Genomic DNA, 70,278 nt, shown 5'->3' with positions numbered 1-70,278 from the left:
ATGCCTTGGAGATCTTTCCATATCCAGCAGAGAGCTTTAAGATTCTTCATTTTTCTCCTTCTTCTCCTTTTTCCTCTTCTCCTTCATCTTCTTCTTTTTAAAAACAGCATGGTATTCTGCTGTTTGAACGCACCATAATTAAACCAGTCCCCCATATTGGAAGTTTTGGTTGTTTCCAATTTAGGGCTGCAGTGAACAAAGCTGCGATGACTAAACTTGTATGTGTATCATTTTGCTTCATTCAAACACGCCCATGGGATAAATTCTGAACAGTGAAGTGCCTAGGTCAAACAATATATGAATTTGGCCAAGCCAGTTTTGAAATAGTGTGAAGAGTGGAGACTTCCCATAGCAGACAATAAAACATGACAAGCCATAGTAATTGAAATAGTGTGGTACCAGACAATGGACACACGGACAAATGGACAAGTGGAACATAAGCAAGGGCTCAGAAAAGATCTATATACACTTGAGAACTGATGCTGATGAAGATGTCATCAAAATTCGGTGGAGATGATAACTAAAGCGTATAGTGGGTTTTTTCCCAGGGGGAATGATGAAAATGTTCTAAATTAATTATGGTAATAACTTATGCAATTCTGTCAATATACTAAAGGCCACTTTAAATGGGTGAATTGTATGGTATATGAGTTATAGCTCAATAAAGCTGTTGAAATATTAGTGAAGACAAAGATGGACTCCAAATGGATTAAGGACCAAAATGTGAAAGGCAAAACCGTGAGGCTAATAAAAGAAAATGTACGAGGACATCCTTGTGACCCAGGTATGGGGAAAGGTTTAAACAAGACTCTTAAAAGACAAGCTACAAAATGAAGAACTATACGGATATGATGACATCAGTACATTTTCAGAGATACACCATAAATTTAACATCAATGAATTCATAAAACTAATAAATAAATGGCAGACCAACAATCCCTGAAAAACTCTACAAGATATAAGAATGGTATCCACAGTATATGAGAAACTCCTGCAAATCAACAAAAGTCAATTTAAAAAATGGGCAAAATAGATGAAGAGTTTATTCACAGAAAAGGAAACCCAAATTTTTTAAAAAATGCTAAAACTCACAAGTGGTCAGAGAAATGCATTTTCAAATGACATAAAACTAATATCTGCCAAAATGGCAAAATTAGAAAAGTGAGTAATGTCAAGTATTAGCAAGGAGATGGGGAAATAAGAATTCTTATTCACTTCTTGTAGAAGTCTAAATTGGTGTAGCCTTTTTAGCATTGCTTAGTGAAAGTGGATGTGCCCATGCGATTTGATCTCGTGATACCATCTTTGGGTTCATATCTCAGAGAAATTCTCATACAAGCCCACAGGGGACATGCACAAGGATGTTTAACACTGTGGTGCTTGTGGTAGCAGGGAGCTGGAGCCAACCTGGGTGTCCATTGCTAGAGGAACAAATAAGTAAAATGTTATGGATGAATGCATGTGTGCTAAGTCGCTTCAGTCATGTCCAATTCTGTGCGACCCTATGGACTGTAGCCTGTCAGGCTCCTCTGTCCATGGAATTCTCCAGGCAAGAATACTGGAGTGGGTTGTCATGCTCTCCTCCAGGGGATCTTCCCGATGCAGGGATCAAATAGTTCAGGGTATTATGTCATTCAACAGATAGAACCAGATATACCTACAGCAATATGGATAGATCTTTAAAACATAGAACTGATTGGCAGAAGAGAACGAGGGCTAGATCACAGTGCCTTTTATACAAATTTAGAATGCATAATAGAACTATCCTGTGATCCTGCAATCTCACTTCTAGGTATAGAAAGGAATTGAAATCAGAATTCCAAAGAGACCTCTGCACTTCCGTGTTCATTGCAGCATTACTCACAGCAGCCAAGGCATGAAGCAAACTGAATATCCATTGACAGATAAATGAACAAAGAAAACGCAGTATATACATACAAAGGACTATTATCCAGCCATTAATTCATTTTAATATTAATATTTAAAAAGAAGGAAATCCTGCCATGTGCAGCAATGAAGGTGAGCACAGAGGACCGCATGCCAAGTGAAATAAGCCAGACACAGAAGGACAAATACTGCAGGACACCACTTATATGAGGACCCTAAAATAGTTAGACTCAGGACTTCCCTCGTGGTCCAGTGGCTAAGACTCCGTGCTCCGTATGCAGGGGGCCCGGGTTCAATTCCTGGTTAGGGAACTAGATCCCACAGGCCACAACTAAAGATCCCACATGCTGCAACCAAGGCCCAGCGCAATAAAATGAAAACAAAACAGGCGTGTAGAATGGTGGTTCCCAGCGCTGGGCTGAGGTAGAAATGGGGTGGCAGTCGTTGGAAGGGTACAACGTTTCATTTATGCAAGAAGAACAAGACCTAGAGATCTACTGTACAGCTGAGAGCCTCTAGTTAACAATACAGTATTGTAATCTTAAAAATACACTAAGAGGGGAGAGCTTATGTCAAGTATTCTTAACACACACACAATAATTATAGAATTCATACATATTCAAAACAGTACTGCGCTCTGAACAGGGATATGCATGTACTTAAGGACACAAGCTCACTGGAATGCTTGTGCGGGGAGGGAGCAAGGTGGACGGAGTTGAAAAGGGGATTGGAAAAAGAGGTGGAAGATACAATCTGAGAGAAGACTTGCTGCCTTGCACAGGCCAGTGATAATGACGAGCTACCGTGTGATTAACCTGAGGCCCACACAGATACCAGGAGAAGACAAAGCCACAGAGGCTGAGTCTTGACTCAGCAGTTCAGGAGTTCGTGACTTGGGCATGAAACGGCACGTCATGCTAGGTTTCCTCATCTTGAAATGGAAACACTCTGAGGAATCGCGGTCATGTGGGATAAGGGGCCTGGCCAGAACTGCTGTTCAATAATTAATGATAATACCATTGAGAGTGCTCTGCCCTCACCGGTAGTGTTGATGGCTTTGGCTCTGCAGAGCTCCAGGCTGCCTTGGGGTCAACACCTCTTGCTGGGACTTCCCTGGTGGTCCAGTGGTTAGGACTCCTTGCTTCCACTGCAGGGGGCATGGGATCAATCCCCAGTCAGAGAACTAAGATCAAAGGCAGTCCCTCTCCCCAGGCCCTGGCTGGCTCTCAAATCTCCCCAGCCTCCTCATGTGGGAAGCAGCTAAAGAGGAGAGATTTCCAGGGAGATTTGAAATGTGATTGCAGATATACATGTATATGTGTATAAGCCGTATATATATATCGGTACATGTGTATGGATATTTATGTGTACTTATTTCAATGAGAAAAAGAGTCTCTATCCTGTACTTACTGGCTGCTCCTTTTGGATCGATACTTTGGGTAGGTCTTCTGTGAAATGAAATTTCTATTCACGCCCACCGTTCCCTTAGTAACAATCTCGGGCAATCAGATCTGCTCTCTGGTGGAAATGGCCTTTGGAAAGTGCTGTGCGGCGCACAGTTGCACAATCTTACCTTTGCCAGAAACTGTTTTCTGATGTAGCTGGTATCTTTTCCAGAAAAAAAAAAAAAATTAACTACATTTAAGCAGACTTAACAAGGTTTTAAAATAGATATAAAGTGGTTTCACCCCACAAGGGGAATTCTTAAAATACTAAAGTACTGTTTTTAAGCACAGTCAAGTACTTCAGAAAAACTAATTTACATACCAAACAATTTCTATGCTAATTGCAAATGATTCTTTCCCAACTACTAGGTAATATTTTGTGTTACTGTGTGTACCTGAAATGAATAAAATTCTTTCTTTTTTTTTAAGCCAATATTCACTCATTCAAACTGGCCTTTCCGCAGTTCTACTGGATTCGCATTTTTCTCCGATTTCAATAAAAATTTGATTTTTTTTTTTTTAATTTGAGAATTTGATTCCATGGTGTTGAGGTAAAAACACAAAAGCGGACTTATCACAGTTGTGTAAATGAGAGGGCTGCAACTCTCAGGTCTCCATCAATTTTGCCTTTTCCTTCATAGAAAATGGAAGTGCCAGGATACTCTCAACTGCAGACACCAAACCCATAAACTTCTTGCATCCAAATCTCTCCCTCCTTAGGTCCCCTCTCAGATCCTCACTCTTACTTTTCAAAATGAATCCTTGACTTGCCCTTCTCTATGGAGTCCGTCCCACCGGGGTGTGAACCCACTGCAAACAAAATACTCTCACCCCCACCTCCCTTCCAACCACCCCAATCTCTCTCCCTTCTCTTTATGGTCACATTTGTTGGTGAAGTCTCTGCTTCCACAGCTCCCACTCATTCCTCAGCCTACCACCTTCTAGCTCTGTCATGGAAACAGCTCCTGGAGGTCACCACTGGCCTCCTTGTTGCAAAATCCAGAGCACCCTTATCAGCCTTTCCTTTTTTAACTCGACCTCTCGGCAACATTTGACCACTGACTGCTCCCGCCTCTTGGCTTTTCCTGCCACAAGTTGCTGGTCTCTCTCCAGCTTTTCTGGTGGCTCCTTTTCAGATGTCTTTGAAGACATCTCTTTACCGCTCTTGGAAATGCTGGTGTTCCCGGCAATCTGTCTGAGATCCTCTTCTTCGTGAACACATGCCCCCCGTGTGAGTTCATGACATCTCTCAGGCTCTCCAGTGATGACTTTCAAATCTGTGTCTCCAGCCCCTACCTCCACCCTGCGTTCTAGACCTCAAGATCCAGCTGTTTCTGAACAGCTCCTTGGATGTCTCCCAGACAGCTCAAATTCATCATGCTCAAAACATAACTCTTTATCTGTCACCCCAAACCTGCTCTGCCCCTAATGTCCAGAGAATGGTTACAATTCAAGCAAACACAGGAGATTCACTCATGACCACCTTCTCTCATCAGCACCACCATCTCCCTATCACCCTTCCCATCAATGAAACACAAATTCTTGTCCATCCTACCTCCCAATTATCTTACCAATTCCATCCACCTCTTTCTGTCCCCTTTTCTCTTCTAGTTTAGTGGGATGTCCGCCTGCTCTCCTGCATCCATCTAGCCCCTCCAGCTCATACTTCACACTGAAACTGGAGAGCTTTCTCTAAAATACAAATGGACACTCCATAATGCTCTCTGCTGAATGTCGCTGAGCTCAGGTTAAAGTCTAAGCTCCTTATTAACAGGCCCCTATTGCTTGATCTGATCCAGCACACAATTCTGGCCGTCTCTTTCCACAGCTTTCCTCCAACTTCACTTTCCAGTCACACTGGACTCCTTAGACCCATAGGTCCCTTTGTCTGTGGGCCTTTGCACATGCTCTCCCCTCTGTCTAAGACACTCTTGGTCTGACTACTTGTATTTGTCAGTAAATGGGTATGGTGGTGTGCTGAAGTGGACTTCAGAGAGAGGCAGACCTGGGTTTCAAATTCCAGCTCTGTTGCTTTCAGTCTTTATGTATGACCTTGAGCCTGTCGACTAACCTCTCTGAGCCTATGTGTCCTCATCTGTGTAAAGAAGAAGGATACCTAGCATATATAGACTTTTCTTTTCAACTGCCTGGCTCACTCCACCTCTCCACTTTCACCCACTTTTTCAGGTACCACCTTTTCTTCCCTATTTCTATAAGAACAGTGGTGGTCCCTGGCAGCCATGTTTGTATAACATGACCAAATCCCTTCCCCACAAATTTTTGGACCAGAGGTTGACACCTGACCCAACCTGGATCATCAGCCCCTACACCTCCTGAATGAGGAGTTGGGACCCATAGAGCGTCATACCAGAATCTTCCCTGAGAATATAGACCTGATGACTTCTCCTGAAGTCATAGGTTCCTTGTGCAACGAACGCTGGTCTACTTCAGGGAAGATGGAAGCGCAGGCAGGAGGAAGCAAAAGCGGGAGGGGAAGAGGGTGGAAACGGAGAGTTTTGTCCGTTCGACTCCCGCTTCCGGGCGCAGCTTGAGACCAGCTGCATTGAGTCTGGGAGAAACTCAAGGGAAAAAATTCTTTTTTCTTAAATAGCTAGACTGAATTTCTATTATTTAGAATCAACGAAGCCCGAAGTAATCGATCATCTTACAGAGTCATTGTGAAAGTTAGAAATGAGGGGTGTACACATCCGGTAAGTTAAGTAATCAAGAAACAATGATGATAATGTTATTTTTACATTCAAAGGATAAACGACTGAGGAAGGGATGTCAGAACTCTCTGCACCCATTTCTCTAGAACAGTCTCAGAAATAGGGCCTAGTGCTTAGCACCGTATCATCCCATGGGTATTTTCTTTTTAATTGAAAAGGCAAAGTATCATATTTTTGTATTTCTGAAAAAAGGGAAAAAAAATTACACATTATCTCATCCTACCAAATTGAAGCAAATATTTGCATACATACTTTAAATGATTATAATCATGGGGCATATTCTATTTTGTGGCCAGTATTTTTCACTTTTATCATAAACATTTAAATATTGCTATATAGAATTAATAATCATTTTAATAATTGTTTAATGTTTAATAACATTCCAAAAATATATATATTTATTTATTAAGCCATTCCAAAAATATATATATTTTCTGTTTTTTTCTGTTGTAAATCATGCTGCAATATATATCTCTGTGGAAATGCTACTTCAAATCAGTTTACATTGATTTTTTTTTTAGTTGAAACATAATTGATTTACCATGTTATACTAATTTCAGGTGTACAACATAGTGATTTGATATTTTTATAGGTTTTATTCCATTTAAAGTTATAAAATGATTGTTTAATTATAAAAGTAATACCTAGTCATCTTTGAACATGTTGATAATATAATCAAGAGGAAAATATTTGTATTTTAACCACCCAGAGATAACTTTTGTAAACATTTTGCTAAATATCCTTCCAGATCTTTTTTATAATAATTAAAAAGTAAGTATTAGATTATACTATACTGCATATTTTATAAACTTCTTTTCCCCATTTTAGCTGTAGATCATAAACATCTTTAAATTTTCTGCAATCCTTTATGTAGATACACCGATGTACCTTACACGAGCAATTCTCTTTTTGAACATTTATTGTTGTTGCTGTTCAGTCACTAAGTCATGTGCGACTCTTTGCGACCTCATAGATTGTAGCACACCAGGCTCCTTTGTCATCCACTATCTCCTGAAGTTTGCTCAAATTCATGTCCATTGAGTAGGTGATGCTATCTAACTATCTCATCTTCCACTCCCTTCTTTTGCCCTCAGTCTTTCCTAGCCTCAGGGTCTTTTCCAATGAGTCAGCTCTTCACCTCAGGTGGCCAAAGTGTTGGAGCTTCAGCTTCAAAAACAGTCCTTCCAATGAATATTCAGAGTTGATTTCCTTTAGGATTGACTGGTTTGATCTTCTTGCAGTCCAAGGGACTCTCAAGCATCTTCTCCAGCACTACAATTTGAAAGCATCAATTTTTCAGCACTCAGCCTTCTTCATGGCCCAACTCTTACATCTGTACATGACTACTGGAAAAACCATAGCTTCGACTATAGGGTCCTCTGTTGGTAAAACGATACTTATTAATGAGCTCTCTAGGTTTTTCACAGCTTTCATTTGTTACCAATATTTTACTATTTCAGCTGAAGCTGTGACGACATTTCTGATTTTCAAATCATTATGCAGGTATCTGAATACAATATTTCTTTAGGATAAATTCCTACAGTTGGAATTGTAGGGTCAAGAAGTATATGGATATGCTTGGGATAATTCCCAGGAGTGGAATTATGAGGTCCAAATACAGAAATTCTTAGGACTCGAAAAAAAAAAAAAAAAGGCTGCCTTAATTATTGAGTGGAATTTTAGTGGGACAGGAGAGGGGTTTTGTCCTCTCTGAATCACCTCCCAGAGGAGAGGCAGGTGGCAAGCACTGGGTTGTGGGATCAGCTCTTGGTCCCCCTCCCTTTTCCCCTGCTCTCTCTGGGGCAAACTCCCCTCTAGTCCCAGCTACTTCCGGGCAATGGCAAAGATCAAAAGACTTGGGTTCCAGGTGCGAGTTCCAAATTTTTACTGGCTAAATGATTCAGGCAAATTACTTAGGTGTTCTGAGGACTCACCAGTTATCCCATCTGTAAAGTAAGGTTAATTATACCTACTCTGGAGTCCTGTAGTTTGTCTTGAAGGTGGAGTAGTAATATATCAATTATAAATCCCTATTCTAAGCTGTGCATTTGTTCAGCCTCAGAAAGAAACACTTGTGCTTAGTATCAGAATCCACTCCTGACAACAGGATGGAGATGGTGGAGCATGTTGAATCATGGGATTTCACCCATGTGACCTGTGGCAAGTCAGGGCGGGAGTAAGTCCCTATAAACCTTACCCTCTGGCACTGTCAAGATCTATTTTGGGGGGCCAGAATGGTGGCCAGCCTACTGCTGCAGTGGCTGCAACAGCAGTGGTGGGATTCTTTGGCTTTCATCCACAACCCTTTCCTCCCCCAAACCCAGGCGGCCCCTTTAGGTTCCCATGACAACGGCACGCCTGGGAAGGACCAGTTTGAGGAAAAACCAGATTTTACTGTAAGAAAAACTGATCAGAAGCCACAGGCAAGGCAAACTGGGACAGGGGCTCTGTGGTGAGGCCAGGTCCTGAGACAAAGACCACAGATGTGTGAGCACAGGCTCAGTGCTAGGCAATCTATGGAACAATATCTGACATGTTTGGAGTACTTCTTGTGGCTGGACACCATTAAATGTGCTGCTGTATGTGAATTGACCTGTCTGATCCTCAGGACAAACCTGCAGGGTAGGGCCATTTTTTTTTAACCTGTTTTACAGGTGAGGAGACCAGCATTATTGTTGTTCAGTCACTCAGTCGTGTCTGACTCTTTGCAACCTCATGAACTGCAGCATGCCAGGCTTCTCTGCCCTTCATTATCTCCCAGAGCTTGCTCAAACTCATGTCCATTGAGTTGGTGATGCCATCCAACCATCTCATCCTCTGTTGTCCCCTTCTCCTCCTGCCTTCAATCTTTCCCAGTATCAGGGTCTTTTCTAATGAGCTGGTTCTTCACATCAGGTGGCCAAAGCATTAGAGTTTCAGCTTCAGCATCAGTCCTTCCAATGAATATGCAGGGTTGATTTCCTTTAGGATGGACTGGTTTGATCTCCTTGCAGTCCAAGGGACTCTCAAGAATCTTCTCCAACACCACAGTTCAAAAGCATCAATTCTTCAGTGCTCAGCCTCCTTTCTGGTCCAGCTCTCAAATCTGTACATGACTACTGGAAAGACCATAGCTTTGACTAAACAGACCTTTGTTTGGCAAAGTAATGTCTCTGCTTTTTAATATGCTGTCTAGGTTTGTCATAGCTTTTCTTCCAAGGAACAAGCCCATCTTTTAAGAGACTAGCATGGTGAGGTTTAAAAACTGGCAATCTGACTTCAGTGTCTGCATCAAAGACCTCTTGGAAGTCATAACTCTCCTGTCTTCAGCCTCTGGCAAGTGATAAAGGATAGCATCATTCTATCCTCACCAAATTTTTTAAGATAAAACTCATTATTCCCATAATACAGATGAGGAACCCAAAGGTCAGAGAGGTTAAATGATGGGCCCCAAATCACACATCTAGTAAGTATCAGAGCTGGGATTTGAACTCAGATCTGTCTGAACCCAGAGCCCATGGCCCTTTTTACTCTTAAGGAAATCAATCTGGACCTTCACATCTTCACCTGGGTCCGTTTGTCCATAAGCCTGGAGAGACAGGTCATGGTTGCTTACTACAGCTTTAGGAGGGTGTGTGGTTCGCATGTGTGGGGGGTGTGTGTCTGTGTCTTTGGCACTGTGTCAACACACACACACACACACACACATACACACATACACAGGCACACAGGCCCTGGCAGGCTGATGACGTGGCCCTCCTCCCATCCAGGAATGGGCCCGCCCACTCACAACAGTCTTCCCAGGAGTGAGCCTGCCCACACCTGCTTGCCTCAGCTGGGAGAGGCTGCTGGAAGACACGTCTCTCCACTCCAGCTCATGCTGCATAACCAGGCTGGGGCTTCCCAATGGAGGGAGAAACTTCCGGAAGTCTGTGAGGCTGCTGGGACTTTTGGGGATTTTTTTTCCTCCTAAAGAGAGTGGGGAGCCTAAACTTGAGAGCTCGGAGTCTGGGCTCCTTAAAGAAGGGGAGGTTCTGTTATCCCTAAAGGACATCATTCCTGTGGTTCTTCCAGTGTCCTTTTTTTACTTAATATATTTAATTACTTCTCCCCTAATTTAATTATTTTCTGGGTAGTGGTCTTTGATTTTTTAAAAGTCCTGCAATCCCCACAGTAAGTGTGGTGGCCTTCTGTCTGTCCTCTGTCTCATCTCTGTCAGACCATCCCATCGTTTTACCTGGGAGATTACCTTTAAGGTCTTGAAGTAAAACCACAACATTTGCATTAGATCAGTCATTGCACGGATATTGATCCTATAACTTTCCCCCGAAAGGCAGAGTTTGCACCAAAAACTAGAGACACGTTTAGACCCGCCTGTTCCTACCTCTACAGAGTCAAGGGTGGGTGGCAACAGAACATCACGTTCTGTCAAGTTCCTCTCAGGTGGTGGGCCAGCTGAGGGGCAGAGACTTCAAACCTACCTTTTTTTATTATTAAAAAAACTTTTAAAATTGAAGTATGATTGATTTATGTTTCAGGTGTATGGCAAAGTGATTCAATTATGCATTTTCCTTTTCAGGTTCTTTTCCATTAAAAGTTATTACAGGATATTAAATATAGTTCCCTGTACTATACAGTGTTTTTATATATACTATACAAACAAACTATACCGTAAGTTTGTTTTCTTTGTCTGTGAGTCTATTTCTTAAACGTAGATGATTTCTTTTCTTGGTTTATTCTCTATCATCTGTATTCTAAACCCTCAGGCTTATAAGTGATTTCAGAGATCACTCGGTAAAGCCAACTAGGTAAATTGTGGCCGGCGCTGAATGAACAAGAGAGAGAGTGGTAGGAGATGGGGTCTAAGGGTCAAAGGAGGGGTATATATCGTGCAAACTTGTAAGTCATATATTAGTTATCAATTGCTGTTTACCCCACACTGTAGCAGCTTTCAACAGTAATAAACACTTATTATCTCACATAATGTCTGTGGCTCTAGAATTTGGGAGTGGCTTACTGGTGGTTCTGGCCCAGGGTTTTTCATGAGGGTGCAGCTATAATACTGATTGGGGCTTCAGTTATCAGAAAGTTTGACTGGGTCTGGAAGACCTACTGAAGCCTGTCTGGAGCAGGAAGTTTCTGCAGCCTTTTCTACTAGAAGCAGAATTAAGGCTCTCTCCCCAACTCTATCAGCCTGACCATCTGCCTCCATCCAGTTTCTCTCTGAAACTCCCATGGCAGGTCCAGGGGGAACAACTTGGAAGCCATCCTAGGAGGCCTGGACACCCCAGCTTTCTCCAGCAGCTGGCAGACCCTGCCATGCCTGTGCCTAGACCCTGTTTCTGTTCCCTGCCAAACTGCCAGGGATCAGAGAAGAATGATGTGGGGATGGGAACACTCGACAGACAGCTCCCAGCTTCTCACCTGTGGAGAAACCAGCCACGAAGCCTGTCTTTAGAGGACTCAGATGTCCAACCACAGGGTAGCATGGACTCCATAGGGGAGTGGGAAGGGGGAGAGAGGCTGCAAGGTCAGGGAGAAAGAGCCAGAAAATGAGGAAACAGGGGGTGGTGGAAGAGAGAGCAGAGTCAGGGACCACGGCCAAAATAGGTCAATATCATGCTTGTTTTTCCCTCTTGCGGGAATGGTGGGCAGGGCATCCCTGCTGCCTTGAGCACGGGGCACCTGTGCACGCTCCCCGCCCCCACCCAGCCTGGCTCAGGCTCACAGTGGGCACTTAGTGAGAGCAGAGCCGCTGGTTATGTTGATGAGATGACAGGCACAGCGCTCAGTCTGCAAAGTCCAGACTTCTGTCTCTCCCACCCCCTGGGAATTTCATAAATAAATCCCTGGAACTGTTCCAAGAAGAATTTCAAGGCTTCTCTGCGCGTGCGTGCCTCTGTGTGTGTGTGTGTGTGTGTGTGTGTGTGTGAGTGTGTTTCCAGAAGCACAAACAATTTTACATGCTGCCTGGTGTGCAAACTCCAAAGCAACTCCTGGGGATGGATGAGGACTCGACATAACAAAGAGAAGGTAGAGGACGTGTCAGGCTGGGCCGGATCGGGCCAGGCAGCCAGCAGTCCACAGAGGAGCCTCTGCAGCTGGCTCCAGGCTAACCGGGCTCACAGACACCCAGCCGCCTGGGGCTCAGGTTGCTTATCCTCCCCTCCCCCGCCTCTAGCTTTGGCTATAATCTCCACCAGGTTTTTGAAAAGTGCTAGGGTCTTAAAATAGCAGGAAGGCACACACACACTCAGACTATAGTGTCAATTCCCATACCATAGAGTGATCAAAAAGAGGGGAGAGAGGAGCAGGAACTCCAGGGCATCTTCCTGAGCAGAGAGCATGGCAAGTGTGAGCTCAGGCACACTTGTGAGGGTGGGCACTCGGCCTGAGGAAGGGGATGGATGAACCAGGAGAAGACAAGACAGAGCCCAGGTCTGGGTTTGTGTGTGACAACCTGACAGTCTCATAGTCTCACAGTCTCGTCTGGGGAATGTGTGTGTGTGCGTGTCTGGAATCGTGAAACCGGAGGCGGTGTTGGTGTGACTAGTTTGGCAAGGAGAACATGGACTTCCCTCCTGGCCTGTGAACTCCGGTTGAGCAAAGAACTAAGAACTGCATCTGAACCATTCCCAAAGTCTAGCCTGGTGCCTGGCACAAAGACATTCAAAACATGTTCCAGGATGAATAAATGATGGCTGGACCCATAGATTTGCCAGAATATAAAATGATAGGAATAAATATAATCCAGATTCAGATCACAAAATCAGACCCGGGTGCCCCAAAGTTAGTACATTCTGAACATGGGGAGGGCAGTGGAAGAGGCGGGGTTTATGATCTGTCTGGGGAAGCAGGGACATCACACCCAGGAAGGGGAAAGGCTTCCTGGAGGAGCAGGGCTTTGAGCTCCATCTGAAGGATGGGTAGAATTCCTTGAGCCGGTGTTCTAGCCAGGGCTCCTAGGCTAAGAGAACCAACACACTCAAACCAGTGGAAGTGAGAAAAGAGGATTTCCTAGAAAGATACGTGGGAATCTCAGAGAAACTGGCGTGGGAAATGTGGCCATATCTCATGGAACCTGGACTGAGTATGTGTGGACGACAACTTGACTGTTAAGAGTGGCTGCGGCTAGGCTAGAGGATGTGTGCGCAGAAGCACCCCTTGGTGACCACCCCGCTCCTTCTCCCTGCCTCGACTCCACTCCACTCTCTTCTCCCAGTCCTTCCTGATACCTCACGGCTTCCGTGTACTACTCTGCAGCTTCTGCCACCACCCAAGTAACTCAGTTTCTATGCCTCCTTGGTTCAAATGCTCAGGAAACAAAAGCTAAATAGCTCAGCAAGTCTATTTACCACTTTCTCTTGGTTCAGGTGTCCAACACTGATGCAATCATCTGTGGCCAGACAGCAGACCGTGTACTCATCTAGGAGAAGGGGGTGTAGGCAGGTGAGAGTGATACACCTTTGTGATCCAGATGGAGAAAAAGAGGGCAGGGGCTGTGTAAGCAGCGGGAGGACAATGAGTTAGGACTTGGCAGGTGTGCTTGAAAGTGTGTAAGGGGGGGGCTTGAGGAGAAGCGGGAGCCAGGATGAGAGGGGAGCTTGGGCGAATCATCTGATCTCTCTGTACCTCAGTTCCCCATCTCTGCAATAGGGCAAACACTACTACCACGTCCACTGAGTTTGTGAAGATAAATAATCCACAAAGAGGTTTCAGGAGAGTACATGGTCAGTCTCCGCACACTCTTTCTCTGTGTAGGGGAAGTAGGTCTGGATGAATATTAAATGCTTGGCATGTAGAGATCTTGACTGCCAGTTCTGGTTTTGTCCTGGACAAGTCATTGAGACAAACGGACCTCAGTTTTTCCATCTGTACAACAATGGGGTCACACTAAATAATTTCTAAAAATCCCCTCCAGATTTAGCATGCCATGGTTTTGGCTTGGTGTTATGGGCAATAGGGAGCCTGTGTGTTCTCGGTAAGGCAAATGACAAAGTGAGAGGGAACACGGGTTTGCATGAATTGCCTGGTGACTGCAGGAAGGGTGACCAGGAGGCGGGGAGGTGACGGCAGTAGCAGAGTGTGTGATAAAAAGCTCTGCATGGGCCTTAATAGGGGCATGGAGAAGAAGGGGGCACAAATAGACAAAAGCTCAGAGGTCCGCGGCGAAAGAATGACCGGGAGAGCCATCCTGCTTGCCCACTGGGCATGCCCAGATAGAACTGAAGTATGAATCATCAAGGCCGAGGGCACTGGGCCTGTTTACCCGGGAGGCACTGGGGTGGAACGAGGTCAATGTGAGGCTTATAGCAATCTACAATCATGCAATGCCTCTGGAGCAGAAAGGAGGGTTTTCTTCAAGAACAGCAGAGTTCAGCAGCATCCCATGGGGGCCCCTGAGCACAGACTGCAGCCACGGGCTCTATCAGGTCCTAAATGCTAACTGGGGCCTTCAGAATCCTCAGGCCCACAACAGCGCCTCTAGCCAGCCTCTCATCCTCAGATGTCAGCCACATCCCATTCAAGTTCCTTCCATTGCCTTAGCTGCCCTTCCTCAGCTTCCCTCAACTCCCTGGCCAACCCATTCTCCCACTAGACCCGATATCGCTTCCTCCACCCCTTCAGCCTCCCACCATCCCCACTTTGGCTTTCATCCTAGGATGCGGAGCATGTCTAGAGGAAACTGTAGCATCACAGAGGCTCGTTATGGCCTCAGCATACTGTTTGGCAACTCTTGCTGGGCCCCACTGCTCCTCTGGCAATTATCTTCTGCTGTCTTATGTGTCTGGACACCATCCTATTCCCCACAGTGGATTTTGCAAATGCTCACTACTCTTTTCAAGCCTGTCCTCCATCGTATGCTGTCCTGCCTCCTGATCACATTGACTGAGGACATCTAGGCGACCTTCTCATGCCCATACACTTTGTTTCGCTCCCTTCCTCCAACTTCCAGCTACATCACTTTTTCTTCTTCCTAGATCTTTGAACTCTTCCTGGATCCTTTATTGTACTCTAAGTTGCAATCTCTCCTTTCTTAAAGCAACAAAACACACAGCAAACACTCCTTGACCTCGTATATCCTCTGGAAATTCCTTTTTCTCTCTTTTTCTTCTCTAGTCCAGAAATCTGTATTTTTTAGTTTGCATTATTTAGCCCATTCATATTTATTATAATCACAGATGTATTTGAATTTACTTTCACCATCTTATTTTGTGTTTTCTATTTATCCCACCTTAATACTAACCTTTCCCCACCTTTCTTGTCTCCTTTTGGATCTCTTATACATTTTTATTCTGTTTTTTTCCTTCTCTTAACCTGGAAGTTATATAGTCTGTTTCTTTTCTATTACTGAACATCTGACAATTAACAAAGTAGGCATGAATTCATATATAACTCATATATTTGAAAATTTTAACCCTCATTTTTGAAAGATATTTTCTGTGAGTATATAATTCTAGGTTGTTATTTTTCCCTCGACCCTATTTAGTTATTTTTGGATTTTTTACTACATAGATTATATTTCTTGGAATTTTGTCTGTGAGAATTCCTTGTAACCTGAGTTAAATATGGATTCCTCTAGAGACGATTTGCTCTTTTTTCTTCCAGGTACTACCAAGGGGTCCTACCAGCCCAGCCCCACTGGAATCTAAATAGTGTATAGTTTTTCAGACCACCCAGGTAGGGTTAATTTGGAATGAAATTAAATCATTCAGGCCAACCTGTGGTTCTGAATTCCCAGGAAAAATTTCCCCCCTTTCTCATTCAGAGCCAAGGTTCAAGTCAGGCAATTTTCCTGGCAGCCTTCTAGAGGAGTGAATAATATCTAGTTTATTCTTTGACCAAGTGTGTTATTATCCCTGTGAGTCTCAGATTTAAGCAGAGGGCGATTTGTTAGACTCTTCCACCTTGGGCACGCCTGGGCTTTGTTATCTGTCTCTTGAATCCTGCTCACCTTCAGAACACCAAAATTCAAATTCCCCTAGCATACAAAGTCTCTCAGGGTGAAAGCCAGCTGTGGTTCTCTGCTTTCCTCACTTTGTTCCTTAGTTTTCCACTTTATTTTTCACTTTTTTGCTAGTTTACTGAGCATTTTGAGTTGTTTCTTTAGCAGAAGTTTTGCTTAGGGAACCTGATCTATCATTCTGAAGGAAATCCAAATCTCTTTCTCCCATCACTGCCAAGTTCTTTTAAAAAACAGATGACACTCAGTCTTTCTAAGCTTTCACTTCCCGGTCACCTGTAGCCTCCTGAATTAGGCCTCCACTCCATCTTCCACTGAACTTGTTCAAGTAAACGGCACAGCAGGACTTCAAGTTATCAAATCCTAGACGTTCTTTGGTCCTCGTGTTACTTGATTCCTTCTCAACATTGGAAACTACTGATCTCTTGAAACCCTCTCCTGCCTTGGTTTCCATGATCCTGCTTTTTCTCCCGTATCTTTTCCCATTTCTCTGTTACTTTTCTGTCTCCTCTTTCCTGTCTGTGTTGCTGTACTTTCAGAATTATTGCACACCCTTGAGCTGTTTGAACAACTATGATATGCTACTGATTTCTAATCCATATCACCACAGGAGGCCCTTCAAACTCAGTATGTCCAGGGACTTCCCTAGTGGTCCAGTGGGTTAAGAATCCACCTTGCAATGCAAGGAACACTGGCTCAATTCCTGGTCAGGGAACTGAGACCCCACATGCTTTGGAGCAACTAAGCCTGCAAACCACAGCTAGAGAGTCCATGTGCTGCAACAAAATATCACAAGTGCTGCAACTAAGACCCAAACCAAGACCTGACACAGCCAAATAAATAAACAGAAAACAAACTCAATGTGTCCAATGATGAATTCATTATCTTTCTTCCAAGCTTGCTCTTGCTAATCTGCTGAATGAAGTCACCAAGTAGCCAGTCACCCAAGTCAGATTATGCTGGAAACATGATGGGCATCTCCAGTGCTTCCCCACTTCTCACATCCAGTCAATCTTGTAGCTTCTACCTCTTTAAAATGTCTTGAATTTATTTTTTCCCCATCTCCATTGCTGCTGCCTAGGGTTAGTTCCTCCTCCTCTTTCTGTCTGAGCTACTGGGATTGCCTCCTCTTTGGTTTCCTTACCCCCAGTCTTGCCTTTCTCCAACCATCTGCACAAAGTTTAAGTTCATTTACTTCAACAAAGTGGTCTTCCTATAACACACATATGATCAGTTTACCCCCAACCCCTGCTTAGAACCCTTCCAGGAGTACCAGAGAAAGTGACACTTCCAAGTGGACTTCCACATCTGTCTCTCTCTCCCACATTACCTTGCAGCTCCACCACCAGCCCCCCTTCAACCTGCACCCTCTGGTGTGCTGCCATGCCTAAACATCAAGCAATTTCACCTCGGTGTCTTACTCATACTGCTTCCTCTGCCAGGGATAATTTCTGCCTCCCTCTGCCCCACGTAGGCCTGACTAGACCAGGAACACCCTTAGATCTTCCAGAAGTCAGCTGGAGCATGGTCTGTTTGTGAGATCTTCCCCACCTCCTTAACCCTGCAGAACTGCATCATTCAGCCCCTGCTGAACCTTCATGTGTGTGTGTGACAGCACACACACCATGTTGTGCCTTTTCCCTCATGCTCATCTTTATTAGACTGTGAATTCCATGAGGACAAGGACTGTAACTTATCCATGTTTATAAGTTAGGCCGTATATATGGTCGGTGCTCAATACGCACTTGCAGAATGGTTGAAGATGAGCTACTGCCTTCTTGGAATGAATGACCCTGCTGCTCACCAAGGCAAACTGTGCTGAATCCCCTAGGAGGTGAGGTATCTCAGTGTGTCGTGACCAAGTCAGCAGCTGTGACACTGGGTGGTCGAATCAGTGGAGCCTGGGGAGTAAGACTTTTTCCTAGAGAAGTAAATCTTGGGCGCTCTGGATAAAGGGACAGAGCAAGGCAGATGAGTAGTTCATAGACAGTGATGTGGGTCCAGTTCTAGGATTCAGGACGCTTACAGAAATGGACACTTTGCTGACACCTTCAGGGATGGGACCAGAGCCAAGCTGTGGGAGGGAGCACGGGGAGAGTTGGTGGTCTGTCTCTATACAGCTTGGGATGTAAAAGGGAAGGTATATGCATCTTCTGGGAAAGTTTTGACTTGGGGAGATGCTGCAAACTCTCAGGAATAGGGTGTGAAGAATATAATTCACTGCTCCCCATCCCCATCAAGTCTACTTTCTCACCATCAGCTGGCTCTTGAAGACTAGTCCCTGGAAAAGCATGAGATGCTGTGATGTTGATGAAGCACAGGATCAGTAAGCTAGAGTTCAACACTTAATTAGATGTGAGCTCGGGCAAGTGGCTTACCTTCCCTAGGTCTCAGTTGCTTCATTGGTAAATTGCACACAACCTGACATGTCTCAACCACTTCACAGGATTATAGTCAAGGTCAAATCACCATCATCACAATAGCTGTTCTTTTTATATCACTTCCTATGTGTCAGAGACTGTGCCAAGTGCTTATAGACAGTATCTTCATCCATCCTCACAATATCTCTATGAGGCAGAACTAATATCAGCTCCATTTTACAGATGAGGGAATCAATATTTAGGGGGGTAAAATATCTTGCCCAAGTTAAATTCTCTCAAGTGAGCTAGCATTAGGTCTGTGGAACCAGTCTTGTGATTCCCTGGGCTGTGCCTTCAGCTATGGACCATCCTTGTAAACCAGGGGTAAAGCAACCACAAGTCCCCTCTGAGACTCCTGGTCTTACAGCCACAAGACAGCACTTAGCAAGGTATGAAAGTGAAAGTGAAGTTGACCAGTTGTGTCCGACTCTTTGCGACCCTATCAACTGTATCCTACCAGGCTCCTCCATCCATGGGATTTTCCAGGCAAGAGTACTAGAGTGGGTTGCTATTTCCTTCTCCAGGGGATCTTCCCAACCCAGGGATCGAACCCAGGTCTCCCACATTCTAGGCAGATTCTTTACCATGTGAGCCACCAGGGAAGTCCTAGCAAGGTACAGGGGAGGACAGTTCCTCCCCCCTTGGCCTGGTGATGTGCTCCTGAGGGTGTCAGCTTTTCCTTCCCAACCACAAGGGTTGGTGAATGTCCTGTGGTGTAGTGTGTCCCCATTTTTCATGTTTACTCAGAACCCGTGAATATGACCTTATTTGAAAATCGGAACTTTTGCAGATGCAATCGAGTTACAATGATCTTAACTCATACTGGATTAACTGGTGTCTTTATAAGACAGAAATTTGGACACAGATGCAGACCCAGAGGGAAGACAGCCATGTGAAGATGGAAGCAGAGATTGAAGCAATCCTTCCCCAATCCAGGGAACACTAAGAATTCAGGGAACTATCAGAAACTAGAGACAAGAAAGGACTTTTCTCTAGAGCCTTCAGAGAGAGGATAGGGTTCCAACACCTTGGTTTCAGACTTCAAGTTTCCAGTACTGAGAGAATAAATTTCTGCTCTTTAAGCCACTTAGTTCATGGTATAATACTTTGAGACAGTCCTAGAAACTAACCTTACACTGTAGGGCTTCCCAGGTAGCGCAGTGGTAAAGAATCCACCTGCCAATGCAGGAGATGCAGGTTCAATTCCTGGATTGGGAAGATCCTCTGCAGGAGGAAATGGAAACCTTCTCCAATATTCTTGCCTGGAAAATTCCATGGACAGAGGAGCCTGGTGGACTCAAGTCTATGGGGTTGCAAAGAGTCCCACATGACTGGGTGATAAGCATGCGAGCACACAATCTTACACTGTGCGCACCACAGCTGGGAATCCTAAAGGGTGGGTGGAACAGAGTTTGGGAGATCAGTTAGATAAAATAGACGGGAGAGGATGCCCATTTGGGGGATGAGCCCTTATAGGAATATATAGAGGCAGAGCATTATAATAATTTGTTTGATCACTCAGTTATGACGAAAGTGTAGACAGTGCCTCTGTAAAACTTTGCATGTGTGTTTGTGTGTGAGTGCTGTCTGGGGTGTCTGCAGTCCAGTTTTTTCTTTATATTAGGAGGGGTATTCTTCAGGTTGGTAACAGCTCTGAAGGTGAGGATTCCATTTGAGAAGCTCCACCCTCCCACTCCCACCGTTGGTCATCCTCTCCACCTCTAAATCTCATTTGATGAGACTCTGCTTATAGGGGTTAAAAAGTCTGCCCAAGTTTTCATGCCAGTTAGTAAGAAAATGAGAATTCAGATCCAGAACTCTGGGTCCAAAACCCTGTCCTTTTCATGATTTCAAGCTCTTTTTCAAGATAAGAAAAGTGAATATTTTCAAAAAGATACAAGCGACTCAGTTTACCGTTTATAAGCATTTTCCCCTAAATTTGAAAGTAACAGTAGCTTATTTGCAAAATATTTAGAAAATACCGAAATATTTAAAGAAAAAGTAAAAAAAAAATATTCTGGTGATAACTACAGATAATATTGACTAAGTTCCTATCAGTCTTTTTTCCTTGTAGTTATGAAATTAAAAGACCCTTACCCCTTGGAAGGAAAGTTATGACCAACCTAGATAGTATATTAAAAAGTAGAGACATTACTCTGCCAACAAAGGTCCGTCTAGTCAAGGCTTTGGTTTTTCCAGTGGTCATGTATGGATGTGAGAGTTGGACTGTGAAGAAAGCTGATCGCCGAAGAATTGATGCTTTTGAACTGTGGTGCTGGAGAAGACTCTTGAGAGTCCCTTGGACTGCAAGGAGATCCAACCAGTCCATTCTAAAGGAGATCAGTCCTGGGTGTTCATCGGAAGAACTGATGCTAAAGCTGAAACTCCAATACTTTGGCCACCTCATGCGACGAGTTGACTCACTGGAAAAGACTCTGATGCTGGGAAGGATTGGGGGTGGGAGAAGGGGACGACAGAGAATAAGATGGCTGGATGGCATCACCGACTCAATGGACATGAGTTTGAGTGAACTCTGGGAGCTGGTGATGGACAGGGAGGCCTGGCGTGCTGTGATTCATGGGGTCGCAAAGAGTCGGACACGACTGAGTGACTGAACTGAACTGAACTGAACTGATATAGTACCAACAAAATCAGAACAATACTGTAAGTATTTTTGTATTTTGCTTTCTCATTTAGCATTATCTCATGAACATCTCCTCATGTCATTATTTTTACAAACATAATTTTTAATTAGTAAATAATGTTTCATCGTATGGACGGGGCATAATTTGTTTTCTATACTATTTGTTTCCAGCTTTTACAGTGATAAACATGCAATAGTTAACATTTCTCACAAATACCTGTCCTCATCTCTATTATCGCTTGAAGATAGGAGGCTGGGGTATGAACATTTTAAGACATTTGATACATAATGCCAAATTGTTTACCGAAAGGTTTCCACCTACCAACAGCATGAGAGTGCTTCACGCAGCAGCGTCCCCAGACTGAATACTGTCATGAAAAAGCCCTGTATATTCTAAGAAGGGGCATCCCATGATTCCATCGCACAGGTGGCTGTGCGTCCTGCGGGTCGCAGGGTGCCTCTGGGGCTGGGGGACTAATTAGGAGATGGTTGCGACGATCCCAGTGGGACGAGATGGGTGCTTGAGGCTAAGCAGTAGGCTTGAAGGAAAAGGGAACAAGCGCACGGGACTCGTAGAACGTTCTATGCGAGGGATGGGGGTCGGTACTGATAAGATCACTCCACGCTGCGGGGCGTGCAGAACTGGGCGGAGGCCGCATGTGTGGGGCTCGGCCTCAGCGCGGTGCTTGGCACCCACGGGTGAGGTTGGCCGAGGCGCGAGCCCCTCCCACCCCTTTAACGGGGACACTCCCCTTTAAGGCGGGCGCCCGCGCGCACCCGGCCCCGCCCTTCGGGGGCGCGCGCGGCGGCGGCGGCGCCGGCTCCGCCGGGAGCGCACGTGCCGGCGCCGGGTGGAGGAGAGGGAGGCGGGAGCCGGGCCGCGGGAGGAGGGGAGGCGCCGCGGGCGCGCGCGCGCGCGCTGGGCGCTGCTGGGCTGCGGCGGCGGCGGCGGCGGCGGTTACTATGGCGGAGTCGGCCGGAGCCTCCTCCTTCTTTCCCCTTGTTGTCCTCCTGCTTGCCGGCAGCGGCGGGTCCGGGCCCCGGGGGATCCAGGGTGAGTCCCGGGGCGGGGGCGGGGGCGGGATGGAGCGGGCCGGGCGAGGGCGAGGCCTCGCGCCGCGGCCCCTGGCTACAGCGCGCCCCCTCCCCACGCGCACAATATGGCCGGGCGGGGGGCGCGGGGGAGTCGCGGTGACCCCCCACCCGGCTCGGCTTCCCCCGACCCCCGAGGCGCGGCCGCCCCGCCGGGACCGAGCTCATGCCGGGCCCCTGGGGACCCGAGCCCTTGCCCGGGAGGGACTGGATTCGGGGAGCTCTCGAGGGTCGCGCTCCCAGCACCCCCATGTTCCATAGAAGGCAGTGCAGGCTTCCTTCCCCGAGCTTTGGAGATCCACGTTTCTGCTGCTCAGCCTGTCCAGGGGCGGGGGTCTTCATTCCCTCCCTCCAGATGCTCCAGCGCGGGGAGGGGGGCGCCTTTTCTCCCGCCAAGATTATGGGGCTTCGGCGATGGGGTCTTTGCTTCTCCTAGGGATCCTGACTTTGAGAGCCCTTGCGCACCATGGATCAAAGGGGAAGGGGGTCTTCAGCCTTTTCGTCAGCTCCCTCCTGCAGTTGGGGTGCTTCTTCCCCTCCCTCTCCTTCCTCCCTGACGTTCTGGGAAAGCGAGTCACATTTCCCCCTCGGGGAGTCCCTTGAGTTCAGTGGGGCCAAACCCCCACCTCCAGTCCACATGCCCCGGGGAAGCTCGGTGGAGGAAATGGGACGAACAGGCCCCTGTCTGGAGCTTGGCTTTGGAATCTCTCTAACCCTAGGAAACCTAGTTCCAGAACGGGTAATCTGCATCTAGGTGTATTTGCTTTCTCCCTCGCCACTCCCACCCCTCCTCAGGGGGTCCATTCTGTTGGTCACTTTGTGGATGCCTTTCAGGTGACATCCTCGAACCTGCCTCCCACCCCCAAGATTATTTAAAGACCCCACCACCAGACCAGCTCCTGGCCCTTGGTCAGGATTTATTTACCTTCCCACACCAGCCCTCTTCCCAGACCCCTACGTCCTCCCCCACCCTTGCACACCCCTCACCTTCCAACTCCCACAGCCTTCTGCTCCCTGGTAGCTCCCCCATTCTTCTCACTACCAAAGTGGTACCTTTCTGTGGGACACTCAGTTGGGTGTCTCGTTTGTGAGGCTTTACGGGCTTGAGGAAAGCAGATGAAACCCTAAAATATTTAAGGGAGTCGTCTCAGCCCTGTGCTGGCATTGGGGTAGCAGATGAAGGTTATATTTGGCCTTTATATTAGAGTGATTATTGACCCACAGTTGGATCCGGGAGAGACAGTCAGGACTGTGTTTGCTCCCGATGTACAAAGCCTGCTGCTCTGACTTCTCAGCAGCCCCTAACCTTCTAGCAGTGGGAGATCAAGCGTGTGTTCCATGGCTCTCTTCTCTCCACCAAAAAATAATGGTTCTCAGGTGGGTTCAGGCTTCTTTCAGAAATGAGACAACCAAAGGCATGATCCCATTTTGGCGTCTCACAAACAAGTTCATTCCGTCCAGCCTTGATGTTGTTTCCAGTGGCGCAGCCTGTGTGGTGGGGTCTTTGTTCACTGGTTAATGCTTCTGCTAAGACTGTCGTGTGTGTTCCTGAATCTTGCTGCTCTGTGACAGAGGTAACGCGCTATGGGGTCTGATAGATGTGGTGAAGGTATGTGAACACAGCCTGACATTCGTGGTAAGTTAATGGTTTTCATGAATAATGTATGCTGGGCCTTATTTTGGGGCCATGTTTTTGGAGTGTGTATCATGATGTTATTTCTCTAGTAGGGTAGTAGATAAGGAGATTTAGCCTTCAGGTTTGTCATTTTACATGTGTATGACTAAATCTGTAAATTCCTTCCTTAGGAATTTTTATCCTGTTGCTAATATATCTGAGATTCTTAACAGCCATTTCCCTGTTGGTTTGGTGTAGTGTCTGGTGGGATATTTCTTGTTGTCATGAGGCTAGTTAAGAATGTTTAATTGATGATCCAGCTGGTTTTGAATGGGGCAGGTTCATTTTTTTGTAACCTTCCTGAAATGGATGTTTGTTGGGGTGAGGATGGGTGGGCATAGTAGGGAGTTGGTTTCTTTTTTTGGTTAATTGGAAATTAGGTTGTGTATCCAGCAAACATTCTCGAAGGCCTTCAAACTTGGCCAGACACTACAGTTTTTTCCGGGACACATCTCGTTGCCAACAGTGCATGCTACAGAGACCACTGTTGCAAAAGGCTTAAAGTGAAGCATCACTTCTGGGAACACAGAGGCTGTGAGATAACTCGAAGTTGATTGCTGTCCTCCCCACACTTCCTCTGTCGCGCTCCCCTAGGTGGGCCTGGAGGAGCAGCAGGGCCAGGCAGCCCTGATGCCTGTGAAGACAGAATGTAAGAACAGCAAGGGATAGGTGTCTGTGTTAAATAGTGAACTAGTAGTGACTCAGTAAAAGGCCAGTGGTACAGAGCGCGAGTTCCAGGTTATAAACTGCATCCATTTAATAGGTGGGCCAAATTCTAAGGCCTACCAATTAGTAGCAGGAGAACGTGACATTCATTTTCTTAAGACAAAAGCTACGAGGGAGACATTTGAGGTTCTGATGGAAATATTTTGAATTTCTGTGATTAAACCAAAAATTTAATCTCAGGCCAAGTCTTATACTTTTGTTGAGTGGACATGAGTTTGAAATACAGCAGAAGTGAACTCTTGTCAAGAAAAGGAGAATCGCCGATTAGTTTTGTTAAGAGCTCCTGGAACAGACGTGATTAACACAATAAAATGGCTACTCTGGTTAAAGGTTAGAGCCAGGTGGGGGGGAGGAGGCCACTCTCCAGCCCCAGAACTTTGCTCCCTGACAGGCTGGCCTTGAGTAAGGCACTTCACCTTTCTGTCACTGCCTCAGTTTTGCCTCCATGAAGTAAGGAACTGGTCTGTGTCTCTCTTATTGGGACATTTGTGAGACTGACTTACTGACAGCCAGTTGGCTGGGCGGTATTTTTAGACACAGTTTCTGACTTCAGTGAACAGGCAATGTTGGGTTACTTTTTATCTTATGGGGCAGAGAGCAACTCCTGGGATTGAGAGAAGCAACACATGTCACGATGTGGTTAATTTGTTCTCTGTGGCATTTTTGTGGACCCCTTTCAGATTTCCTCAAGTTAATTTCTGTCTCTTGACAAGCCCTCACATCCTAGACCTGGCAGCATACCTGTGCTAATCAAAGACAGTCTGGAGGGAGTGACCTGCTTTAGGCTTTATTGGTTTGGCAACGTTTTCATTCTTACGCAACTCTGGGTATGTTTATGGCACTATGTAAATGTTACATAAGAACATGGAGGCAGAGAGGTGGCCAGAATGGTGCCTGTGCACACAGGAAGGTTAGACTGAGGACTTTATCCGAAAGGACCTTGGAAATCTGCAGTCAGTAAAAGAAGCTGCACTTCGTTTTCCTCTAAAAACCTTTTTAGATGATTGTGTCTTTCAGGTGGACTGCTGTGTTATAAATAGGTTTATTCGCCACCGGTGAGCTAATTGTAACCTTGCTACCAAAATATGAATCAGGAGACAAGGAGACGATGAGGCGTGCTGCTGCTTCCAGCATGGCCTGTTGAAGCTGCTTGTTGCATTTTGGAACAGGAGTTGAATTGCGTTGCAGCCTCAGCCTGTTCTCATAATAACTCAGGAGCACAGGGTGTTGAGGTGGAATGGAATTCTCAGCCCGCGGTGCTTGAGATCTTCTTTATTTTTGAAGGTTAAATTAGAATACTGAAGTGGCTCTTTTGTTTTAATTTTGAAATCCTTATTGTTTACGATTCAGTCTTTGCTCAGAGCGGCGGTGAACATTAATTCTGGAATCCCGCCTCTTTGTCTCGAGCCCTTGTGCTATTTGTCTGTTCCAGCAGGAGTTGATGTAAGAGGGTCTTACCTCATTTTCCTCTCTGTGTTCATGAGAAGAAAATCCTGGAGTCCTCTTGCTCATCAGCCCCCTCCGATGCTGGAAGTGCTGAGGGCCTCTGGAGCCCATCAGTTCCACCTGGCCAGGGAGTGCCCAGACCTTTGAAAGGATCGGAGCTGGCAGTCCCCTGCAGGCTGTCACTCTGCAGGGGGCCTCGTGGCCCGGTTGAGTCCCAGGTCCCGCCTCTCGCCTCTTGGGTTTTGCTCTCCTCGGCTTCTCTCCCTCATACGTGGTTCAACCTGCAGCCGGGCCTGGAGACAGCATCTCTGGTCTCGCCTGTTCTCTCTGCCCTCCAGCTTCTCCGTCGCAGGTAAATACCATTCCTCGCGTAGCGTGCTTCTTCCTCTGTCGTCTGGTCCACCAGCCTCCGTGGCAGTCTTACCTGCTTGCAGGGCGTCCCACACGGTGCCACCTCAGGCAGCTGTGGTGTTTTTGAGTTTTTTTCTCTCTCCATTTAGTCTGAAGCCTCATTTGTCTTGCTAAATATTTTGAATTTAACATAATGAAAGTAACTGCCTTTCCCTTTAAAGTATCAATCACCCTAGTATTTACACAATTACATATAGGAGGTTTCTTTATTCATTTGGTTGGGTGTGTGCCTGGAATGCTTCTTGGCACGAGGAGGCAACAGGGAACAAGAGGGACAAAAATCCCTAACTCCTCCTGGAAATTATAATTGCAGAGCCTCAGACTGAAAATAAATGAGTAAACATGGTTATCAGTCACGAGTGCTGTGAGGAAATAAAACAGGATGGTGTGCTGGAGTGCGCTGGGGGCTGCCACGGCACAGCTCCGTCCACTTCATTGTTTCATCTGTAAAATGGGGCTAACACAGTCAGGTGGCCTTATTTTTGGTAACTGTTCTGTGAAGCCCAGTTGAACACTGGATTAGCAAGTATGGGACCGCTGCTCCTGCTGGTTGCAGTGCTTTCATCAGCTGATCAGCTCGTAACCTTCTGTTGTTTGTGTTTCTGTTTAAAGACAGATTAATATATAGTGTTGATTCATTAAAGTTGAGCTCAGGGCCAACAGCACTGTAATGCCTGCCTGAATGAAGCTTATTCAGTGTATATATTTTCTCTCTAAGGCACGTCATTGTCTTCTCGAACTTGGGGACACTAGACAGCGTTTCCGCACTACTCTTGGGGCCGTTTTAAAGTGAAATCCCCAGCATAAGCCACAAAAAGACAGAAAGCCTGGCACTGAACATACCATGAGAAGAACACATATTAACAGTATGAGAGCTGAAACAAGCCAGAGCTTTCTTATCCCACCTCTGTGGGAACGTGTGTGCTGGGTGCTCAAATTTGTCACCCCCCTGCGCTCACCTGTGAGTGACCGTGAAAGCGCTGAGAGTATTGATTTTGGGCTTACAAATAAATTTTAGCAAGTGGGCAGATTCACAGATACAGATCCATGAATAATGAGAATTGACTGTATTTTGTTCAAGCACTGCAATGATTGTGGCAGAGAGAAAATCATATGGAATTCCCAGGACTCCTAAATGGTTTCACTGTACCAGTGTAACGTATACAGTTATAAGTCCTGCTTCTAGCCTGTGGATAAACAGGTATATATATATATACATATATTGAGAACTGCTGTGGTGATCTGAAGGTTCCCATAACACAGGTTTACTGAGCACCTGTCATATACCAGGCACTGTTGTAGGTGCAGAGATACACTGGTAAACAAAAGGAGACGAAATGCTTACCTTCCTGAAGCTCACCTTCTGGCAGGTGAAATCGATGATAAAGAAACAAAGTACGAGGTGATTACGTCTACCACAGTCCTTCCCACTGCTCCCTTCTCCCCGTGATTCGCAGCCTCAGGTATACACACACCTGTTCCCAGTTACTCAGACATGAATGAAGGTGGCATAGTTGACCCTTGAGCAACGCGGTTTGAATGGCATGGGTCTGCTTATACATGGGTGGTTTTTTTTTTGTTTTTTTTTTTTCAGTAAATACCAGAGTGCAGTACTATGCAGTACGAGGCTGGCAGAATTCACAGATGCGGAACTGCAGATCTAGTGGGGTGATTGTTAAGTTATCCATGGGTTTTTGACTCTAGCGGTCAGTGCCCGTAACCCCTGAGTTGTTCAAGGGTCAACTGTATTGTGAAGGGTTTAAATCAGTTGACCTTCAAATGGGCATGCTGTCATGGTGGACCTGACCTAATCAATGTGGCCCTTTGAAAGCAGAGCATTTTCTCAGCTGATTGCAGAAGAGGAAGGCAGTGATGCCCCAGCTGGCTTGGGAGAAAGTAAACATTCAAGTATGAACTGCCCATGGGAGCCGCATGACCAGGAACTGCAGACCAACTTTAGGAGCTGAGTGGTCCCTGGCCATCAACAAGTAGGGCAGTTGGGGGGCCTTAGTCCTTCATCCGGAGAAGGCAATGGCAAGCCACTCCAGTACTTTTGCCTAGAAAATCGCATGGACAGAGGAGCCTGGTGGGCTGCAGTCCATGGGGTCACTACTAGTCGGACACGACTGAGCGACTTCACTTTCACTTTTCACTTTCACACATTGGAGAAGGAAATGGCAACCCACTCCAGTGTTCTTGCCTGGAGAATCCCAGGGACAGCGGAGCCTGGTCGACTGCCGTCTATGGGGTTGCACAGAGTCGGACACGACTGAAGTGACTTAGCAGCAGCAGTCCTTCATCCATAGGGCGTTGACGTTTGCCAGCAATGAGTGAGATTGAAAGAGGTCCCAGCCCTAGATGAGAAAGCCCCAGCCAATATCATCATGCTATGCCTGGACTTCTGTCCTACAGAAACTGAAATAGTAAATAGGTATTGTTTTTTAAAATGCATGTGGGGTGAGTCAGGTGGTTATATGAGGAGAAGGAAAACAGGATTGAGGGATAAGTGCACTCCCCAAGATAGGCTTGAGGCTCCTTGAGACTGGGTCACCCTGCCATCCCATGGATGGACTTACATGTAGAAAGAAGTCCTGAGACCACATGTGGTTTTTGCTGCTGCCTGTTACCTTTTCCTAGACATTTTGAGGTTTGGCGGAGAGAGAAGATTGTGGATGCTTTCAGTGATTTTGATGTGTTGAGGAATCTGTGACTTGAGGGAATTTTATTTTTTAAAAAAGTATTCTTCGTGTTGAGCGCCCCTGGCCCCATATCGTCATGTATTGTCTTGGTGTACATTTGTACATTACTTTCTACATTTGCAGTAGATAAATTCAGATTCAATCAGTGTTCTTTCTTAACATCTCCCTAGATGTTAGGGAACACTCCTCAAGCTCAGTGTTGAGGGGGGTACTGAGGAAAGAATCTGCCCTTGCCGTTAAGAAGTTTGCGCACAGATTGACTTCTGCTTGTTAGAACAACCGTAAAGCCACACACAGCGCAGCCCCTTCTCATTCACTAGGATGACAGAGTAATAAAGCCAGCTGATTTCCTGAATGTGTACCATCCACTCGAGCGTTACACTGGGCATTTGTGCTGCATTGCTTTACTCTGTGCAGCCGTTCTATGAGCCACTCTCGTCCCCATTTTGCAAGTGAGGAAACCGGGGCACAGAGGTTAAGCAGTGGGCCTAGAGTCTGACCCCAAAGCACACGCTCACGATCCTGTGCTCTGCTGTGTGCTGTGGTGACTGTCAAAGCAGCTTTCAAACCAGTCCCTGCCTCTCCATCCTGCCACTGGATTCAGCTCTGGAACTGCACCTCCTCTGTCACTTTCATGTAGCCTCCAGGACTGACTCCAGACCTCTTCGCCTGCCGTCACGATCCATGCAGTCTGGTCGAGTCTCGCTTATTGCCCTTATCTCTGGCTAGAACCCTGGCATTGTTGTCCTGTTGTCCATTTACTTTGGACCTCATCTGCCTTGTGCTTTTCTTGGTCTTGGCCTTCTCAGCCAAATCCAACATCTCCAAGTGTGGGACCCGCTTTGTCTTCTTATTATCCCCCAGCCAGTAACTCCATCCTCTCTGCTTTTCTTTTTGGTCCGTATCAGTAACATAGAGGTTCACACTGGCTTAGAGTTTTCTGCTCCTTCCACTCTCCCACCCTGTACACCCTGAAAATTGATCCTAGGAACTGCATTATAGTTTCTTTATATGTCTTTGTTCTATCACAGAGCCTTGTGTATTTTAGGTACTTAATAATTTAATTGAATTCATTCCTTTTCCATCCTCTCAGCAAAATCCTAGGTAAATAATTCCAGTTCTGTCCTGCTGTAATTTCATTATCTCCTGTATATACATTTTTCATCCTAGTTGCTCGAAAATGCCACAGACATTTGTGCGTTCCTGGGAACGTCATAATCTGTACCTCACCTCTTTCATCTCTGTTGATTCCACTACCTGCCCTTTTCATTTGAGATAAACTTGCTCTCAAGCTCATTAGTTGTTTTTTGGGGTTTTTGGTGTTTTTTTTTCCAGCTGTGCCAGGCACAGCACGTGGGATTTTAGTTCCCTGACCAGGGATCAAACCCGTGCCGCCTGCATTTGAGCACTGGAAGCGTGGCGTCTTGACCACCAGACCACCAGGGAGTCCTCAGCCTCGTTAGCTTTATTCTTGATCCTTGCTGATTCTTTCGCCTTCATTGTCCTGGCTGGCTGAAACAACCATTCCTGTCCCTCTTCTCAAAACTGTGATGTACACTGTCACCTCTCCACACATCATAGTGTAGTAAGTAGGTCAGGAAGCAAATACAAAACACCACTGATAAATATGCTCCCCTGCTCTAATGAGCCAGGAGTGTGTCTATTTAAGTACAACAAAGAAAGAAAACAGAAGGTTGTACATGTCAATGTAAACTTGTGGGTAAAGGAGAAACACCACGTGACGAGCAGCCAGTCTGAATGTGGCGGCTGGGTTTGTCCACTTAGGTTCCAGTAACACAGGACGTGCTCTGTCATCGTGATGCCCTCCTCCAGCTTTCCCTCGACACTCCCCTGGGCAGCAGGTGGGCCCTTGCTGGATGTTCAGGCATTTACAGCCAGCCGTAAATTAAGTCGCAATGACAGGTCTCCTTAGCATAAACATCAAACGTCTCTTTTGAGTGAGAACAAAGCTTTCATTCTCTAGACCTGAGGCTTAAGGGTGAACTTGTTTAAACAGCTCTCTGGGGTTGGGTTTGTCTCCAAGCAGAATGTCAGAAAGGCAGTTTGTAGAATAGATACAGTGTGGAGCTGGCTTTTCAAACACCTTTCTCTTATGCAAACCCCACTCTGAGACCTTTTCCCAGATTGAAATTAAATACCAAACTTATCAAATGTCTTATTGTTAAATCTGTGCCTTTTTTTTTTTCTCTCATGCAAATAGCTTCCTTTATTAAGTCAGCCAGAAGTGCTTTTACCAGTACACATTTTGGGTACCACCAGCTACACATGTAAAATTGGACTTTATTATTGCTCTTTGGTTCGGTTCAGTTCAGTTCAGTTGCTCAGTCGTGTCCGACTCTCCGCGACCCCATGCTCTTTGGTACTTGAGAGTTTTTGTTTTATTTTAGTGTATTTTTACAGTTGATTTTGATGATTGTGAAAACTGAAAATTCACCTCGAATCTTTGTGAGCAACAGCACCTGGTTACTTTATTTCAATGCAGCAGGGCTTTTCTGCCTGGTACTGTTGTCAGTTCCCCAGCCTTTCTGGAGAAACAGACATTACCTCTACTTTGTGACAGTGTAGTTCCAGACACCTCCATTTTTAAGCCCAATTCAAGATTTTCATAAACATTTTGACAGTTGTCTAGATCAGTAGTTACTGAACAACTTTTTCTTTTTTTTTCTGTCTTCTTAAAGCAGTGAAAACCTTTCAAAAATGAAAATGTGGAAACGCATATAAAATGGATAAAAGCATGTCCTCTCTGGCAGAGCCCCCTGCCCTCTCAGATTGCTAGGCTGAGAGCTGCTGAATGAGATTTATTAAGCACAGTGCTGTGTGTGGGCACTGTGCTGGATACCAGTGAGAAAATGAAGACAAGAAGGACTCTGGTTCCCTCCTCTAGGAGTTCACGGGTTCCTGGGACATATGAGAGCTGTGAACTTGGGAAGGATGCAGAACAACACTGTACCTTCATTTTGGGGGGTATGCATGTGTTGGCTTTTTGTTGGTTTTGTTCTGTAGGTGAGACTATATTATACATACTGCTTTTTAGAGATTTATGGTATTTTTAAAATTGTGGTAAAACACATATAGCAATTTTAAAGCATTTTAAAGTGTATAATTCAGTGAAGTACCTTCTTGATGTTAGGCAAACCATCACCTCTCTAGTTCCAGAACTTTTTCTTTACCCTGAAGGAAACCAACCTAGTAACCCATAAAGCCAGCATTCCCCATCTTCTCTCCTCCGCAGCCCCTAATAACCACTAATATGCTTTCTGGATGTTTAATATAAATGGACTCCTACAATACGTGGCTTCTTTCAATTAATGTTTTCAGAGTTCGTCCACACTGTAGTAAATATCAGTAGTTTATTTGTTTTTATAGCTGACTAACACTCCATCTGATGAGTGCATCACATTTTGTTTATCCACTCTTTGTTCAGTGGACACTTAGGTTTCCACCTTTTGATGGTTGTGAATGGTGCTGTTAGGAACATTTGTTTTTGTTTAAACACTTGCTTTCATTCTTTTGGATATATTGCACTGGGAGTGGAATTGCTGGGTTATATGGTAATTCAGTGTTAACTTACTGAGGAGCCATCAAGCTGTTTTCTATATATAGGAGCTGTACGGGTTTGCCATCCTACTGTCAGCGTATAGAGTTCCAGTTTCCTCTGAATCTGCACCAACATTTTATTATGACCTTCCTAGTGGGTGTGAAGTGGTATCTCATTGTGGCTTGGTTTCTGTTTTTGTTTTTCTATCAAATGTGATCTTTATTTAGCTGATAAGCACTTTTCTACAGATCCACTCTTGGGACATCACAAAACAGAAGTTTTTTCTCTAGTTTTTTTTCCCCTCTTTTTTTACCTTATTAAAAATGAGATTGGTTCTAAAAATGTAGAGAGAAATATAAATTCAACAAAAAACTGTACATTATCAGAAAGTCACTAAAACACCACATTTCGTTATATGTGGTTTTGGTTTATATTTGAATTTGAAATTCATTTGCATTTGTTACAACGTTGAACATCTTTTCATGTGTTTTTTGGTCATTTGTATATCTTCTTTGGAGAAATGTCCATTCAAATCATTTGCTCATTTTAAAATTATTTTTTGTTACCAAGTTTTAAGAGTGAGTTATTTACACATTCTGGATGCAAGACCATTATTAGATGCATGGTTTTTGAATATTTTCTCTCATTCTCTAGGTTCTCTTCACACTGTCTTGGTATTATCCTTTGAGACACAAAAGTTTTTTTAATTTGGTAAAGGCCAATTCCTCTATTTTTCTTTTTTTGCTTGTGTTTTAGATGTCATATCTAGGAGCCCATGCCAAATCCAAGGTAATAAAGAGTCACCCTTATTTTCATTTAAAAAATTTTAGAATATAAACTTTAGCTCTTATATTTTGGTCTTTGACTTACATTGAATTAATTACATTACTTACATTATGTAATAACTTACATTAATTAATCTTGGTGTGTGGTGTGAAGGGTCTGACTTCATTCTTTTGCATGTGGATTTCTGTTTGTTGAAGACTAGTCTTCCCACCCCCAAAATGTTTCAGACACTCTTGTGGACAATCAGTTGATGATAGATCTGTTTCTGGACTCTCAATCCTATCTCATTGATTCTATAATATAATCTGTGCTTAGGCCAGTTTCAGACTGCTTTGATAGCTGTAGCTTTGTAGTAAGTTTGAATCAGGAAATGTGAGTCCTCCAGCTTTGTTCTCTTTCTTTCCCCTCTCCCATGATCATCTTGGCTTTTCAGGGTCACAGAGTTGTGTAGAATTGGGGTCTTTGTTCTATCCCAAGAAAGTTGTGGGGAGTGTGGATATGGTCCAAGGAAGAATAATGAACATGATCACAGGTTGTGATAGGCTGTCCTCATCAGTTTGGGCTGTGTGATGGATGCTGTCATCTGGGAAGAGGAGGGCTCAGACGCAGCTATGATCAAGTTGTAAAGTCATGAAGAGTGAGTGGGGGAGCACAGGCTGATTTGGGCGCCAAATCTCAACTCTTGTGAACTAGAAGGTTGCCCGGTGAAATTTGGAAGAGGCAGGTTTAGTGTCCCTAAACAGGACAATGTACCACCCTAAACTGATGAAACTTACCGTCCCCAAGGAGTATATGTGTATGTGTGTATACACACATGTGCGCATATAAGCCAAAAATCATAGATACTGTAGCTTTCAAACATCATGAACCTTCATGTACCAGGACAGATGTGGGTGTTCTGCAGCTGCCTCTTACCTTCTGAGGTTGGTGCCTCCACCATGCCCCTCCCACCCCTGTCCGCTGGTGATGTGGGCTGAAGGGCAGTGAGTTTAGCCACTTGGTTCTTGGGAATTTCTAGTTGTTGGGACAACAGCCTTGACTGAGTGTCCTCCAGAGTATGCCGTGGGCAGGAGAGAGGGGTTGTCTTTGCTCAGACCGAGCATGTTAGCGGCTCCATAACATGCAGCGAGACAGAGTCTGCCCAAGTCGGGACTTGTCAGCCTTCCTCCAAACACAGCCTCTCTCCCAAACTAAATTTACTTTGATACTCTACCACAGACCACCTTCTCATCATACTTTGAAAACATGTTCAAATCCTGCCATAATGTCTTTAGTTCAGGTTTGACTAGCTTGTATGTATCAAAATGCTATGCTAGTGAGAATTTCACTCTGACCACTTTTAACCTGCTTTTCTGACTCCTCTGTGAGGCTTTCCTAATTGTGTTATTTCTAGCTCTTCAGTCAGGAACACGAAGAGTGTTAGGTATGTATTGTTTATGTACATGTGTGTAGGCTGATTTCACCTGATGAGTCACTATGAAACAGATTATAAATGGCTGTTATCAGTAGTCCAGATTTAGTTTTCAAAAGAAATCAAAAGCTAAGTTTGTGATTTAGTGTACTAGAAAAGTTTTAGTAAATTCAGATTTTTTTTTTGGCCATGCCACGTGGCTTGCTGGAGCTTAGTTCCCTGACCAGGGATTAAACCTGGGCCCATGGCAGTGAAGTGCAGAGTCCTAGCCACTGGATTGCCAGAGAATCCCATAATTCAGATGTTTTTATACTTTTGTGATCACTTCGTTTCAGTGAAAAATGAATATTACCAGAAGACAATTTAGAGACCAGTCTTTCTTGGGTCTTCGCTGATGGTCCAGGGAGTCTGGACCAGTAAGAGTCTGCCTTGCAATACATGGGATGTGGGTTCGATCCCTGGTTGGGAAACTAAGATTGTGCATGCCATGGGGCAACTAAGCCCACCAGTAAATAAAAAAATATTTTAAACGAAATGATTAAGACTAGTCTTTCTTTAAAGTTCAGAAAAAGGTATATGGAATTAAAGCAGAACTTCCCAGTGTTGAATCAGTGATCCAAGCAGTGTGAATTTAAAAACAAACTAGATTCAGATTTCAGCTGGAGGATTTTGAAGCTCATCTGGTTCAGCCCCTTCTTTCTGGTTAATGATGAGGAAAATGATGGTCAGGAAGGTTAAATGAATTGCCCAAAACCACGCAACTAGTTACTGGCAGAGCTGAGCCTCAAACAGCAGTTCCTTGCTGTGGTCTTGCTGTAACCTGGCACTTCCTAATTAGTGGTTAGAGAGACTTGTTGTACATGAATGTGTTTACTTGAGTTTTACACTGAAGGGAGTGATTAAATTTATTGAATATTTGCTTCGCATGTTTTAAGTCTCGTTCAGTTGCTGTGTCCTACTGTTTGCAACCCCCGTGAACTGCAGCATCCCTGTCCTTCACCATCTCCTGGAGTTTGCTCAAACTCAGGTCCATTGAGTCAGTGATGCCGTCCAACCACCTCATCCTCTGTCACCCCGTTCTCCTCCTGTCCTCAGTCTTTCCCAGCCTCAGGATCTTTTCCACTGAGTTGGCTCGTAAATCTCTTATTTCATGTAATTCTTACATAGTCCTGTGAGGTAATTAACAGTCCCACTTTTCAGATTAGGCAGCTGGGGTGCAGAAAGGTTACTGACTCGTTCAAGGTCATGTGACTGATAGAGCTGGTGTTTGAGCCCTGGGTCTGTGTGACCTGCTCCTGCCATGCTCCCCTGCTGCGGCTCTAGAGAGAGTAACAGAAACCCCACAGGGGCGTGGGCAGTGGTGATGGCTATCTCAAAAATACCCTTTTCAGACTTCTCACTCCCTTGGTATAAAGTAGACCTGTGCACAGATGTAGGCAGCCTTCTCAGAGAACCAGCAGCACTCCGCAGATGTGGGCTGATCTTCAGACCGTCTCTGTCACATAAATGGTATTTTCTGGCTGGGCTGCCGAGGCCCAGATAGAGTCAGGGACTTGCCCAATCCCTTATCACAAAGCCGCATGGCCCCGCTCCCAGTTCCGTTCTTCGTCCCGTCTAGCATAGATTTCACCACTTTTGTTCTTTCCTGTCTTACACCAAGATTGTTTAAGTACTTCCCAAAAATAATGAGCCACGTGTGGGTGTGCTCGTTCTCCAGAATGAATCACCGTGAAAGAGGCCGTGAACCAGGGAAAGGGGAGTGCGTGTCTAGGAGCAGGGGCTCTGCTTCCCTAGCTGCTAATTGATGGACTCCAAAGCGAGCTGCTTTTCCAAAGGCGGCCGCGGGTCTGGCCCGCGTGTCCCACTGTGCTCAGAATAGCCCTCTGGGAGTCGTTCGCTTTCCCTTCTGGCTTCCGAAAATAGCCCCTAGGCTGTGCTCATCCCCAGCCGGCCGTCGGGGCACGTGTGTTGAGAGGTGTGCATGCCACAGGGACCCCTTTGTGCCTGAATGTCCCCATTGACTGAGAGGAATGGGCGTTTGCGCTCGCTGATGAGTAGGCAGGACTCCAGCGTGAGTCAAAGGGGTTTGGGCTGAGTGTTCTGAGAGTTGCAGAAGTAAATTTCAGTCAGCAAGAAGAGTGACATTTAGAAGGAATTTACTTTTAAAATTCCTTTTGTGTTTGGGATCCTAGTCTAAAGGGTACCTGCTTTAAACTTCCTGCCTTTAAAATACAACACTCCCCAAGCCCTTCAGCAGAGAGCTGCGTGTTTTGGAATTTCTCCCAGAAGAAAGGGCTCTGATCAAACGCTGTGGGGGAAAAAAAATCTCACAGGCTGTGCATTGAAGATCCACACTGTCCGAGTACCTGTCCATGCTCACTCTCCTTTGTTTCCTTGGTGGGGATGGCAAGGATCGTGTCGTTTACAGAAAGCCTGCAGGAGTGGGGGGTTGGACCCAGCAAGATTTCTATTCTGTCTTTGGATTTGAAAGGCCAGGAGATGCCTTTCAGTGTTTTAGAGGAAGAGACAAAGATAGACTGTTTACAGCCGAAAGGGGTGAGTTACAACAGGATAGTTTTTCACGGGACTGGTCATAAATGTCTCTTCTCCAGGGGCCATAGTTTGAATATGTTCCCTCTTGGTATCCAGTTAGTATGCGCTTAGTGTCCAGCTGGGGCCTCGGGTCCCCCTGCCCCTTGCATCCCTGATGGGTGAGTGCTGTGTTCAGCACCGAGCCCTAACCTCAGTACTCTGGTGGGTCAAGCCGTTGTCCTGCCCATCCCCAGAGGTCAGGGCTGGGTGAGGCTCCTGGGAGACAGTGCTGGGGAGAACCAACTGCTGCTGTCTGTGCTATTCCTGTTAGATGGATAAATAAAGGATTTCAGATTCCAGGGCTGCCGAACTGACTTTCAGAGGCACCAAATTCATTTACAGTAATTTCCTGTCAACAGTGGACACTTAGGGATAATACACACCCAGCCAAACTCGTTAGTCCCAGAGATGATTGCGTATACTATCTATTTGTGGTGGGGGGGAAATATATATATATATAGTACTTTTTAAATGATGATATCCGAGGCCCTTTCAGAATGGGTTAGATTTACTGAGTACTTTCTATACGTTGGCTTCCCAGGTGGCACTAGTGGTAAAGAACCTGCTTGCCAGCACAAGAGACATAAGAAATGAGGGTTCAGTCCCTGGGTTGGGAAGATCTGGAGAAGGGCATGGCAACCCACTGCAGTATTCTTGCCTGGGAAATCCCATGGACAGGGGAGCCTGGCGGGCTACAATCTACAGGGTTGCAAAGAGTCATACGCTACTAAAGCAACATAGCATGCACCCATTCTGTGCATTAGCTTATTTAATCCTCACAGTGACTGTATGAAGTAGACACTAATATTACCTTCTTTGGAGGCTGTTCTTTTTGCCCTCTTGAAAGGGGTACCTGCTGGGAATTAAAGGGAGGAGGAGGTTATTGGACCAGTCAGGGGAAGCTTTTCAAAGGAAGTGACGTTTAAGCTGAATTTTAAAGAACTTGTAAGAATTAGCCAGGAAAAAACCATTGCAGCAAAACCCATTGCAGTGTGAGAGAGCACGCACACTGCATTCAGGAAACCGTAGGCGTTTCTGGTGCAGAGAGAGGAGATGGGGTTGGAGATGGCTCTAAGAAGCAGTGGTGGTGGAAGGAGTATTTGGGGGAGGGGCCCTCTTATCTCCCAGGGGACCGTGCTTTGCTCTTGTCTTTAGGCATCTAAATTCAAAGGAAAACCCTTTTCCTAGCCACAAGAGAGTTTTTTAATGTAAGTCTAAGTCTAAAGCAGCCCCGCTCCTCCTCCCAGTGGTGCAGTGGTAAAGAATCCACCTGCCAATGAAAGAGACACGGGTTTGATCCCTGGGTCCGGAAGATTCCCTGGAGAAGGAAATGGCAACCCACTCCAGTATTCTTGCCTGGGAAATCCCAGACAGAGGAGTCTGGCAGACTACAGTCCATGGGGTCACAAAGACACAACCTAGCTACTAAACAACAACATACAACAGTCTAAAGCAGAGTTAAAAAGGTAGTTTCTTTGTTTCTTGAAGACATAAACTAGAGCAATTAGAGGAAAATGCGGGCAGTTGCAGAGCAGAAAGCCTTGTCTGTGATCTGAATAGACAGGTGAAAAGGTTGGGCTTCCCCTGACGACGTCATCTCTGGCCCCGTCCCTGTAAAAAGCTACTTGTTCTGGAACCGCGAGTGTGCTAGGGGATTGTATTCTAACTCCAGAGGAGGACCGAGGCTGAGACCTCAGCGCTGATGTCAGTGTCCGCTCCCAAATTCCCCACAGCCCTGCTGTGTGCGTGCACCAGCTGCCTCCAAGCCAACTACACGTGTGAGACGGATGGGGCCTGCATGGTCTCCATTTTCAACCTGGACGGGATGGAGCACCACGTGCGCACCTGCATCCCCAAAGTGGAGCTGGTCCCCGCCGGGAAGCCCTTCTACTGCCTGAGCTCCGAGGACTTGCGCAACACACACTGCTGCTACACTGACTTCTGCAACAAGATAGACCTGAGGGTGCCCAGCGGTGAGTGGACGCCCTTGTTGGACTATTGGCTCGCCGTGGAGGTAGGGCTCCCCTGTCATTTCATCCTTCTCTGCTCTGCCCCCCCCCTTTGTTGGAGGCTAGGTGAAGGTGCCTTTTGGATGCTTCCTGAGGTGACGTGGGAGGGCATTTCTCCCAATTCTGGTCTGTAGATCCTAGGAAAGGGAGCCAGACTTGACTTGTCGAGAGCGCCGCAGAGGTGAAAGCCACATTTTGGGTCATGGTTGAGGAGCCATTGGCAGCTGGTGGGGAGTGGGAGAGCCAGCCAGAGATCCCCATGGGAGGGTCTGGGGCGATCCCGAAGGAGGCAGCCCATAAGCCATGTGACGGTGATGGCAACATGGGAAGAGGGACTCGAGCCGGGAAGGATGGCGCTCTAAGCTGGGGAGAAGTAGACACCAGCCTTCACAGGTCTGCCACTTAAGAGGCGTGACTGGGGAGATCTGAGGAGGCGGGGAGAGACCAAGTTGAGCTTCAAGAGGCCGCCACAAATGAAGGAGCAGAACCTGGTGTGTGCCTGGGGCATAGGGGTGGGAAGACACCATGAAATGCTGTGAAATGACCGAGCGGGCCGTGGCTCTGACCACTGCAGAGGGTGCTGTAACTAGAGAGGCTGGCATGTGAGAGTGTCCAGACAGATCCACCAGCCCAGCGAGGCCAAAGAGCGGGGCAAGGAAGAGGGGGGCATTTCCACCTGGCTGGAGGAGCTGGGAGAGAGAGGCCTGGGCGGTCCCACGTTTTCACTCTCTTCTTTCCCTCTCCTCTCTCACCTGCCCCAGGTCATCTCAAGGAGCCTGAACACCCCTCCATGTGGGGCCCCGTGGAGCTGGTGGGCATTATTGCCGGCCCAGTGTTCCTCCTGTTTCTCATCATCATCATTGTTTTCCTTGTCATTAACTATCATCAGCGCGTCTATCACAACCGTCAGAGGCTGGACATGGAGGACCCCTCGTGTGAGATGTGTCTTTCCAAGGACAAGACGCTCCAGGACCTGGTCTACGACCTCTCCACGTCAGGGTCTGGCTCAGGTATTGCCTCTTCAGGCTTCATGCCAGCCGTTAGCCTTCCTCACTGCCTCCCAGCACGATGGAACATTCAGGAAGAAGGCTGGCCGTTTGCTTTCAGAATTCCCCTTCTTTGGGAGTCTTGACATGTAATAAGATGATGGGGTTCACAGAAAATCTCTCATTCTCTGGAATTCCAAGGATCAGCTGCAAAACTCTCCCTTGCAGAGTCCCTGCCTCTCTTCAAGTCTTGTAACCATGCAGCTATTAAAATTCACCTGGTTCCGCCTGAGCAGCGGAGTGCTCAGTGTCAGGGCCCCTTTGGAGAAACTGGAGTGTGCCGGGTTCCTGCGAGGTGGTGGCAGCTAATCATTGATCTGTGAGCAACTGCACGGGGAGTTTAAGGACACCGAGTAAGGCCAGAGAGCTGGGGTTGGGTAAATCATTGACTCGTACCAGTTGCCCAAGGGTTTATGGTGGCAGTTGAAATAAAAGCAGCCAGGGCTTCCAGCATGGCGGCAGCACCACTTCTGGAGCTGCCTGTCGGTGACTGAGCCTTTCTTAGATGGACCTCGATGTGAGACTAGAACTTAGGGTGAGGGCCATCGGGTGGTTCCAGTCTCAGAGTAGAGCTGAGCTAGCTAGTAGATGTGGCTGTGAGTACAAAGCAGTCTTTTTAGGAAGATAAATAATTGTTTTAGTGACAGTGCTATTCTGTTCCTACGGGGGGAAATGTGGATATGAAGGCCAGTTGCCATTCTAACTCAGACTTACAGGCTCATGTCCATGAGAGTTCTTTGTGTGTTGGTGTGTGTTTTTTCAGCCCATGACAGACTCTTCTGTGGGGAAATTATGCCATCAGTCATGGCCAGACATCCCTTCTTGAGCACAGGAATACTTTGAGCTCTGACATCTTCTGAATTTCCGTGGTTTTGCCTTTATTAAGCTCTGCAGTAGAGAGTGCCAAGATGATGGATATATTTAAAAGCTGCATATTTTTAGGAAGAGAGAAAATATATGGCTTGTTCTTTGCTGAAAGAGGGTAGGGCAGTGGTTAGAACTGGCAGGCTCTGTGACTTGATTTGCTGCTGGAGGAGGGTCGCTCGGGTTTTCTGGAGTCTTTTTTTAAGGTTGGGATTAGCTGAGGCGAGGGCAGGTCCAGGGTGGTTACTCCGTCATCTGGAGTGAAATGATAAGAAACTGTTTCTCTGTGGTTGGTTTAGTCCACTCTTAATTCAGAATATGCAAAGGTTCCAAGGTGCTGGGGTTTTAATCCTGTGCCTTAAAGTCATAAGTCCTTGCTGCTTGTGTAACTTTGAGTTCACACTAACAAGTGTGTGTGGGGGTGGTACAGGGAAAACAAGATGAGCAGGAGGCCGAGCTGGGACTGGATGGAAGAGACTGTGGGGAAGGCTGTCACAGAGGAGGTCGTGTCTGAAGGGTCCTGCGTTGGAAGTTTTGAGAGTGCGAAGAGGGCAGGGAACATTCCAGGCCACAGGAAAACCCCTGAGCGAGAGGACAAAAAGACACAAATGTTCACTGAGTGTTTCAGGAATGATCCAGAGGCCGGCTTGTTGTCCAGGCCCTGGTGGGAAAATGCTCGGGCTGTGCTTTGTCTGCTGAGGGGAGAGGCAGCTACCGAAGGCTGTCGTGTGAGAAAGCGTGTGCTCATGTTTTCCTGCCGAAAGAATTCTGGCAGTGGTGTGGAGGGTGAATTCATCCATCTAGCAGCCCCCTGTTAGGGAGGGCAGGGCAAGCCTGGCTGTGCAGGGTGTGCAGGGCGAGCCAGGTCAGAGGGGAGGCAGAGAGACCGCTGGAAGTCTTCCAGAGGAGGTCAGAACAGGTCAGGAGGGCCAGGAGAGGAGGGGGCCAAATTGAGAAGCATTTGGCGGCTCTGTGCTGTGGGAGTTACAGGCATCAACTTTGGAGTCAGTCTTACGTGCTTTGTGATTTACAGCTTGTATGAATTCCAGTAAATAACTTAACCTTCCCCTTTGAGGCTTAGTTTTCTCATTTGTAAAATGGGCATAATAATAATACCTACCTTATGGGTGGTTGTGAGGAAATGAGGTCATTTATGCAAGTGCCTCATGCATAGTAAACATGCAGTAAGCAGCTTGGGGGCTGATAACACTTTGATTTGTTCAGTCAAGGAGAGAGTTCAGAGTCAGTCACGATGGTGGAGCTGACTGGAGAGGGAGGGAGGGAGACATTCCTTGTGTGGATCAAATGAGGTGATAAATGAGTCCTATAAAGACAGTGAAATTAATCTGAGAACCAGCCTGGGCAGTCGTCCCCCACAGGCCTGCTGCATCTGGAGCTCTCGTGAGCAGACCTGTGGTCCCTTCGGAGAGGTGGGAACTTGGTGCGCCCTGAGCTCGGGTTGGCTTTCATGGGCCACGCAGCACTGCCCTCTAGTGGCCACTGAGCAGAGCAGCCAGAGGCGCTCTGCTCACTCAACCCCCTGACTTTGCTCTTCCACATAAAGCGGCTGTGGGTGGCCTGGCCCACGGGAGGCTGGCTGAAGAGTTAGTGAATCCGGTTAGACAGTTACGTTCAGATCTGTCATCCATACTAGCTGGGAAGAGAACCCGCATAGATGAGGAACAGCTAATCACATGCATCTCCCCGTCTGGGCTCCCTAGCTCTCCATGGTCAGTGGACCACGGTAGCATGGAGGCACTGTGGGAAGGAAGGGCTTCTCCAGTGTGGAGTGAGAGTGGGAGTTGCAAAGTTCAGCAGATGTATACAGTGTCGGCTTTCTTTCCCTCCTTTGGTCCCCAGGGTTACCCCTTTTTGTCCAGCGCACAGTGGCCCGGACCATCGTTTTACAGGAGATTATTGGCAAGGGCCGGTTTGGAGAAGTGTGGCGCGGCCGCTGGCGGGGCGGTGATGTGGCTGTGAAAATATTCTCTTCTCGGGAGGAACGGTCTTGGTTCCGGGAAGCAGAGATATACCAGACAGTCATGCTTCGCCATGAAAACATCCTTGGGTTCATCGCCGCTGACAATAAAGGTAAAGGGCTGGGCTTACAGACAGGGTGTCCCAGAGCCCACCACAGGCTCAGGTGGAGAGTTGACTGGGGAGCCTGAACAGCCCTGAGACGGCACAGTTCTGTTTGCCTTCACAGTTGCTCCCCATAGAACGAGAACATGAGTAAGGCAGTGGTTTTCAAACTTTCCTTCTATGAAAAGCTTGTACTGAAATCCAGGTTATTAAGCAAGAAACAAGCAGTTATTAAGCAGATAAATAAGCCCTCATCCTACCTGCTCACTCGCCCTTCTGTGATACCCCCAAACCCTAGAGGAGCTTCAGTAAACTTACGTTGAAAACAACTGGAAGGAAGAAGGGAAGCTTCAACCCCTGCAAGGAAAGGACAGCCCCAGGAAAGCTGTGGCCCACACTCCCTGGCAGAGCGGCATCACGCGCATTGTTGCAGCGGAGCAGACGCCCAGAGCCACAGCCTGCCTCCCCCCGCTGCCCCACCGCAGCCTTCAAGCTCAGCTTTTGATCCACTTATATCTGAGCTTCCTTGTTTCCTCCTCCCTCCTCCACTGGTTTTGCTGCAGTTTTTTGAGTCTCTCTCATGTGCCCAGGCATGTACTCATTTTTAAGAGCCTCACTGACTAGCAAAAGAGAAAAGTAAACTAATGGTTGCTTATAGGAAGCAATCAAACAACAGGTATTCTGGTGAGCACAAAACGAGGGTGAGGTGGGGGTCACGGAGGTCATACCTGGGCTTGACTGAGGCGGAGGTGGCAGGGAGTTGGTCAGAAAGAAAAATGAAGGAAGAGAAGTCCAAACATGTGCAGAGGGGTAATGTCTTTGGGAAGCTGTAGGTGACTCAGAACATTCCAGCCAAAGACAAGGGTGGAAAGGTGGCAGAGGCCAGGTTATGGGGAGCCGTTTTGAAATTGTATTTTATTTTAGAGAGTGGGTAGTAACTGACATTTCATTCACCGGTTCAGTAATATTCATTGGCTACTCTCTGGCCCTGGGGTCATCACACATAAGACCAAGGCACAGTTCCTGCCTGTACAGTGCCCAGGAAGAGAGGAGAACCGGCACCTGGGCAGGCAGCACACTTAAGACAGAAAGACCGTGGGTGGTGGTGTTTGCAATTTAGAAGAGTGCCTCTGGCAGTCAGGACACAGTTTGCTCCGTGGTCCAGCAATTTTAGAAGTTGGTGCTGGCACAGGCTACAGAAGATGCTGTTTGTTTTTCTGTCCTAAATCAACAGCAGGCTGCTTTTTTCTCATTGCTGTGGGGGTTGTAGGGGCCTCAGCTTCCCCCAGACTGAAGGGCCTTGACCTCTCACGCAAGGGAGGAGAGAATACCTTGCTTCTTCTGAGTAAGCTTGGTGCTTTTTAAAGCACCTTTACCTTTTGATGATTAGTTTAAATCTGACATGTATTTTAAAGGCTCGAAAAGATGTCTTCCCTTTTATAAGCAGGGTCCTCTGGACCTCAGGGGTGTGTTTGATGGGCCCCTTGCTCGTAATCAGAGAAGCATAGGTTGGTGCTTTCCCAGGAACCACTCCCTGTATTGATTCTGGCAGCTCGTGTGAGTAGGATCTGGCTGTTGAAACCCACATCAGGACCCGGGGAGGAGAAAGAGCAGACTCCTTTGTTCTTGTCTTTTTAGCATGATATGTATAGTGTAGTGCCCTGGAACTAGGGCCAGCCTGGAATTTGGGAGATCTCAGTCCAATTTCCAGTCTTCATATTGACAGCAGTGCAAGCTCATTAGATTCCCAGCTTTGGTTTTCCTTTCTCTGCCTCCCTTCCTGCCTCCTTCCCCCTGTACACTGCACATCCCCTTCCCCTTGGATGAAGGTGTGTGCTCACTGCCTCCCATTGCTCTTCCGAGGCTACGATGATAAGATTCCTCTCTGGAATCCTTGGAAAGTGTCCTCTTCATGTATTGAAAAGCATTTTTGGCCCGGAACACAGTAATGCACAAAGGAGCTCTTTCCTTCTCTCACGGAGAGCTCATAGCCTGGTAAGAGCAATGGACTTCAGAGACGCACTACAGATGGGCCTGGTGCTGGGATTGGGCTGTGCTCGAAGGGTCTTGGAGCCCAGAGGAGGGCCTGCGAAGCCTTCCTCCTTGATGGGGAGGACACAGCCAGTCATGGTTTTGATGAGCAGGTCTTGCCAGGATCAGAAGCAAAAGAAACAGATGTCCCTGTTACTTCCCCTAAGGACGTGCTTCCTCTTCTTCTGAAGACCTCACATTTCAAATCTGGAATAGGGGAGGCGTGGTTCAGAATCCTACAGCCACCTACCGGAAGGGAGCAGGTCTAACTAAGAAAAGCTGTTCTTCTTATCTTCCTGGAGCCTAAAGCTGTGGACGGCTGTAGATGAGAAGGGCGCCGAGGGGCCTCAGGATGTGTGGGGGCGAGGAGCAGGAATTCGGGGGTCACGGGTTTGCGTGGCACGTACACTCTTCCTCTCCAAGCTTGCCCTTTTTGCTGGTGGCTGTGCCTTTTCTGGAACTCCTCTGTGGTTCTCCGCAGATAACGGCACCTGGACACAGTTGTGGCTCGTGTCGGACTATCACGAGCACGGTTCCCTGTTTGACTATCTGAACCGGTACACGGTGACCATCGAGGGGATGATCAAGCTGGCCTTGTCTGCCGCAAGCGGGCTAGCACACCTGCACATGGAGATCGTGGGCACCCAGGGTGAGTGGACCTGCCGAGCAACCGTCCCATCCCCGTCGAGCTCCTGGAACGCCTGTGCACCGAGCAAGCTGGAGCTGGGCCTCAGGAATGGGCGTCTGGTCCAAGGGAGAGGGGTTTGAGCTTCCCTTGAGCAAGAACGAGAGGTGCCTCTGCCGTTAGAGCTTCCTGAGGGACCCCTGGGGGAAACGTTGCTTGTGTGTTCCCCGTGTGCTGGCGTGGTTGTTGGTTGGGGAGCTGGTGTTAACTGAGAGATCGTCTCAGGTGCCCACATTTCACAGTAAATGAAGGGACTGAGAAGATGGATTGAACCACTGTGCCGAGATTCACTTTAGTGAGCGCACGTGCTCGTTGTTGGGTCAGCTGGATGGTTAGACACTGGGCTCTACTATCTGGGAGGGTTCTCCTGGAGGAACACTGCCTCGGGAGTCCCTGCTTGTTGACTGACATCAGCCTTTTGGGAGCTCCCAGGTCTTGGCAGGTGGCATGTGGCTTCCTGGTGCATGGTCAGTTGGGCAGAAGCTCTTTCTGTCTGTGATCAAAAACCAGCTGTGAGAGTTTGACACTATCCCTAGTCTCTGCAGAGAAAGTAGTGGTTCTTACCTCCCCTGTTTGGTTCTGAGAACCTAGCCAGTGCAGCAGCTTTTTCTCAAGTCCTCAGCTATTCTGTACAGGAGTATATGAGTTCAGGGAAGGTGAGCAGGAGTAGCATTCATAAAGTAATATTAGTTAATCCACATGCCCTTCTAAGCGCTTGACTCACCTACGTTAATATATTTAATTTTCACAACATTCCCGTGAAGTACTGGTGTTTGGGCTTCCCAGGTGGTGAGTGGTAAAGAACCTGCCTGCCAAGGCAGGAGACATCAGAGATGTGGGTTCAATCCCCCGGTCAGCAAGATCCCCTGGAGGAAGGCATGGCAGCCCACTCCAGTATGCTTGCCTGGAGAATCCCATGGATAGAGGAGCCTGGTGGGCTGCAGTCCATAGTGTCCCAGAGAGTCAGACACGACTGAAGCAACTTGGCACGCACGCACGCACTGGTGTTTACTCTCATTTTATGGATGAGGTGACCAATGTGTAGACAGATTGAGTTGCATTTCCAGGGTTACTGGGTTAGTGGGGAGGCAAAACCAGAGCTGAAACCCACATATCCAGCTGCAGAGACTATGCTTTAAACACTTATGCTGTCTTTCTCTAAAGATCCCTTTTTTTATCCTCCACCAGGGAAACCTGGGATTGCTCATCGAGACTTAAAGTCAAAGAACATCCTGGTGAAGAAAAATGGCATGTGCGCCATCGCAGACCTGGGTCTGGCTGTCCGTCACGATGCGGTCACGGACACCATTGATATTGCCCCTAACCAGAGGGTGGGAACCAAACGGTAGGAAGGCCCAGGGCCTGTGCTTTGCCCAGCACCTGGACTGAATATCCCACTTGTGCCCTTGCCCGTGTGCGTGGGAGGGGGAGTGTGGTCTCACACAGCTGGCGGTTGAGTTGAACTCCTGCCCCCACACTGGAAAGCCACACAGGTTGCATGGAGCAGATACAAGTGCCGGCAGCATACCTCCATAGCACCGTATGCCCATTGGGACCGGTGCGTTGGGCAGGTGAGGCAGCGGAGAGAGAGCTGGGAGCAAGGTTTGGAAGGGGAACAGGCGCCAGGCTTGGCCAGCGGGAAGGGAGAATGCAGTCTGAAGGGGTGGCCTGTGCAGGACCCCTGAGGACGCAGAGCACATGTTTTGCTTAGGGTGTAGAGAGCAGTTTCACCTAGCAAGAGCAGAGGTACTCCAGGGTAGAAAATAAGGGCCCCCTGTCAGGACTGTGGGGCCTCCCTCCTGCCTCAGAGAAAAGTAAAGTAAAATAAGTCACAAGGACTTCCCTGGTGTTCCTGGGGCTAAGACTCCATGTTCCCAACGCAGGGTGCCCAGATTTGATCCCTGATCGGGGAACTAGATTCCACATGCTGCAACTAAGAGTTTTCATGCCACAACAAAGATCAGAGATCCTGTGTGCCTCAACCAAGACCCAGCATAACCTAATAAGTAACAAAATATTTAGAAAAAGAGCTAAGGTACAGGGACTCCCCTACTGGTCCAGTGATTAGGAATCTGCCCTTCATTGCAGGTGGCACAAGTTTGATCCCTGATCGGGGAACTAAGACCCCACATGCCGTGTGGCTTGGCAAAAAATTAAAAAAAAAAAAGAATGAATGAATGCAAAACATGGGAGTTTGCAGTGAGAAGAATCCATCACTTCCTCCTCCCTAAGGGGCAGTCTTGGGTGATGGCTGTCCCACATTCAGGGGGCCCTTGAACCAGTGCTTTGAGTCGGGAGAGAAGTCATTTTTTCCATGCATGACCACATTTCCTTTGCTGTTGCAGATACATGGCCCCCGAAGTACTCGATGAAACCATCAACATGAAGCACTTCGACTCCTTTAAATGTGCTGATATCTATGCCCTCGGTCTTGTGTACTGGGAGATTGCTCGACGGTGCAACTCTGGAGGTACCTTTCTTCCTGCTTTCCCCGCTCCTACCTCCCAGTCCAGAGCGCTGGGCCCCCTGAGAGCCTGGGTTTTGACTGCAGCCTCCTTTCCTTTCGCAGCTTGTCAGATGCCTCATGCTAGTGCGCGTCACATGTAGGATTCTCATCCAAGAGGAGGCAGGGGACCTGGAGCAGCAGTTGCTAAGAGTGTGTTTGCTCTTGCTTTATGTTGCGGTGACCGTTCCAGAGGCTCATTTGGCTTTTTTTTTTTTTAAACACACTGTCTTTAGTGGTCTGTTGAGGTTGGGAAAGCCCTGGGCAGGAATAGCACAGGACTGATGCCGGGGTCTCCTTCACACAGAAGGCAGGGTATTCTGACACAGTGGGTGTCAAGCCACGCGCCTGGGGAACGTGGGGTTTTATTGATAATGGTGATTTCTCAATTCATAGGAGAAAGCTTACTAACACATAGAGTTTTTTCTTCTGTAATATTTTCTTAAATCTTTGTTGGCATTTGCAACTGCTCGACCATGTCAGAACCCAGTGAAAAGCAGTATCGGATTTGGCAGAAAACACTTTTTATCATCAGCTTAGTACGTTAGAATTTTACGGTGACTTCCAAGTATTCTGTCATGTGATCAAGTTCAGGAACCACTAGAACCCTGCCCTCAGCCATTTGTCTTTGATGTAAGAGATTCCAGATCAGTGGAAGTGAATTAAATTAATAAAAAAGAATTGGTGGGTGTTCCAGCAGAGCCCTTTTCTGTGTTGTACTGCCTTTTTCTTTCTATGGTAAGGTCCGAATCATAGGGAGGCACCTAGGTATTGTACATCTTAAATTTTGATCGTGATATACAAATAAAACAGATCAAGATATATCTAGCCACACAGATTTTAAACTATGAACAAGTTAAATTTTTCTTTCTCCATACCATCCAGAAATTGGGGCTAAGTATATAATAATTGTACTAAGATTTATTCACAACTTGCTATGTATAAACTCACTTAATCTTTACTACAAACCTATGAAGTGGGTACTGTTAATTGTCACCATTTTGCAGATGAAGAATATGAGTCACCGATTAGGTACCAGAGTCACACTGCTAATAAACTAGGATTCAGACCTTGGCGGACTGAGGCCAGAGTTGAAGCTAACTGCATCTTAGCTAATTACCAAGTCAGACTCCATTTAAAAATCTGTCCCATCAGCTCAGGACAGTAGAATTTTTCTGGAAAAAAGGTGTGAGAAAGTTACATTTGATTTTTTAAAATACTAATAACTTTTTATTATGGAAAATAGTTCCATTTGTAGCTGTGGAAGGTAAAAGACTTCAAAACTGTTACCACACTGTAAAAATCAACAGTAATTTTTTAAATTTTTAGCTCTTGGTGCGTTTCCCAGCTGTCTCTTTTCAGTTAGTTAATTAATCGGGCTGTGTCAGGTCTTAGTTGCGGCACCCAGAGTCTTCATGTGTCATGCGGGATCTTTCCTCCAGTGCTCAGACTCTCTAACTGTGGCTCACAGGCTTAATTACTTTGAGGCATCTGGGATCTTAGTTCCCCAACAAGGTATCGAACCCAAATCCCCTGCATTGCAGGACAGAGTCTTAACCACTGGACCACAGGGCAAGTCCCAGTAGTTCTTAATGTCACTTAACATGAGTTAGTGTTAAGATTTCCTCAGTTGTCTCCTAATTTTTTTAAAAAGCAGCTTGATTGATATACCTCTTAAGTCTCTTATGACGTACAGCTTACCACTCTTATTTTTTTTTTTCTTCTGCAGTTTTTAAAGTTGGAGAATCCAGGTCCTTTGTCCTGTAAGATTTTCCTGATTGCTTCTTTATGAAGTTTACACATTCTACTGTTTCTGTGAATTTCCTATGGGAATTACGTCTAAAGACTAGAATCATTTTTCCCCAAAAATCCTTCCGTTAAAGGCACATATAATGGTGGTTATCTCTCTTTTTGTGATAATAACCATCATTGATCATTATCCAAATCCAGATTTATCAGAGGTTGAAAAGTGCCAGCATTCCAATTCTGTCAAACTTCTCATTAGCTAGATTTTTAATTAAAGAGAAACTTCCCCTTATTGTCTCTTCGGTTATAAAGATGTTTAATTTGAAAAGGAAAGGCGGGAAAAACACTTGATTCTTTCCATTTATTTACCATTTTTCAAAATAATGAGTTTGTTCTCTATCATCCTGCAAAGGCGACTGAAGCTTTGGTTTGTTTCTTCTTAGTGTCATTATGAACTGATGATCTAAAATATTTGTTTCCATTGATGTTATAAGTCTTACTATTGTTTAAATATTCTCATATTTAAAGTTGGCCATTTGGGAGCTTTTCAAGATGGTACTTTTTGACATGACCTTAGTAGTCTTTGATAGTTTTCTTTTTGTTATGGAAAAGATGTTCCTGGCTAATCCTGTATATCTCTTGTCCAATACCTAGTGTTGACCAAGCTCCAAGGGGCCCTAATTCCTCTTAGTGGGAGGCTGGATTTACTGATCATGACATGAGTATTGTCACTGGCTTTTGAGTAATCCCTTCCTTCTTTTGATAACTCTGGTGGATATTTTTCCTCCTAGGAGTCCATGAAGAATATCAGCTGCCATATTATGACCTAGTGCCCTCTGACCCTTCCATTGAGGAGATGCGGAAGGTTGTATGTGACCAGAAGCTCCGCCCCAACATCCCCAACTGGTGGCAGAGTTATGAGGTAGGAAGCTCCCCTGTCTCCTGTGCTTTTCTATCTGCCCTATTTCTCTACCTTAGAGAAGGGTTTCCCCAAAATGGGGCCAACCCCAGGGCTACTACCTGTGTAATAATAGTTATTATATTACTATTACATGCTGTTATATACTAAGCCATTGTCTTGGACACTGTAGGGTCCCCTTTAGAACCTAGAAGAATGACTTGGTCCCACGACACAGATCAGAGACAAAACAAAGTGTGAGTGGGGCTGTTAGACCTGTCCAACTAGAAAAATGGCTTTGGAGCCATAGTGGGTGAGCTGAGCTCTATGGGAGAGTTCAGAAGCAGCATCCACAGAGGGTCAGCAAATGAGACGTGGACTCAGTGAGAAAACAGGTCTGAGGGAGGTGGCTTTCCGAAAACTCAGAAGCGAGGAGGGTGCAGAGAGATTGGATTTGGGGTTAGTGGTGGATGAAGTGGGAAGGGGATGACATTTGGTGGAAATAATAGATGCGAGGACAAATTTATGATCTAGATTCCTAATAAACCTGGAGTTGTGGGGTGCTGGAGTCTTTGGGGGCCAGGATTTGCTTAGCTTAGTGCTCCTGGGCCCCCTTTTCACCGGTGGCTCTGCTTTAAGGCGTGTCACCACTAGAGGGCAGCTCTGCATTGAGGACCAGAGTCGGTGCACATTTCAGTGGTACCTCCTCTTTGCATGACAGAGCAGCATTTTCCAGAGTATTCCTTGGATCCTCGGGGCCTGTTTACTTCAGAGAGTGAGGGAAGCAGAGAGCCAGTCTCTAGCTGCCCCCCACACTCTGTCTTCAGTCAGGGCTCTTCGTGGGTTGGGACTCTGCTTGGGAAAACAGGTCCCACTGCTAAAAGGAATCGAAAACACTGGCCTGGGGCAGCAGTCAGGGAGCTCTGTAGCCTCACCCGTGGCCCTCCAGATCCACCCCTCACCTGTTCGCTGTGGCCGCCTGTGTCATCCACACCCTGGCTGCAAACTGCTGCCTCTGACAAGACCATCTTTTGGGGGCTACCTCCTACCCTTCCTTCTCCGCTGTATCTCTGCGGGTGAACGTGGGGTCACCGCTGTATGCATGCACCTACTGGGGGTGTCCCTGCTGTGCCTGGTTCACATGCTACTTTGAGAAAGCCATCAGTAAACAGTCATAAGCGGGGATACTCGGACCTTCCAGAAGTGGTTTTCAGATCACAGGCTGTGGCAGGTCTTGCTCTCAAGATCACCCGGGCTTGGGGGAATGGCGGACCGTGCTTGCAGAGAAGGCCCCTCCCAGACTGTCCCTTAAGGACTGGTGAGCCCCGGGGGGGAATAGGGCTCGCGGGCGTTTCCCTAGGGTCAGAAGGAGGGCAGGTAGGGGATCAGGCAGGCAACAGCGGGGCAGGCTCCAGTGACACCGTTTCTGTGCAGGCGCTGCGGGTGATGGGGAAGATGATGCGGGAGTGCTGGTACGCCAACGGCGCAGCCCGCCTGACCGCGCTGCGCATCAAGAAGACCCTCTCCCAGCTCAGTGTGCAGGAGGACGTGAAGATCTAGCCACCCCTCCCACAGCCGCCAGGCCGCGGGACCTACAGCCGAGCGGCCGCGTCGAGTATCAGATGGAGGCCTACCTCTCGTTTCTGCCCAGCCCTCTGTGGCCAAGAGTTTGGCCCACAGAGGGACAGAGCCCGGGAGACTCGCTCACTCCCACGACGGGTTTGAGACACAGACACCTTTGATATTTACCTCCTAGTGGCGTGGAGCCTCTGAGAGCAAATGGCATGGAGAACTCAGTGCCGCGACCTGGCCCGGCTGTCGTAGGATGTCCCACAAAGCCCGGTGCCCCCAGCGAGGAGGCTGGTGTGGCGACAAGAGGCCTGGGAGGAGAGGAGCTGAGTGTGGCCCCACGCTGGGCAGCACTGAGGGCTTTACCCCGGGACCAAGCCCAGTGCAGCGAGCGGCCCCGGGAACCAGAAGGATGGCCCTTCCTGGCAGCTCCAGGTCTCCGGCTCCTCTCCGCCTGCGAGGACCCCTGGAGGGACTGCTGGTGCCTGTCTGTCCAGCCGTGTGTGCATGTGCCGAGGTGCGCCCCCTGTTGTGCCTGGTCTGTGCCACGCCCTTACACGTGTGTGTGTCCGTGTGTGTCTGTCGGCGCACTTACCTGCTTGAGCTTTCTGTGCATGTGCGGGTCGGGGCTGCGGTCGTCATGCCGTCCCTGCGTGCTGGTGCCTCTGTTCTGCAGTGAGCGGCATCTATTTTCCCTGATGCCCCTCCCGGTGGGCTCCCTCCCCACCCCTCCTTCCAGACCCCCACTCCACAGTGGCACCCCCCTCCCCAGCAGGATTCCGCCTGCCCCTGTGTCACCTGGCCCTCCTTCTCCACTTCAGACCGTGGAACCAAAGCTGGCCCAGTTGTCCATGGCAGGCGAGGCTTTTGGGTCCAAATGTGAGGGCAGAGGGTGGGATGGGCAGGGCAAGAATCCCGGTGGAAACTGGGGGGTTGTGGCCAGCGGCCACCGTGGGAAATGAGCCAGCCTAAGGGCATCATCCTCAGCGGCGTCAAGGAGGGGCCGAGGAATTTGCAGCCCAGACCTGGGGAGACTCAGACTGGAATGTCACATCTGTCTTTCATATCCCAGATTCTGGAGACAGCAGTGTGTATTTTCGGTGGTGGTGGTGGGTTTAGGGCGGGGAAGGGAAGCGGGGACGAGGACTGGGGAGGGAGGCTGGGGGGAGGGAGGCATCTGCATGGGTCTTTTACTGGGTTATCCGATCATGGTGGAGGGAAGATGTGAGACTTGCATCCACTTCAGGGGCTTTACTAAAGGGAACAGCCTGAGCTGAACCTGTTATTTAACCTGAGTGTAGTATTTAACGACGTCTAGAAGCACGGTTGTGGGTGGTGGTTCGGTCAGCATATCTTAGGTATATAATAACTTTGAAGCCATAACTTGAGTGGTTTGGTTTTCTTTCTTTTCTTTTTTTTTAATTTTATTGGGAGGGTCTGGATTTTAACTTTTTTTAAATACTGTTAAGTTTTTATAAAAGGAAAACCATCTCTATGTGATAATTACCTCTCAATCCATTTGTTTTTAAGGAAATCCCTATAAAAACAACCACACACACACAGAATGCTTCAGTCAGACGCACACAGCTCAATCACACTGGAAATCTCTCTCCCTGTACCTGAGCCTGTTTCCCTGCCCCCACCCCTCAGCTGCAAGAGTTCCTCTGCCCTGGGGGTTGGTCTCGCTGGCGTCCTGCCTCCCTGCCCAGTCCCACCCAAAGTGGGTTTTGCACTGGGGCTCTAGCTTTTTGTGCGTGCCCACAGGTTGCACCTTCTCATCCAGGCACTCACTCAGCAGACACTCGCTGAGTGCCAGCTGGGTGTCAGGCATCGTGCTGGGTGCTGGGAAATACAGCTGTGAACAAGATAGGCTTGGGTCCTGCTCTTGGAGCACTGACAGTGGGACTGACTCAAGTCAGGGGGTGCCTATCTTGAGACCAGAAGTTTTCATAGTTGGTTCTGAGCCTTTTGAGCCTGGAGCGATTGCTCTTATACAAGACCACTAAGGAGGCGAGGATGCCCCCCTGTCCCCCACCAAAGAGGCCGGTGGTGGGCAGTGAAACCCCCCATCACTGTGTTCATCCAGAGCCCCCTTCCTGCCCCCCAGGGGAGGCACAGTGTGTGTGTAGCCTCAGTGCATCCCTGCCTCTAGCCCAGCGATTCTCTGCCAAAGCTTGTGGAGGATGGGGGGGCCCTCCCCCCCGCTTCCATCCGTCTCCCCAGTGCCCTGGCCTTCCTATTTATTTTCCCTGTGTAGTGCTTTCCTTGCGTTAAAGGAGATCTTCCCCTCACCCTTTGGGCCAATTTACTGGCTACTGACTAATTTCCCTTGAATACCAATTGTGTCATTGGGGGGGGTCTTCTTTCCCTATCCCTGCTGATGCACTTCCCCCTTCTTGTCTGCCCTCTGGCAGAGCTTGGCGGGTTATGGGAGCTGATGGAACTCAGGCTCCTCACTCCCTGCCTCAACCAGCCTCTGGATCTGCCGACACTCCTCGACCCAGGGATTCCCAAGCCACTAGCCCACGCCCCAGGTGGCCCAGCTGTCCCCACCACACACTCCTCCTCCACCTCCGGGGAAGACTGAGCAGTTTTGGGGGGAAGCTCCCAGCCCCACTGCCGCCACTCTTAACCCAAGAGTTAGGAGTTAGAGAGTTGGGGAGAAACTGAAGCTGTGGTTTTGGCTCCCTGAGGCTAACCCTGATCCATAGGGCTACCTGCACCTCTGGATTTTGGATTCACAGACCAAGTCCAAGCCCGTTCTTACGTCGCCATCAAGGCCCCCGAACGGCATTCTCGGTACTTCTGTTTGTTTTTGTACATTTTATTAGAATGGACTGTAAAATAGCCACTTAGACACTTTACCTCTTCAGTATGCAAATGTAAATAAGTTGTAATATAGGAAATCTTTTGTTTTAATATAAGAATGAGCCTGTCCAATTTCTGCTGTACATTATTAAAGTTTTATTCACAGAGCCTCTCTGGTGCCATCTGTTTTACATCTGTAGACCAACTGGCTGCCCAGCCTTTGTCAGGGGAGTTGGGCAGATGCTCTCAGGTGGTGTCTTTCCCCTCCTGCTTGCCAGGGTATGATGTTCATTAATGTCTGCTACAGCAGCTCACATCAGAAGAGGACCTGATTGGAACATCAGGGGGTCTTCCCGAGGCTGTTCCTCAGTATTTCATAGAGGAAGGGCCTGGCCTGGCCTGGAGAGGGAGTGGAGGACAAACTCAACACCTTCTCTTGGGCTTTGTCTGTATTTGTCTTTTAGCAGTTTTCTCTTTATATAAAAGAGAGTCTTAATCCTGGTAAGTCACAAGCCACCTAGTCTAAACAGTAGCCTAGGCCCGCCTCAGTTTTCGCTTCCCCACTCCTGACTTGAAGTAGAAATGTGAATTTGGGAATGGGTTAGGGGACTTTGAAACGGGAGTGTACAGTGGTTACTCTGGGATTTTCAGTGTGTGGGTGGCTATGAATGTCTAAAAATCTCTAGGCCGAGGAACCCAAGAGAAAAAGTTTGGAATCATAGAATCTCAAGTTTAGACGGGACTCCAGAGGTCCACCGCCTATCAAGTGCTCGACTCCCCCACAGCATCCCCGCCAAGCAGCCGTAGCCTCATGCCATGACACTCAGGACCACAGCCTCCACCTGCTGGCCATCTGCTCAGTGGACAGCTCTTCCTTACATAGAACCGGGCAGCCTCCCTGTGAGTTCTCTCCACAGATGGTTCAAAGCACTAATTCTCTTTTCCATTTAAGGTCCCTTAAAATACTTGAAGGCAGCTGTTATGTCATCATGAATCTTGCAAGCTTAGAGCTTCTCCCATTAATATTTAGCAAATACTTATTTAAAAGTTACTGTGTGCTAGTAGGCAGTGTGCCAAAATTGGCCTTACATACATGAACTGCTTTCATCCTCAAAACAACACGAGGTGGCCATTATTATCCTCTGTGGGTTAGGAAACTGACGGTTAGAGAAAACAAGTTGCCCACGTACGTAGCTCACAAGGGTGGAAAAGACCTTGGGTCCATGGCGTCTGGCCAGAGACTGCAGCCCCTCAGCCTCAGCACATCCTGTCTCCGTGACGCCATGGCCTTCCCCCACACTGGCTGCTCACCGAGAACCTGGCTGGAGCCTGGGGCCGCGGAGGGCACGTGGCGTTCCACCCAGACATTGCCAGCACAGACTAGGACGAGAACCCCAGACTGCCTGACACCTTCAGGTCACATCCCAGGACTGCACCTCATGTTGCAGGTTGCGTAAAATCCAGCCCCCTTCCTCCATCCTGTATGTGAGAAGTAGGTATTTTTGAACTCAAGGGCAGGATGTTATGTTTACCCCATAAATTTTACCAAAGAAACTGCACATAGCTCCAGCCTCTCAATATTTAAAAATTCTGATTTGTTAGCCAGAGTTTTCTATTGTCCTGTCATCTGAGACTGTTGGGCTGGAGAAAATCAAGCAACTTTCCTCTAGAAGTTGGCTTTTAAGTTTGGTGTACATCCCAGTAACCCAAGCCAGCCGCTCAATAAGTTGTCCTTGCATCCCGGCCAGAATTCTTTAGTGGACAAAATAACAGCAAAGGCACAAGCACCTTGCAGAAGTAGCAAGGTATTCTTGTGTTTGTTGGAAGGAAAGGTGAAGTGGCTTATAGTGGACCTCATCCCAGTTCAGAAGCTAATCAGTAGTGAGTCATCTTGCCAGCTATGGACCCCAGATCCACTAGGCTAAGAACTGCAGGTTCAGCTTCCATCATTTTGAAAATCAGAAAGGCAACCACACTGGGACCTCTTCATGCGCCCTTGAAGGTTACTAACATTTCACCTTTGTAAGGCCCGTGACACAGGAGACCTGAATTCATTTGAATGGTGTATGACTGGGGGTTTTGTTGCCCACATTTAAAATTTCTGTCCCTGCCATCCTCCCAGCAGACCATGTCTTCTGGTCTACAGTCTGGAGAAAATGCTAAATACAACCAAAACAGAGGGGTGGAAGAGCAGAAGCGTAAGAGACACACAGGAACATGTGAGGGACACATCCTGAAGGCCTGGGGGAAGCTTTGGATCAAGACAGGAATGGTTTATGAGGGTTCACCAGAGAAATGAAACTAATAGTGTGGATGGATCGGTTGGATAGATACGTAAAGGAACTGATTCACACAATTGTGGGGCTGGCAAGTCTGAAATCTACAGGGCAGGGTGACAGGCTGGAGAGGCAGGAAAGAAGACAGTCTGGAGGCAAAATTTCGTCTTCCTCAAGGGGCCTCAGGTTTTTAAGCCCTTCAGCTGATTAGGTAAAGCCCATCCACCCTATGGAGGGTTACCTGCTTTACTGCAAGTCTATTGATTTAAATGTTAATCACATAAACATAAAACATAACTTCACAGTAACATCCAGACCAGTCTTTGACCAAACCCCTGTCACCACATCCCAAGAGGAGTTGGGCATCCCATGGCCAGATAGGATCAGATTTAAGGAATATGGCAGATAGCCCTGGATCCACCTGGGAATGGTCCTTGGAGGTCAAGGATGGAGGATAATGGGATAGGAAAGTTTAAGGAACAACAGGATGGACTGGGCTCTAAATCCATTAAGAAGCGTTTGTTCAACAACCTTAGTGTGTAAAGCAGTAGGCAGAACAGAAGGACAAACAATTTGGCCCCTGCCCTTCGAGATGGAGAGAATCTATACAGAGAACAGGAGGGCAGGTTTTAGCAAGTCCCGCTACAGAGCCATGTGTACTGTGTCATGGAAGCACAGGTGAGGTGCCTAGGGAAAGCCAGCCCTCCAGGGGCTCCCCACCAGATAGAATGGACTAGTTAACAGGTAATTACAATGGAGCGAGGTAAGTGCTATGATAAGGGCAGACATGTAATACTCTGGGAACACAGGAAGATGCAGTCAAGAGAGGTGGCGTCTCATCTATTTTGGGTTCACCATTGACCTACTGACTGGGGACAGGAGATTTGGTCAAAAAGAGTGTGACACTATTTAAGAACTATAGGTGGGACGTCCCTGATGGTCCAGTGGTTAAGAATCCTTCTGCCAGTCCAGGGGACACAAGTTTGATCCCTAGTCCAAGGAGATTCCACATGCCATGGGGAACTAAGCCTATGTGCCACAACTACTGAACCCATGCTCTAGCACCTGTGCTCTGCGACAAAGCCACCAAGGGAAGCCACCACAATGAGAAGCCCACACACCTCAAGGAAGAGTAACCCCTGCTGGCTGCAACTAGAGAAAGCCCAGGCACAGCAAGGAAGACCCGGCACAGCCAAAAGGAATTAATTAAAAAAAAAAAGAACCATAAGAGGTTCAATATCCTAGAGCAAGGGAACCAGGGTGCACAGAGGAAATCTCTTGGAGCTGTCATGTGCTAGAAGTCAGGACTGCATCCCAAGGGCCACCAATGTCACCACCTCCCTGTGACAGCCACCTCAGTCTGCTAATCTCCATCACTTTCCCTCTTGAGTCCTGACAGGGTCTCCAAATTCTTCTCAGTAGCACGTTTCTGTGGAGTTGTCCCATAAGTGAACACCTCTTTGTCGTTCTGGATGTAGGACCAAGCCCTCAGTGGGCTCTGAGCAGCGGAGTCATGTGATGTTGTGTTTGCGGAAGAACACGGTGCTGACTTGAGAAGGCAATTGCCGGAGCGGCAGAGCAGGAAATGCTGGAGGACAGGGAGAGGCAGTGGGTAGGACTCACAGGCTGGGAACACGGTCAGATGCGGACAGTGAGGAGCTGCCAACTTCAGTTCGGAGTCTACAGGAGAATCTTAGCCTTGTGCACGGTGCTGTCCCCAGGAGGAGCCAGGGGTGGACCACCAGAGCAGCTGTGTTTGCTAAGAGCAGGGAGATGTGGGAAACCTGGGGCCCTGAAAGGTGTCATTTTCTTTCCAAGCTATCTGTACCTGTCTGAAACGAGGCAGGATAAAATGATACATGCCCTCTGTCCTAAAAGTGGCAAGTGGATACTGTAAGGAAAACTAGAGAGTTGACCCTTTCTCCCTTCTGCCAGTCTAACCTGTCCAAGCCCGAGATACTAATATTTTACCATCCCACCTAGGAGGCAAGATGGTCCCTGGCCTCGGACTGGGACTAGACTCAGAGGCCGCTGTATCCAACACAGACAAACTGCCATATCCGCCTTGCTCAGTTCCCAGCCCTCCCCCTACCCCCGCCCCTGCTGCTGGGCCTCCCTGGACCCCAGTGCCACACACGAACACCAGCCTGTGGAAACAGTTGGGAAATAGAAGCCCTTAAGGAAAACAACCGCTCCCTGCCTAGTCAGCTGCCCACCAGCTGCCCAGGCCTCCCTCAGCATCCTGTGCCCGGGGCCCAGCCCCATTCCTTCTCAGACAGCCAGCTGAGTCCCAAGCCCTTACCCTCCCACCTCCCACTCAGAAGCAGTGGCAGCGCCCAGAGAGGGGTCCCAGTCCTGGGATGGAATGACCGTGGGAGGGCCCTGACATTGACTCGGACGCCCGAGGGGCCTGGGCTTCTGCAGTTCTTGCTCTGAGTGCCTGGATCTCCTGATGGCAGCCGAGAGCTTGAGCAGGTGGGTGAGGACAGGACTCAGGGGACCGTTGATGGTTAGGTGTCTGGGAAAGGGCTTGTCTCAAAGAAGGGGTCTCACCTAGGCCTCGTCCATTAGCCAAGCCCCCGCATCTGTGCCCCCCCCGCCACAGACCAAGCCCTGTGTACCCTGAGAGCTAGGAGCCAGGACAGCTGGAACGAAAGGATACAAAGCCTGGGAAATTCTTCCGAAAGCCTGGGACTTGGTCGAGAGTAAGGTACAGATTGAGTGCAGATGTCTGCGGAGCCAGAGCAACAGGGCTTTGCTTTTACCAGGAGGCTTCCTTGGGGAGGAGAGTGGAGTGGGGAGGTGTCGTAGTATAAGGCTGCAGACAGAGTGCAGCATGTCCCCCACCCCCAACCCCAGCCTTAACGAGCTGCCAAAGACGGGATGAGGAGAGCAGATGCTACACTAGAGACTCAGGCTTAGGAGGAAGTGGTGGAGGGTTGGAAAAGGCAAAGTTTTGTGGGCCTGCTATACTCTCTGGCGCGTGCAGGTTCCCACACAGAGGAAGCCCACCGGCTGTCTGCCGTCTCCCTGAGGAATGTCACCTGCAGCCAGGCTTAGATCACAAATACAGCTCCTAACAGGTGTGAAACTCCAGAACTTGGTGACCAAAGCAGAGCTTGGTGTCTCTGCTGAACACAGTCCTTCTCATGTGGAAGAGGAGCTCTGGGCGGGGGTCCTTAGAGTGGGGCTCTAGCACCTGCTGGACAACCCTTCCCAGATTGTGATTGGAAGATTTTCCAAGAGATTCATGGCCAGCAGAGGGCACCACCACCCCACAGTATGGCATCCTGGGCTCCCCATTGCCTCCCTGGAGGAACTGGGAATATTAGGAGGAAGCAGGCATGGATCTCTGAGCTCTCAGGTGGAGCTACCAGCAGCTGAATTTATAGTCTCCAGAGCCAGGGAGGCTGGGCTCTTGGGGGCTCTAATGCTTGTTCTGCCACCATCTTTCCCTCCCTGCTTCAGTTTGCCGCCTCCATTGAATGAGGGCTTGGTTCACTTGGTGTCCACTCTGGACCACAAGGGCCTTTTTGGCTCTGAACTTCTGGGATTTGAGGAAATCATGTGATGAATGTGGCAGAAGAGCGCCCTGCCTGGCAAGAGGCAGAAACTTGAGTCTCACTTCCCTGGTGTTCTCTCACTTGGAGGCAGAGAGGCAGACTGGCCTGGATGCTGATGGGAAGGCTCTGTCTCCACGTCAGCCTGAAGAAGGACTGTCTCAACAGGGCTTGCAGACACCGATTCTGTGACATCCATGGCATCTGCTCTCCTAGGTTTTAGGCAAGGAGGTGTCCCTTAGGTACCACTGTAGGATAGGTGGGGTGTAGTACAGAAGCACGCCTAAGACGCCCTTTTGAGAGTCCCTTCAGGGACAGGCAAGGAGTGCAGAGAATAGAAACCATTGCCTCTCCTGCCTTCGCTCGCCTCCCCATCCCCACCCCCACCACAGATGCTGTCTGTCAGGAGCAGGCAGCAGACGGTCCAGGGGTCCATCTGTGCTACTGCTTCACAATAGAGTCCCGTGTTTCCCCACCAACGCCCCCTCGGCCCCTCAGCTGATGGCCACTTGGTGGTGCCAAGGGGGAAGGTGGGAGGAGGCAGAGGAAGGCTCTGAGGGAGCTGGTACTTGGCTCCTGGCCGTCCCCAATCCACCCCTGCCCCCTACCCAACAAGCATCCTGCCATCTGGACTTGTGTAATCACTGCGGGGTGGAGAAACACCCCCTCCCACCCACACCTCCTATAGGGGCTGGGGCCCCAGAGGCCTGGGGGTGGGGGAGACAGACAGAGTCAGGAGACTAGGAAGCAAGAAGACAGAGGCAGACCCATGGACTGAGAGACACGGGAGACAGAAAGCCTTTCCTAACCTTCCCAGGTTGCTAGGTCACTAGCCCCTCTGTGCTCCACATGCCATGCATCTAACACAGCACTGGCGCCTACATCACTCTCTACCTGACCAAGAGCCTCTGTAACCTGGCCCAGAGCAGGGCTTCAACCTAAGGTGAATGAAGAACAGCAGAAGACTGCATCACACAGTGGGTAGACTGCAGGCTCTGCAGACTGCCCAGGTTTGAATCAGCTCTGTCACAGAGTGGCCTAGAGCAAGTTACTTAACCTCTCTGGGCCTCAGTTTCCTTCTCCATAAGAGATGATAATGGTGTCTGTTCCATAGGGTTGTTATGAAGACCAAACAAGTTCATTCATGGATGTAATACACAGAACAGTGTGCACAGCACATGGTAACTGCTTCATAAATGTCAGCTATTAATATAAAGGCATAACACAGATTTGGGAACACTGGAGGAGGGGACAGATGAGGACAGTGCATTCCTGGCTTCTGTTTAGTGGCAGACGGGATGTGGAGCCCTCAGCTTGCGGTGCTGACGCCCTGTGGTGGCTGGCCACTCTTCAGACGCCAGGCCTGACCTACCACTTCCTCCTCTCACTTCTTATTCAGGTACCACTGACGACAGAGACTTCTCGGCTGGGCCATTCCCACCTCTCCCATAGGCTGGCAGCCACAGACAACACAGCCGAGGGTTTGGAGGCGGGGGGTGGTCCCCAAGAAGGGTCAGAGAATTGTTGAGCACCAACCCCCAATCCTGAGCACCCCCTCAGCACACCATATGCCCTGCCATGAGTCAGCCCTACAGTAAGCATCTGTCTGCTGGAGAAAGGTTACCTGAGCTCCAACATCAGGAGGTGAGGCTGATGGGCCAGAATTAAGTCTACTACTTTCTGGGTTTCCTTCTCTTCCCCTTTCCCTTGACCTGGGGAGGAGAGGCAGCTCTTTTCAACTGTTCCGGGAGCTATGGAAAAAGGAAACCCTGAACCCTTTCACCCTCTAGTGGCTTCTATACAGTTACTTCAGGGCCATCTTTTTCCTTCCTCTAGAGACCTCACCCCTCCTTCTCCTAGCCTAAAGTCTCCTGCAGCCCCCTGGGTCTCCTCAAATCTTACCCTGGGCCTCCAAACCTCCTTCTAAAGACTCCTTACTGTCACTCCACTGCCAGACTCCTCGAATCTCTGAAGACATCCATCCCTAACTTTTCAAATCTCGTGCACAAGCCCCTTCACAGGCTCCCCGGCCCTCAGGTATCATAGAGACCCATACTGCCCTCCGGGATGCCCAGGGGCCCCCACCCCGCTCCTTTCCGCGGCTAGCTTTTCCCCCTACGGGCGCTCGAGGTCCCCAAGAGTTTCCCTGGTCTTTCACACATTGGAGAAGGAAATGGCAATCCACTCCAGTGTTCTTGCCTGGAGAATCCCAGGGACGGGGGAGCCTGGTGGGCTTCTGTCTATGGGGTCACACGGAGTCGGACACGACTGAAGTGACTTAGCAGCAGCAGCAGCAGCAGGCAAGTCTCAGGAGTAGTGGGCGGGGCTGCGGAGCAGCGGGCTCCACCCCGGAGGCGGAGCCAACCGCGCAGGGGGCGAGGCCCCGCGGGGCCGCTCCCCGCCCGCCCCTTCAGCCTGCCCCGCTCCCCGAGCCTATAAAGGGAGGCGACCCACCACCCTCCAGGCTGGCATCCTAGAGCCACCGCCAGCCTCGCCGCGCGGAGTCAGCGCCGCCAGAGAGGGGCGCCGGAGCCATGACCCTTCGCCGACTCAGGAAGCTGCAGCAGAAAGAGGAGGCGGCGGCCGCCCCAGACCCCGCCGCTCCGGCTCCTGACTCGGAAGCCGCTCCCGCCGCTCCGACCCCGACCCCGGCCTCGGGCCCCCCTGCTGCAGCCGCCGGCCCTGGGACCCCCGGGGACGAGCTGTACGCGGCGCTGGAGGACTACCACCCCGCCGAGCTGTATCGCGCGCTCGCGGTGTCCGGGGGCACCCTGCCCCGCCGAAAGGTGCGTACCTCCCCAACTCCTCGGACGCCCTCGGCCCCCGGTACCCTGTGGTGTCCCTTCCTCAAGACCCGCGCTACCCGCCACAGTCCCCATGGACGCCTGCCGATCCCCACCCACACCATACTCCTGGGGTCCCCGAGTCCCCCAGTTCCTCCCCCGCCCTCTGACCCCCATGGACACCTTCAGATCCTGCTGGGTCCCCTCGACCCTCTGCTCAGAAGGTGCAGACTCCCCCCTCCCCGGCTCCACGCCGCTCGCGAGCTGGGCGGCGCTCCACTCCCCACGCGCCGCTGCCCCGTCTCGCCGCTCTCCTTCCTGCTGCTTCCCAAGTCCCCTTCCCCTCGCCCCAACTGGCCATCGGCACCCCGCCCCAGCCCCGCCTCCCCGCGCCCAGGAGTACTGGGGTCCCCAGGATCCCCCGCCCGGGCTTCTCCCGTGGGAGCAAGAGGCCTCGAGCTGGGGTCCGGCCTCTAGTTTGGTCAAGTTGAGAGCCGGCGGGCCGGGGGTGGGACTCTCGCCGAGGAAGTGCCTGCGGCGCCGCCGACTCCAAGAGCTCACCCTTCTGAGGGGGCGCCGGGATTCCGGGGCTCGGCCGCCTCGCCCAGCGTCTGAGGTGCGGGGCGCGAGGCCACGGCTCCCTGGACGTCAGCAGCGACCGGACGCGGCGGGTGGGGTCGCAGGGCGCCCGCTGGGCAGGAAGGATGCGGGCCGCGCCCGCCCTCGGAGTCTCCCCCTCCGCCGGGCTTTTCCTCTGGCCCGAGGGGGACCCGAGCGGGACCCGAGCGCTCAGAAAGGAAACTCAAGACCCAGGTTATGGAGAGGGGACTGGTGGCCTTTCCCAGCTCAGCCCCCCTCCTCTTCCTCTGGCCCCTGCCCCCCCCAACACAATGAACAGCTTGTTGAGAATTTGCATTTTATGAAAATCGGGTGGAAAGACAAAGGGGTCTCTCTATGCTGCCCAGCCCTTCCTCCCTGGCCCGTTTGGGAACTGTCCCCACCCTTAAGTCCCGTCTGTAAGGTTCTAGAGAACGAGGGCTTCCTTCTCTTCCTGGCCTCGGGGTAGCCTGGGGGAAGCGTTAACTAGCTAGCGCACTGACCAGGAAGCTCCTGGCTTGTTTGTGGCACACGGGACAAGGACTGGTATGGAACCGGGCTTCTTCCAAGCATCAGTCATTTAGGGAGGAAAAGACACTGCTTTAGTTTCTCAAGGACCCAAAAAAGGTAGGGGGTCCCTCATCTCTGTCATCTGTCACACCAAAAAGCAAACGAAACCAACCAAACAACAATGATAACAAAACCTCCCCATCTCTCTCCTTAAGTGTAGTGAGATTTAACAAGTCTGAGATCTAAGTTTTTGTTTTGTCCCAGAAAGCAACAACATGTATCACAATGCTGAGAGACCTAGGTGGAGCTGGTCACAGCTGGCCACCTGCAGCTGGACTCCATAGTTTGAGGGAGGGGGCTTGGCCCCTCTATCCCCTGCCTTTCCATGCTTAAGCTGAGATTGCAGCCCTCTAGACCAGGGCCCCTGACCCCAGCTCTGCAAGCCGTTCTCTGTGACTGAGAAATTAGGAGAGATCTGACTGGCCTTGGGGGCTCTGAAATGTCTTGATAGGCAAGCCCAGGGGCCCTTGCCCTTCTCTGAATAATATCTAGGAAGAGCTCCTGCTTCACCTTCTGGGATCTAGGGTGCCCAGCCCCTGCAGACATGCACCCTGGGGGCAGAGGCTATTCTACCTAGAGTCATGAAAACCCCCACCCCCTCCAGACTAGGAACCAGGACAGGACTTAGAGGTGCATGTATCTGGAGCCCAGGAGACTGTTGTATTCCTGAGGTCCCAGTTGTGGGGATAAAACTTAGGGAGAAAGCTCTGGAGTGATACTGATGCTGTCACTCTGCAGGGTTAGTTATCCCAGCATCAGAAGAGCAGGTGTGGAGCTGGAACAGGACAGACAGGCAACAGGAAGTGAGATGCTGGGTCTAGGACTTGAGCCCAGGTGAGGAACCCCCCAAAGGAGGGCTCTCAGCATCTGCTCCAGGACACCTCCCTCTCACCTGCTTCTTCCTGACTCCTTCCCACCCAGGGCTCAGGATTCCGCTGGAAGAACCTCAGCCAGAGTCCTGAACAGCAACGGTGAGTCACCATTACCCCCGCCTCTGCCCTGGTCCAAAGGATGAGGTGCTGGGGAGGGGACAGCACGACACAGCATCTCAGCCCACCCAGGGGGAGTCATGCTCCCACCCTGTCAGCACGGTGCCCTCACCAGGAATGAGGGGCAGGTGGGGGTGTGGGCTGTGTGAAGGGGGTGGCAGAGGAAGGAGGGAGGGACTTTTGAGTCATCAGGTGCTCCTCAAACCACCCCCAGTCCCTGCCAGTCACCCCTCCCTGGAGAAATCTGGATCTGGGAAGGGGGAAGCAGGAGAAACTTGGGGGGCTCCCCTGGGCCTTCCCAGCCCAGCAAACCCTGAAGGCCCAAACCATGGCAAGCTGCAACCAGCTGCTTGACTGTCTGGCCCTGCACCCGAAACCTCAGTGCTCTGCTAGTCCCATCGGTGGTGGCCCTGGAAGAGCCTAGGGTGAGGGCAGAAGGACGAGCCCTACTCTGTCTGTGTCCCATCCTGATGCGAACCTGGTTTCTGAAATGGATCAGCAGACTATGGCCTGCTGGCCAGATTGGCCTTGAGCTGAGAGTTGTTTTGATAATTCTAAAGGGTTGTAAAAACAAAGACAAAGAACAATATAGGACAGAGGCTGTCAAATAATTCAGGTTTCGAAAAGAAAGGCTGAAATGTTTACAGTCTGACCCTTTGCAGAAAAACTTTGCCAACCCTTTTAGAAAACCAGAGAGCACTGGAGCAGACAGTCACCCTGCCCCCCACCCCCACCCCGGCCCGAATACACACAGAGGGGGAAAGGCCTGCCTTCAAAGCAGGGAGGAGCTCGCGCTGGGGTAGGGAGTTGCTGATCAGCATTTGGGGGGGTATGTGGGTCAGGCTGGGCACCAAGAGGCCTGGGTCTTCAGGGCCTTGCTGAGGCCGAGAGACTTGAAGGGGCCTTTGGAGGCTGCTTCAGCTCGGCTTCTGGCGGGGCGGGAAGGAAGGGGCTGGGAGTGGGCAAAGGAAACTCTGGGCTCCCCCAGCAGGCGAAGATCTGGAGCTGCTCCAGACCATTGTGTCCAGTGGGCAGGCCTTCAGTGCGGGAAGGGGTGGCCTTGAGGCTCCCCTCCCCCCAGCCCTCACATCTGGTGGGCTGGCCTCACCACAGCTGGGAGGAGCAGCTGGGGTCCGGGCTGAGCCTCGTGACTGGCCTCTGGGGGTGGGGCCAGCCCTCTCCCCAAGGCTCTGGAGCAGACAGCGCTCCAGGCTGGGGCCGAATTGGGGGCCTCAGCTAGTCAGTCAGTAGTATTCTGGGGCTCACTAGGAAGCTGGGAGTGTGGCCGAAAAACTTCAGCTAGTTCAGCTGGCTCTGGGGGCTAGCCATTGCAGTGTGTCCTCCACCAGAGGGGATTGATTTTGTGTGGCTTGATGAAGCTGATTTCAGTATGGGGAAGGACATTCCGACAGCCGGGGATGAGTGTGGCTTGTCACTGGAGACAGTGAGTCCTGCCTGGATGTTCCAGAGCAGACTCCGGCATCAGCGGAGGGCCACACCGTGGGCCGGCCAGGCTCCTCTTTAATCCTGACGGACTTGATGAGATGGCCCCTGTGTCTCCTGCAGGAAAGTGCTGACTTTGGAGAAGGAGGAGAACCAGACCTTTGGCTTTGAGATCCAGGTGGGAGACGCTGGCTGCAGAGGGAGGGAAGGGTTGGGAGGCCGGTCTGAGGGACAGATGGATCCTGCGCCACCCCTGGGCTGAGGGTCCCCTTGCCTGTTACAGACTTACGGCCTTCACCACCGAGAGGAGCAGCGCGTGGAGATGGTGACCTTTGTCTGCCGGGTTCATGAGTCCAGCCCTGCCCAGCTGGCGGGGCTCACACCAGGTGGGGCCTGAGCCCAGGACACGGGGCCCTGGGAAGGGAGTATGACCTTACTCCCAAGCAGAGGGGGCAAGAAGTCCAATCAGTTCCCCTTCCTCCTCCTATTTTGAGAAGGCCAGAAAGAAGAATGAGTTGGATCAAGGCAAATTTACCATTTACTGTATGATCTTGAATATTCCCATCTGCACGTTGCGGGCAGTAACATGTCCTCACATCAGTGTGGTGAGGGGCTTTCCTGGGCACAAAGCCAGGGCCTGGTAAGTGGCAGATGTTGCCATGGCTGTTCTGCCTCCTCCTGGTGATCTGGCAACACAGCACGGGCAGGAGTCAGGGAGAGAGCAAGTCCATCGTGTTCCCAACCTGGGCCAGTACTGGAGTACCTGTGATGCTTCCTCTAACAAGGACATGGTGCTGCCAGTAGGAGACCTTTGGGACTGTCCAAATCTAGAGCTGCAAGGTCCCAGGAAGCGGCAGCCTGGGACTGCACGAACTGACCGCCACCCACCCCCCCAGTCCTATCACGTTTTCTTCCTGAAGCCCTCATCTTGCCCATTCACCAGCAGCTTGGGAGCTAAGTGGTATACTGCAGCTTTACAAGGTATTTTCACATACCCATGGCAGCCACCACAGGGGCCCACACCTCCTTTTCCAATTGGGCAGTGGGTCCTAGGAGAGGGTGGTCTGCTCTGCTGGAGGTCAGGAGGCCCTGCAGCAGCCTAGGGCGTCAGAGCTTGAGGCCTCAAGCTTGGGGGCCAGTGGTAAAGTTCCTGGCGTGGTGCTCCTCACCCTCCTGCCTTCCTGTCTCAGCTGGGTTTCGCTGGTGAGAGCCTGTGGGCTGGACCAAAATAACCAGCTTTGGGGGAAGCCCAGGCTTGCTGGGAGGGCTCAGCCTTTGGGGACAGAGCTTCCTGAGAGTTGAGGATGTGGATGTTTGAGGGCCCTGGCTCCTTTGCTAGGGTGCCAGGTCTGGACAAGATTGCCCCAGAACCATGAATGGGGGTGGGGAGCTCAGGAGAGTTCTGTGGGGTTATTACCCCTACCCTTCGTGGTGAAGGTAGGGGACTGGAATTCTTCTGCACGTCCCATGGAGTAAATGCTGATCCCCTCTCTGCCTGGCAGGGGATACCATTGCCAGCGTCAACGGCCTGAACGTGGAAGGCATCCGACATCGGGAGATTGTCGACATCATTAAGGCATCTGGCAATGTTCTCAGGTACACCCAGGTGCTGTGGTCCCTAGGGGATTCCTGAGCGCAGCCTTTCTTCCCCACCCTGTGGGCCCACTCATCCTTTGATTCCCCTATCTCCTCAGACTGGAAACTCTGTACGGGACATCAATTAGGAAGGCGGAACTGGAGGCTCGTCTGCAGTACCTGAAGGTAAAGCAGCCTGGAAACCATCCAGCTGCCAGGCTCCTCTTCCCAAACCCCTGTCCCTGCAGGCCCCACTGGTTTGTTTTTTTTGGTTGTGCTGGGTCTTAGTTGTGGCATGTGGGATATTCACTGTGGCATGCAGGATCTTTAGTTATGGCATGGGAGGCTTAGTTCCCTCTCTGGGAACACAGAGTCTTAATCACTGAACCACCAGAGAAGTCCTCCCACTCTTTTTTGGGGGTCGTTTATCTGCCTGAACCTCCTTTTAACCTTAAGGTTTCTTCTGTGTACTCCCCGATCCCTCAGTCTGTAGCCACCTCTGGTTAGTTTCTTGCCGACTCCTGACAGTGAGGTGGGTGTGTCTCTTGCAGCAAACCCTGTATGAGAAGTGGGGGGAATACAGGTCCCTGATGGTGCAGGAGCAGCGGCTGGTGCACGGTAAGTAGATCAGGGGTGTGAAGGGCCACTTGTGCCCCTGCCTATTCCCCCATACCCGCTTCCCCCTAGGAACTAGTGGGTTACTTCCGCCTCCAGGTTCTGCGGAACTACTACTCTGGGTACAGTGCTGCCCTGGGCTGATACCCACCTATTTTCATTCT

The 70,278-nt window shown here is 48.9% G+C and overlaps 2 protein-coding genes across 5 annotated transcripts in view; both read left to right on the top strand.

Annotated features, from left to right (window-relative positions):
* Positions 1–21,920: 21,920 nt before the first annotated feature.
* On the top strand, positions 21,921–55,874 carry ACVR1B (activin A receptor type 1B). 4 transcript variants are annotated; one of them, XM_055394377.2, is made up of 9 exons: positions 21,921–22,122; positions 39,199–39,438; positions 40,236–40,484; positions 43,245–43,475; positions 45,979–46,146; positions 47,371–47,527; positions 48,528–48,652; positions 51,223–51,353; positions 52,764–55,874. In XM_055394377.2, exons 1-9 carry the CDS (start codon positions 22,032–22,034, stop codon positions 52,887–52,889), a joined length of 1,518 nt encoding a protein of 505 aa, XP_055250352.1. In that variant the 5' UTR covers positions 21,921–22,031; the 3' UTR covers positions 52,890–55,874. The 4 variants fall into 4 exon arrangements, with proteins under 4 accessions (XP_055250352.1, XP_055250353.1, XP_055250354.1 ...); XM_055394378.2 differs by having other exon boundaries at positions 39,199–39,479; positions 40,364–40,484; XM_055394379.2 differs by lacking the exon at positions 21,921–22,122 and adding an exon at positions 22,185–22,899.
* A 7,935-nt stretch (positions 55,875–63,809) lies between these two features.
* Positions 63,810–70,278, top strand: part of TAMALIN (trafficking regulator and scaffold protein tamalin) — a 7,963-nt gene continuing 1,494 nt past the window's right edge. The window contains exons 1-7 of the mRNA XM_055394381.2: positions 63,810–64,328; positions 66,414–66,463; positions 68,048–68,102; positions 68,208–68,310; positions 69,427–69,520; positions 69,619–69,685; positions 70,051–70,117. Of these exons, the coding sequence (XP_055250356.1) occupies positions 64,077–64,328; positions 66,414–66,463; positions 68,048–68,102; positions 68,208–68,310; positions 69,427–69,520; positions 69,619–69,685; positions 70,051–70,117 (688 nt within the window). The 5' untranslated portion in view covers positions 63,810–64,076. The remainder of the gene's footprint in view (positions 64,329–66,413; positions 66,464–68,047; positions 68,103–68,207; positions 68,311–69,426; positions 69,521–69,618; positions 69,686–70,050; positions 70,118–70,278) is intronic.

This window comes from Moschus berezovskii, chromosome 6, assembly GCF_049115385.1.
Source record: "Moschus berezovskii isolate FMDL1 chromosome 6, NW_MosBer_1.0, whole genome shotgun sequence".
In the NCBI taxonomy this organism is placed as follows: domain Eukaryota; kingdom Metazoa; phylum Chordata; class Mammalia; order Artiodactyla; family Moschidae; genus Moschus; species Moschus berezovskii.
The sequence above is the reverse complement of the archived record's forward strand: the minus strand, read 5'-3'. Positions and strand labels throughout refer to the sequence as shown.

What these genes read in the sequence shown, in the direction of transcription:
- ACVR1B (XM_055394377.2), top strand. Translation starts at nt 22,032, where the DNA reads ATGGCGGAGTCGGCCGGAGCCTCCTCCTTCTTTCCCCTTGTTGTCCTC. An exon ending in CGGGCCCCGGGGGATCCAGG is followed by an intron (nt 22,123 to 39,198) that starts GTGAGTCCCGGG and finishes AATTCCCCACAG; the next exon opens with CCCTGCTGTGTGCGTGCACC. An exon ending in ACTGGTGGCAGAGTTATGAG is followed by an intron (nt 51,354 to 52,763) that starts GTAGGAAGCTCC and finishes GTTTCTGTGCAG; the next exon opens with GCGCTGCGGGTGATGGGGAA.